We start from the raw sequence: 56,512 nt of genomic DNA on the forward strand, positions 1-56,512 counted from the left end.
CGAGAGAAGCAGACGGACGAGGTCCCGTCGCGCATGATCCCCTTTATGGGAAACGGGGAGATCGGGCACATCCACGGAGACAGAGGGACGGTCAATGGTTCCAGGGCCTGGAGAAGGGATGGGGAGTGGGGGGCGGCCCATGGGGATGGGTCTCCATCGGGGGACGTGAGAACAGAGGCTTTGGAGCCATTTCCCAGGCACCTGCCGGGCTCCTCCGTCCACTCCAGAATCTGTAGGAACGGCAAGGTCTGTGCGCGAGGCCCATGCAGGCAGCCCAAACCGCTCACGGAAAACCTGGTCAGTGCCGTGACACGGGGTGGATGGTGGACACCGACGGGACGGGCACCATGCAGGCTGGGAGGACCCCGCCGACGGGGGGCCACGTGCAAAAGAGCCCGGCTTCTACCGCCACAGAGAGACGTGTGTCTCCGTCTGGGTGGGAACCTTTTGTTTCCTCCACGGCCCGTCCGCAGCCTGACAGGCGGGTGCGGGGTCGCGTGTGAGCACCGCTTGATCTGACAGTGTCACGCATGGAAACGTGGCAAATAGAATCCGATCAAAGTCCACGCCGGCTGTCGGCTGCCGAGGTCGGCAAGGACGCTTGCATCTTCATTGGGGAGGTGACAGGTCCCTGTCTCCAGAGCTGGGCTCGGGGGGCTGCGAGTGCAGCGGGGATGGCCGGACGGGGGTCTCCAAGATGCCACCTTATACGGGGACACACAGATCCGACACCTACCAGCTCCACGGTCACCGAAAGTGCCTCCTTCCGTCCCGCGGCCCACGTGGGCCTTCCAAACCCAGACATTTGTGCAGAATCTGTAGGGGAAACCGGAGCAGCCCCGGCGAACGGTGGGGTCTTGTCTATGCGGCACCTTCTGCGAGTTACCGTGATGGATAACAGGTCTATGCACAGCCTGACCCCGCTCCGAGCGCAAGGCCAGCGTCCTGTTGTTAAAGACAGAATGTGCACGGGGACCTGGGACGGGGGAAGGGGTGTGGGACGCAGGAAAAGGAAGCCAACGGCCGGCAGAGAGGTGTGCTCGGGAATTGCACACGTGGGCTTCTCTGCGGTGTGGCCCCACCAGCGGGAGCACACACCGTTCCTCCGTGACCCCGACGCTCCTCAGCGGGGCCGAGACGTTGCCCTGTGCATGTGGGCGGCCTTGCAGCCTGTCCTGGGACCCTGTCCGCACCGAGGGGGCCGTGAGGCACACTTTGGGGCACAGTTTGGTCCTTCCTGACCGTTCTGAGTTTCTGCGTGTTTAACGAGGCCAGTGGGCCGGGAAGTCCCCAAACGCAGCATCCCCTTAGCGAAAAAAAAAGGAAGCCTGGTGCATGCGGGCCTTTCGTGCTGGTTCAGCCCGACGTGGGGGCTGAGAGACATTCCCAGCAGGCACATGTAGGTTTAGGCGTAAGCCCGTGAGCCGTTCCAAGACCTCTGCAGGGAGGACAAGTCCCCGTAGGGCTTGCACAGGGCAGCGGGCGTGGTGCGTTTCCCGAGGGTCAAGAGGAGAAGCTGGGATTCGGTTCGTGTCCCGCACGTGCCCGAGCCTCTCGCTTCTGGTCCCAGAAAGGAGAGGCAGGGGGAGGGGTCTGCTTGTCGGGAAACCGAGTCGGGGGTGGTGGTCTGGGACCCGCGAGGTGCCTGGTCGACTGCCTCCCAGGGCGCGTGGATTTTCACACCGAAGGATGTGTGTAGAAGTGCTTAAAACCGCACGATTTCAAAGGCCTCAATGACGCTTGCGAGCGAACGGGGGCTCGGGTGTGTGGTCCCGCTCACACGCGGTGGTGAGACGCGAACTTCGTACACGGTGCCATGTAGCCACACGGACAGGCCACGTCTGCATCCCGTCCTCTGGGCCATGGGCTTCGGACGCCTCCCACCCCGTGCGTCTGGGTTTCACCCTCCGTGTTCGCTGTCCTGCCCTGATGTCCGTCCGCTGTTACCGTCTCTCCCGACAGACTCCGCACAGGAGACGGCGGGGAGGACGGCCGCCGTGGACGCCTTCCTTTCAGTTCCAGGAGAAGGAAGAGGCCTGGTCCAGGGAGCCGGCATCTAGTGACCGCGTCCGCAGGGGCTTTCGTGGGAGAGCCGTTCGCCGACAAGCCCCTGTCTGGGCTGGGACTCTGGGGGTCTGTCCTGACTTTTTTCCAGGCAGCTGTTTGAGCCATGTCTCCCGTACCCCAGTGGGCTCCTTTCCATTTCCACTCCCGTGGCCCAATGAGCCCCGTCCCCCCCACCAGAGTCGAAACAGGGAGGCCAGTCTCGGGTGCGCCCCAGGCCCTGGTCCAGGTGTGCAGGACCAGGAGGGGGGCACATGGCGTTTGCATACCAATGGGCGTGATTTGCATGTGGCCTCCCGAAAAATCCCAGAGCAGCAGCTGAAGGGAAACTTAATAATGGTCCTCGGGGTTGGAGGACAGGAGCTCAATGGGACCAGCTGTTTCCGGCTCCTCCGAGGGCAGGAATGAAAATTAAATGAAATTACAGGAAAAACAAGAAGAGTGTGGACAGACGCCCCAGCGGGGAGGAGGTAGACTGACTCCATTCGGGGTCCCCGATGGTGGTGGTCCCAGGTGCCACAGGTGAGACTCCCCCCCCCAGCACACCCTGCCCGCTGCTGGTGCTACAGTCTGGGCGGCAACGGGCGTGCGGGGCCACGTCCCGGGGGCAGGTCTGTGACGCAGCCTGCGTGGCCGTCACGCCCGCCTGGGTTCTCGTAGCTGCAAAGGTTACGACGCGGAGAAAACACCCCGTATGAGGGTCCAAAGGAGCTGAGAAAAGTGGAAAGAGGCCTGGGAGCCAGGCCCTGCCGTGCCCACCTGCGCTCGTCACGGTTCATACACTCGTGTGTTTGCATGTACGTGACTCCTGCGCCTGGTACGCATCAGGGGACGGAAATCTGGAGGGACTAACCCGGAGATTTCAGTCCTACGAGGTGCACGTGCTGGTGCAAAGCAATATAAGAATCAACTCTAAATTATAGTGTTTGTACCCCTCATCTGCACTCACCCTGTTGCACTTTACCTGCCGGTGACCGGGAGTGTGGGTCGCAGAGGGAAACGGGAGCGTCATGCGAATCCCGCACACCTGTCCGTGTGCAACGGTGTATAACAGTGTGTGCAACCGTGTAACAGTGTGTGCAACAGTGTATAACAGTGTATGCAACAGTGTGACTGTGTGCAACTGTGTATACCAGTGTATGCAACAGTGTATAACAGTGTGTGCAACCGTGTAACAGTGTGTGCAACTGTGTAACAGTGTGCAACAGTGTGTAATGCACAATACGATATGTACACATTGTATTTCTCTTTCCTCTTTATAGCTGAGCCATGTGTATGGGTCGGACGTATGAATAGTAATGTTATTTGAATCATAGTAAATACGCTTGTCTACATAAAACAATGTAGAATAAATGCTATAAGATGTACATTTTTTCCATGTTTTTCGTATTTATAACTGTTACAAAGGAGTCAATATATAAATAATAACTTTATTTGAATCATATTAAATGCACTTATCTATATAAAATAATATATAACAAATGATGCAATATAATGTTTATATATCTTATATATTTTTAATATTTATAATTGAATTATGCATGTTTCATATTTATAACCAAGTTATAACTAACTACATATGGGTGGATTATATACATAGTAACTTTATTTGAGTCATATGAAATGTAGCTCTTATATAAGGTGATTATAATAAATTTTATGTACTTATATACTTTTTGTATATTTTTATATTTAAAAGTTTAATATATTATCAGTTAAATATATGATGATTAGCTTTATTTAAATTATATTAAATGTACTTACGTAAAACAATAAATTTAATGTACACTATATTATAAACTATAATACATTTTATGTATATTTTTATTTTTATATTTTATAGGCAAGGTACATATAATATGGGTTAAACATATAAATAGAAACTTTAAGCCATGTTAGAATACTTATTTTTATAAAGCAATAAATTTTATATTCAGTACATTATAAAATAAAATATTTATACTATATAAAACACAATATAAAATATAATATAATATACATTTATGATTTGCATTTTTACATATGTACTTAATATATTAAATATGTAAGAAATAACTATTTGAATCACGTTAAATTTGCTATTTATGTGAAACAATAAATAATTTATAAAATATACTCATATATTTTATATATATTTATATTTTATATATAAGTTACCTAAAACATGAGCTTATTTAACCATTTATTTAGCTACGAAAATGTATTTATTTATAACAACTATACAAATGTATTTATTAACCACATAAATAGTTACTTTGTTTAAATCACATTAAATACGCTCACCTGCAGGAAACAGTGCGGAATAAGTCACACAACACACCATTCCTGTGACGTGTGCGTGTTTCCACGTTCCGTCACCCAACGGAGCGGACTGTGTGGACCGTGACGCGGCTGCAGTCACACGAGCCGTGCTCACCTGCATGAAACACGGAGGATACACCTGCCTACAGTGGCGTCCTGTGGTGCGGTGCCGAGCTGCTCGCCCGTGTGCCGGGTCCCACGGGTGGTCGCGTCCCCGCCGCCGTACCTATGAGACGCGTCCCTCACTTTCCTGGTTTCAGACGCACCGACGGCGCCAACTGCCGTCCACACTTGCAACTCTGGACTCGCCTGGTGGTCTTGGACGCGGTCGTCGGAGCGGCGAGCCCACGTCTGTTTTGTGGGCATGGAAGTGGGGCCTGAGGACGTGGCCAGGTGTCCGTCCAGGAGATGCCAGGGGCCATGAGCCATGAGGTCCCACCGTCGGCTGTGGGAATCCGGGTGTCATGGGGAAGGACAGGTGGGTCCCTCACTGAACGGGCGTGTTGCTCCCATTGGCAGCCGGCAAGGAGCCTGATGGCGGTGCTTTGACCCACGGGCATCTCAGCCGCCACGGAGAGCTGGCTGGTGTCCACGGTGGGTCCGTGCCTGAGCCCGTGGCTTCACGTGGGGCTGGAACACAGTGGCCGGCAGTGCCCATTCTCGGATGGGGATCACGGGCAGGGGAGTAAGTCCTAGGAGGAATGTGTCCTTCCCTCACACTGCGGTGCCGGGCGAGAAGAGGGATGGCAGCTGTGTCGGTGGGAGGCACGCACCCGTGGTCACGCCGTCTGGTGGCGAGGCTCTCTGTGGATTCAAGGACGTGTTTCTATCTCGGTGGCTTTAGTGCTTGGTCAGTTACCGGCTCCGTTCTTCTCTTGGAGGCTCGACGTGGCCCCCGTGGGCCAGGGCCACGTTTCAACCTGTCTCCCCCACCCTCAACACAAGCCCACGTGTCTCTCTTGCATACAACACGCGGTGCTCAGCACATCTGTCACTCTCCCTCCTTGATGCCCGTCAAAGCAAAGGTGAGTTGGTCCAGAATTTGGGTTCCGAGTTCCCCAGCCATGCCCAAGACGGGAAATGGTTCTGGTCGTGGAAGTCTCAGCTGCCGCGTAGGACACGGTCAACGGGGTTGAATCCATTGTATCTCACAGTGTCACAACGTCTTGATTTTTATTTTTGCTTATTTTGTAGCATCTTTAAAAATAAAGGAACGTTTCATGCTTTCAAAAAAGACGGTCCGGCTGCTTTGCCCGACGACGGGTTTCGAAAACAGCTCCCAAGTCACGTTGGGGAGGGAGTTACACCACGGCCAGGAGAGCGTCCTGGGACAGTGTCGAGGGGGGAGGAAAGCGGAAGGCGTGGTTCTTCACGGTTCAGGGAGCCTGGGGACTCTGCTGTGAGCGTTCCAAGTTTTTGGACAACCGACAATTTTCACGAGTATGGAGATGGGCGTCGGTCGAAGGAGTGGCCAGCCCGGACCCGAGTCATGGAACCATCCCCGTTGGCCAAGACGACATGACCTTTAGGAGCAGAGAGAAGAACCCTTTGCATGGGGGGTGGGAGATGGGAATCTTGGGTCTCGGTGTTGGGTCTTGGGTCTTCATCCCTGGCATGGGCGTGGAGAACGGCCATCCATAGTCCCATCGTTGGGGTGCATTCTTGTTGAGGAGGCTGGTCTCACCTCTTGGAGGCCGTCCTCCATGACTGCATGGGCAGGAAGAACGGGCTGGATCTGCCGGGAAGGGAAGCAATTTAAACGCCGTTGACGGAGCAAACCGAGGGCAGTGCAGAGCACAGGCTTCTGTGCACCCAGTGGCTAAATTATAATTATATTCCACTCCAAAGAGCCACGTTCTTGTAACCGGACCCCGGCTTGGCGAGCTGCTGTTATAAATCTTCTCCGAAGGTCGTGGCTCGCGGGCGGTGGGAGGGGGAGCCCGCTGGAGTCGTGGGTGGGATGCGGGCGGCACGGGGTGCGCTGTGCGGCCGGCTCCGTATTTACGACGCGCCGGGTCTGGAGACGCAGGGTCTGTGCTGAGTCCGGCGGCACGAACCCTCAGCCCGCGTTAGGTTTGTCCCTTTGCCTCTCGTGACCGTATCTCCCGGCGAAGGGAAAACTAAACGAATTCCTTAAAACAAATATACCTGGTGCCAAGAACCCGGAGAGGGGGCAGCCAGGAAGGGCGGGACTCATGAGGCGGCTGATTTGCGGCATCCTCGTTCCAATGGCTCTGTGCGTTTGGGGCATAAAGAAGAGCAAAAGGGAAACCCCGAAAGGAAACGTCCCTCCGCGAGGGCCGGGCGGGGCTCACAGAAAGGAGTGGAGAGCCCGCGGCATCCACGTCCCCGGAGGCGGCCCCTGTCCGGCTTCCACGCCCTGCTGTCTGGGTCGGGAACCCTCCGGAAGGGCCGGGCTTCCTGAGGACACAGAGCTCTGCCCTGTGTGTTCTGCAAACCAGCCTCGCGGAGGGCGGGTCTCAGCCCAGCCTCCATGATGCTGTCCTCGGGCAACCGCTGGGAACATTCCTGTCCTAACTCTGCGGTGGCGCAGGCTTTCCAGCCAAAGTCCGTCGGGTTCAGCGCAACGGGGTGTCATTCCGATGCCCCTTTGTCCCAGAGGCGGGCTTGGGGGCCGGGGTCTGCCCATGGTTCCCGGGAAGTCATGGAGGCTTCTTCTCGGGCTCGGTCCCTGCAGTTGTCCATCAGGACCTGCTGGGTGGGAGGCTCAGAGGGCAAGACGGGGCAGACGGAGAGCCCAACGCCTCGAAGGAGTTAAAGAATTTTTTTTAAACCAGTCGGCTTGGGTGAAGAAGTACAGGGCTGCCTCTGAAACACACATAAGTCGTTCACACCCGCACCCGCAAACGGCAGCCTGCTTTGGCCGCCATTCTGAGCTGGTACGATGAGGGGAAAAGCAGCACGGCCTGGCCCGGGACGGTCGATCCCACGGGGACTGGGAAGCCAGAAACGCAGAATAAATCTGCAGCCCTACATGCAGCGGCCGTGAGAACGTTCCTGGGAGTGGGTGACCCCGTACAGCTCACGGACTCTGGGTGCCGCGTGTGGTCCCAGGACGGTGCGTCTTCGCAGATCCCATCGGCCGTGTAGGAACGAACACCAGACAGGGCGCACGGCGGGCAGCGGTGAGCGGGTTGGTCAGAGTCGGTAAAAGGCATGATTTTCCCGTCTCAAACAGAACGTAGGAGAACCACGAAGTGAGAGGGAGAAGAAAGTTCCACACGGTCGTGTTAGGAGAGGGAAGGCATTTCGGAGTAAGTCGAGACGTTTCCACCCCCGTTTCGCGGACATAGGACGCAGAATGTTCTAGCGTCGGAATAACCTGTAGAAACAGTGAGGCGTGAGCTCGTGCTGCAGGCCGACGTTGGAAAGGGACGATAGTCGGGTGAAAATATAGCAATTTTCAACGAGGGGAGAGCAAAGAGAACGCGGCCAACACGAATGAGGGTGGAAAGAAGGAACTCGGCATTCCGTTTGGGAACTGGAGGCTCGGGACGTCAGCTCACGGATTCTCAGCGTTGTATGGACCGTGTTCTTGCTAACGGAACCCAGGCTGAGTCTCGGGAGTCACGTGAGTTTCGGGGTGGACATGGGGACGGATGCAAACAACGACTTGTGATGGGGAGGACCAGCGTCTTCTCAGCCCCCGGGTGTCCCCTCTGATGAGAAGGACTGGTGTCTTCACAGTTCCTCGAGGGTCCTCTGTGATGACGAAGACTGTCGTCTTCTCAGTCCCCAATGCATCCTCTATAATGAGGAAGACCGGCGTCTTCTCAGTCCCCGGGTGTCCCCTCTGATCAGGAGGACCAAGATCTTCATGGTTCCTGGAGTGTCTTCTGTGATGAGGGAAACCAGCGTCTTCTCGGTCCCAGCACGTCCGTTCTGGCACGCCATGCCCCTGCCCGGGAGTCTCGTGGCCGATGCGTGGTGGCCGGCGTTCATGCTCGTTTGCCGTCCCTGAGGATGTGCTGCGGGTGCTCGCTCCGTCTTGTGAGCGTCTGGTAGACCAGAAACGGCACCCGTTGTACCTCAGAGTGTTTTGTTCTAAATCGCCGGGTGTGACTGCAGTTAGGAAGAACCTCAAGGTCACACGGTGGACGGTACTTAGGTCGGCAAAGGGAAAGGTGCAGAGCGCACGAAGGCCAACCACCGCACGCAGAAGCTGCTGGCCGGTCTGTCCTGGGTTGCACAGGCCTCAGAGTCCTTCAGAGACGCTGAAATGATGGTACCCATGACAGTGACATTTTTCCCGATGCCAACACGAGCGGGAGGGGTTTGTAGGTCTGGGAGAGCGGGTCGGCACTGAGAACAGGGACTGTGATTTTTCGGAGCAAAATCCTGGTTCGTGGCGTCCAGTGAGGGTTAGAGGCAAGGACTCGGCGTTGCAGGGAACGGGTAAAGGCAGGTAAGTCCCGCTCATCTCCGGGCTGTCTGGCACAGGGGACCGGCTAACAACGTGCAAAGATAATGCAAGAAAAGTGGGCAACGAGGAAGGGCCATCCCAGCAGGCGGCCCGACTCACGGACTATTCTTGGGGGCGGCCGACGTTGGTCCCCGGGAGTCCCTGCCCTGGTGTCCCTAACGTGCGCGTCCTGGGAAGGCTGCGGTGTCCCGCGTCCTCTGGGGAAGGTCTGTGCCCACGTGCATGGCTGACGGAAGGAGCTGGAAGGAGGCCAGGCAGGGGGCTGGACGGGGGCAGATGCAAAGAGTGGAGGCCGCGGCCCCCAGCCAACACCGTCTGTGACGGGAGATCCGCCCCGGGGCTGCGTGGGGCCGTCCCGGCAGGGCACCGTGAGGACCTGCTGCACGGGAGCTGCCTTCCCCCGGCCAGCCCGCGTGGCTTGGGTCCGCTGGCCGAGGAAGCCGCAGGCCCGGGAGAGAGAGACCCGCAGGTGGGAGGGAGCGGAAGGAGCGGCTCGGACACCCACTCGCTGTTGCAGCGGGACGCGCCGGCGTTCGGGGTTCACAGTGAATTCTCCCAGCAGACACACGTGCCGGTGTCCCACGGAGGCCACGGCAAAGGGCCACCCTCCCGGTGGTACGAAGAAGCGGGTACGGACTCCCCCCAGACTGGGAGACGGCAGCCGGACACCACGCCCTGGGGATCGGGGCGCGGACAGCACTCCGTCCATCTGCCACAGCGACCACGTCTGAGAATAGCACCACGCGCCCCTCCGCCAGCACCGTCGTCCGTGTGCCCAGGGACGTGGTCGCTGTGGCAGATGGACGGAGTTCCAGGCAGTGAGGAAACAGGGCTGCAGACACGCGAGGCCCTCTCCGTGCACTGCGATGGGGTTGGGGTGAAGGCAGGTTTCTGGGGCTGGGAGTCTGTCCACGCTGCTTCCTGGACCGGCGAAGGCCAGCGGTGCCTCACCTCTGCGGACGGGCGCGAGGGGCGGGCTGGCTCGATGGTCCTGGAGCCCCTTCCTCGCGCGATGTGCACGCCCGATGGGCAGCCACTTGGGAATGACGTCCTATTTCCAGTCATAGTCAAGTTAGGATGACGTCACTGGAGTGGCCCTAAAGCCAAGGACACGCGTCCTTGTAAGACACAGAAGAGGAGACCCAGATGCAGGGAGAAGCCACATGAAGACGGAGACAGAGATGGCAAGGACGCGGCCACCAGCCCAGGGGGCGCCTGGAGCCCCAGAAGCTGGAAGAGGAGGAAGGACCCTCCCCTGGAGCCTTGGGAGAGAGCATGACCATGTCCTGCCTGGATCTCAACAGCCCTGCCCCGCCTGGATCTCAAACTTCTGGTCTCCAGAAAAGGAGGACGACGGATTCCTGCTTTTGAGTCATCTGGCCTGTGGTCATTGCTATGGCCGCCCCAGCACCAGAACGTCCTGCAAAGCTGGGTGGGTGGTCACAGGCCTGGTAAGGCCTTAGGGTGGACAGGAGAAAGGGCATCGAGGTGGGAGCTGGAGACCAGAGCGTGTCCTTGCAGAGAAGAATTCATGGAGAGTCTCTGTCCTAAGGGATTCGGTGGGACCAAGAAGGACCCTTAGGTCCTGGATGTCTCTCTTGAGGATAACGTCCTTGGACGTGGGAATGAGGAAGCCGGCAGGGGAGAGGAGAGCCCAGCTCCAGCCACGTCCAAGATTGGGTTCGTTTCCTTGCAGGAGGGAGCTCGGTGATGGGAACCGGTGTGTAAGGCCGTGGAAGACGCTCGGGCCAAGACGCTGGGACACGACGGCCTCCTTCAGTTCCTGGACCGGAGCATGACCGTGGCAGGACGACCCTACCCCCGCCTCCAGGAGCAGCTGAGCCCAGCGGTGGGGACCCTCTGGTGCAGGGCTGGGTGCGGAGAGCAGCCGGTGCTGGGGTTGGTGTCCTCAGATCCGCCCCTCGCTGACCCCAAGCCCAGTCTCGTGCCACGTCGGCGCGTCTCTGTGGACAGTGCACGGGCGTCTTGCTTCTCCTCGTGGTGGAACCTGCGCCCACCCACGGGAGTCTGGCTGGGACACCCTCGGGTCACGTCCACGCACCAGGCGGTGGCAGGATATCCTAATCGGACGCAAAACATTACGGAAAATAAACAGGTTTTTCCCCTTTGGACTGGAGTACCAGTAGCGTCTTAATTAAAAAAATAAAGTGTGTGTGTGTGGATTTGGGGGGAAGAGATAGAAACAAAGAAAGGAAAATTCACCTCCAAGGTTGCTGTCCGGGGACAACCTAAGCTGACTTCGGGGTCGGCAACACCAGGGTTTCGTGAGGCTGAAAGTGTCGACGGCGTGGGAGCGCGCGGCGGGTCCGTCTGCCCACCCCGGTCGTAAGAGCTCGAGAACGCAGGGACGCCCTTCCTCACCTGCCGTGACCCCTGCCCTCCGCCCTCGGTGGGTGCTGACAGCGACTGGAGCTCGAGCTGTCGGAGGACCGGCACGGTCGCTGCTGGTCCGTGCGGGGTCCTCGTCCCCGGGGTATCAGGAGTCACGGGCCGTCTGGGCCGTTCTGCTGCGGTCACTCACGGGTTAGTGTTAGGGTTAGGTTAGGCCGTGAAGACCGGGTCCGCTTGGACGCTGCAAGAAAACACGGAGAAGATCTTATCCCCAAAGGAACAGCTTTCTGGGGGCAGATCCTGTCCCCCCAACCCCCCAAGAGTTCAGGGTCTTTTCCAGTTGTAGCCGCCCCCGGGGCTCAGAGTCGCAGCCCAGAGCCGTCTGCTGGAGGTTTTCTTGGCCTTCGGGGGAGAACCCAGGCCCATCTGAGAACAGGAACCGCCTGGCACCAAACTGCGTCTCCGCTGTTCGGGCGGAGGGAGGGACAGTCTTGGACGCACTCTGGGAATCGGCTGTTGTGACCCCGTGACCTCGCCCCAAGCTCCGTCCATGAACCAGAGCCTTGTGGGTCCGGCTCGGCTCGCTTCTCCACCAGACTGAAGGGCTTGGACAGATGCTTCCTGCCTCTCTCCCTCTCTCCTTCCTTCTTTTCTCCCCTGTTTTCCCTTCCCTTTCCTTCCCATCCCCCACGCCTCCTCCACCCCGCCCACGGCCGAAGCGTCCGAACGCACGCGTGTGCATGAGCGGTACAGGTGTCCAGGGTGCCTAAACCAGGGCTGCCCCTCGGCCCCACGGAGAAGGAGCACGTCCACTCATCAGTGCTGCGATGGGGTTTGGACGGGGGTCTGTGTCCGCGGACCTTGGAGGCTGGAGCTGGGAAAACCTGCCAGGAGGGACTGTCAGTGGAGGACAAGCCCGGGATGGCGTCCCGGGGTGCCCTGGACGTGGGGGGCTGCCGCAAGCGCCCTGAGCCTGCAGCTGGCTGACTGGCAGGCTCCAGGGTGTAGCCTCGTCAGCCCCTGGGTGACGCTTAGGAATCGCCATGCCGTGCCCTCTGCCTCCCCGCGATGAACCGTCCAGGACACGGTGACTGGGCCAGGCGGGAGGGATCCTGGCGGGCCGGAGGTCTGCGACACTTTGAGGACGGCACCCGTGGTAGCAGTAGTGGCCGCTGCTGGTGCGGTGTCCTGGGGACCTAATGAATAGCAGATGAGCCCTCCCACCAATTATGTAAACACGTCCTCTTTGTTTTCGTCACTGAGAATTACGGGGCGGTTTCACTTCCTCCTGGAGCATCACTGTCTCAGCAGACGCGGGGAGGGAGAGGGGCCGGCGTCAGGGGCCGGTGCTGTCTGCGGGGAAGTGATTAGATGCCACGCACGGAGGGCTCCGCGAGCGTCCCTCGCGGGTCCCCTAATCATCCTTGGCACGTGCTGTCAGGAAGACGGCTTTGCAGCCGAGCGGCGGCCCATTAGGGATGAAGCAGCCAATGATGGAAACAAATAGGGTCTTAATCTCCCAAGAAAGGGGGCATCACGGGCTGGCCGGGGAGGCAGGGTCCCTGGGCGACGGCGACGCTGGCTGACGGGGCTGTGCGCTGCCCTGCCGAAGGGCTGGCTCCCGCCTCCAGATCCGCGGCGTGGCCAGCAGCGTGGCTGGTTCCTGGGCAACGCGGGCCCTGGCAGGACAGTGAGCGTCCAACGCGGGTGCGGGCTTTGGTGCATGCGACGACGGAATTGTACATTTTAGCTACGTGCTTGTTGGCCGGAAGAGGTTTTGCAGGGGTTTTTGTATGTGGCGGGGAAAAGAGGCTTTTTATGAGAATACGTAGGAAAGACTGAAGGTGCCCAAAGAGAGGGCTGGCCTTTCCCTTGGCTCTTCTGAGAGGTCCGAGCCCTTTGGGTGGGACGTCTGATGGGGCTTCTCCGTGCGAGTCCGTCCGGGCACCTATAACAATACACCGTTTGCTGATTCGTCACCATGCTAGACGCTGGAAGACGGACATCCAGGTGCACGGTGCTGTCTGCTGTGGACGAGGAAGGAGGTTCTGCACCTGCTGGGGCGTGGGTGGGCCTTGAGGACATCAGCCAGACCCAGAAGGACCAACCCTGCCTGATTCCACGTACACGGGGTCCCTAGCGGAGCCCCATCCACAGAGACACACAGTAGATGGGGGGCCTGTGGCTGGGGACGGGGATGGGGAGACAGTGTTTGCTGAGGACGGAGCTTCGTGTTGGGGAGACAGAAAGTTCTGGAGATGGTGGTGGGGAGGGTCACACAACTGTCTGCCTGGGCCAACGGCTCTGAACTTGCACTGAAAAGTGACTATGACGGCACGTCGTATGCGGGGTGTATTTCACCACCATGTTTAAAAATTGAAGAGCACTGAAAGAGAGGTCGTTAAGATGGGAAGAGGGGAATCACGGTCTCCTTCTTTGCTTTCCATTGTGCAGAGATGACTCGGACGTGTGCTGTGATGTCCGGTGGCCGTCTTCACCGTAAAGACACCTGACCATGTAGACGATGCAGTGTGATGGCCCAGGAAGGCGGGGTCGGTGGGGTCCGTTATCCTGATGTTTCCGTGCCGAGCTCTGCTTGTGTAGGGTCTCTGAGAGGTACCTCTGAGGGGGTCCGGCACCAACGTTGACTCGGTTCCTCAGAGAACGGACCAAGCTCTCCGCGTGTTTGAACGTGAAGATACCAAAAAGTGACCGCCGGCGGTCCCCTGACGAGATTGCCTGTTTGCCGTAGGCCAGAAAGAGACAGGGATCATCTGGGGTGTGTGTCAGACAAAGTCCAAGCTCCACCCAGACAAGGAGCCCTGAGCCGACGTCAATGCTGAGGACCACGAGGTCACCCTGTTCAGGGAGTCCTTGTGCCACTTTATGGGATTCTTCAGGGATGACGTCTCTGTCTCTGTTCGGGGTTAGACTCTGAAGACTCAGTCCCAACCCTTGCTCTGTAGGAGGACTTTCCAGGGGGATTGGTGGATAAGCACAGAAGAAAAGGATTTTACCCTAAAACTGGGAAACACACGGGGTGGAATTTAAAAATCCCACCAAACGCCTACATGTTGATTTTTTAAAACAACACTGTAGAGGCATGATTTCCACTCCATGAAACTCACTCTTTTTGAATAAATAATTGAATGCTTTTCAGTAAATTTGCAGAGTTGTGCAAACATCACCACAATCTAATTCTGAGATGTTTCCACCACCCGAAAAGAGAAACCGTAGGCCTGTTTGCAGCGAGTGCTCTGACCTCCCCCGCCATCCACCTCCAGCCCGAGGCAACCACTAATCTACTTTCTGTCTCTACAAATTTCCCTTTTCTGGACAATTTGTATAAATGAAATCATGTGGGCTTTGGGGACTGGCTTCTTCCATGGAGAAGCAGGTTCCTGAGGGTCACTGGGGTTGTGGTGTACATCAGTATGGGATTCCCGCTTCCGGAGAGATACCGTCGTATCCGATGGGTGGACGGCATTCTGTGTCTCCGCTCACCTGCGGATGGACGCTTGGCTTGTTTCCGTGTCGCGGCTGTAGACATAACGGTCCTAGGAGCGTTGGTTTCCACGTCTTTGTGTAACCACACACTTTTATTTCTGTTGGGGACACACCCGTGGGTGGGATAGCAGGGTTGGGGAGTAGTCATAGGTTCAAATTCTAAAGAAAGTGCCGACATACTGTCCAAGGTGCCCGCACCCTTCGACATTCCCACCGACAGAGGCCAAGGGTCCCTGCTTCTTCACGTCCTCATAAATACTTGACGATATCTGTCTTTGCAAAAATTGTAACCAGTCTTGCGAGTGCAAAGTAGCGTCGTTTGGTTTTAATTTCCCTGATGGCTAATGGCGTTGAACCTAACGTCAGGATCTAGATAGTTCCGAAGCGGAGGCTGATGTTCTTGCATGGGGCAAGTTCTGGACGTTGACTTTGGCATTTCAATGACTCAAGTCAGCGCGTTTCTGGCGTGGCTGTTTTTTCCCAACGGAAGGTGTTGGCTCATCGCCCCTGAAAACAAAACGTAAGGAGGGTTACTGAAGGAGATAAATTGACGTACGAAGGAGCAGTCCAACGTGGCTTCATCATTTTAATCTTCTTGATGACAGAAGCCATTTGCTGGACGTGGTGACTGTTTCTCCTCCACGGCTAGATTCATTAAGTTCCTGACGGCAGATTGCTTTGGTCACTGCTCTTAATTTCGCTGCCACGGTTTAGAGGGTGGAAGCGCCTGCCCGAAGGCTCTCGGTAGTTCTGAGCTGCGTTAATCAGCCATTCATAACGTCCGCAGATGTCTATGAAAAGTGCGATTCCCAGGATGAAATCCTGTACAGGAGACAAGAGTGTCTCCCACATCCCTAGAGCCAGCGCAGGTCAGTAAATCAATTATGCTACTTTCCCTTCTGTGCAAAGCGGAGTTTCTGCTTCCAGAAAGGGTTCTCTGGCTGCACAGCTGAATAGTTTGCTGGACCAATTTCAACCATCCCTATTTATTTCTTCGGGCAAAGAAAATGTAAGGTTCTTAAGAGAAAATACTTACCCTGCTTAGGACAAATAAGGCAAGGAGAGCTTTCTTCTGTTTAAAAATTCCTTGTATGACAAAGCACACATTGGAACTTGGTGAGATGTAAAAACAGATGGCCCTATCTGCGCATAAATGGGTACCCATGGAATTCTTGGGTGATGTCAAACAGATCTGCGGAGGAATGCCAGCCTCAAAAAAATAGTCTAATTATTTAAATCTAAACATACTCAACTTTATTTATTATATGTCCATCCGTTCACTTTCTACCTACCCACCCATATTTCCAACCAACCTTGTATCCATCCATCCATCCATGTATCCATGTCCTTCCAACAACTATCTCTCTATCCATCCATCCATCTATCCATCCAAACATCCATCTAATTATCTATCATCTGTCCATTCATGTCTGTCTGTTGTCTATGTATCATCTATCATATCCATCCATCTATCCATCTCTACACCTATCTATCAATGTATCTATCTATTACCTATCTATCATCTATCATATCCAACCATCCATCTATCCATCCATCTCTCCATCTCTACACCTATCTATCAATGTATCTATCTATTACCTATCTATCATCTATCATATCCAACCATCCATCTATCCATCCCTATGTCCATCTATCTATCATCCCTACATCTACATGTCTATCTATCTATCTTTCATTTATCATATCCACCCATCCATCATCCATATATCCTTCCAACTATCTATCTATCCATCTATCTATTCAAACATCCATCTAATTATCCATCGTCTGTCCATCCATATCTATCTGTTGTCTATGTATCTATGTATCTCTCATATCCATCCATCTATCCATCCCTACATCCATCTATCTGTCTATCTATCTATCCATCCATCTATCCATGAATCCACTCATCCATCCCCCCACCCATCCATCCATCTATCCATTCCCTCAGGTATCCATTCATCCACTTATCCGTGCATCCATCCATCTATCTACCCATCCATCCACTCATCCTGACAGCATTTTGCTCTGGAAGCCATTCAGCTATAAACACATGAAACACAGGCAGGCATATGAACCCTTACATCTCACGAAGAAGCTATCAGCCACTTCAAGTCATACTCCTTAGACAGGCAAAGCAAGATTCATGTTCGAAAGACACCTTTCACCTGTTTCTCCTTCTTCCAGGGAGCCTCCCTTGGTTGCGTGGGTCTTGCTCAGCGAGACTAGAGTGGCATCTGCTGGCTGCAGAGCCACTGGTTTGGGCATTCACTTTCCTGATGATTGTTTGCGTAGTGAATGGCTAGTGTCTTCATGGCTTCAAGAGCAGAGTCTACTCCAGCAGCTGGGATTAGGAATCATGCTTCCTGCTTGACATAGTGCCCCAACCCCCCATCTTTTCCTCTGCAAACACACACACACACACACACACACACGCACACGCATGCACATGCAGAGAGCACATGTTGTACGTTGTTCACGTAGACGGTCAGGACATTCAAGTTCTGAAGTTTAAAGATAAGAACCGACTTAGAGATGGGAACGGCCTCTTGCACTCAGGTCATTTGCTTCTCACAAGGCATTTGCAAAGACTTCTCGCTCCCTCCCGTGAAGACAGAATGTGGATGCGTCTGCGTATAAATGTGCGCGTCTCTGGACACATCTTTGTGTGACGTACGCATCCCTATATGTAAGTGTGTCTGCATGTATGTGTGTCCCTTCACTTACAAGTGTCTGTCCACATGCGTGTGTCCACACGTGTACACTGCATGCATGTAGATTCGCATCTGTATGTGTCTACGTCTGTGTTTATGTGTCTTTCTGTGCATAGGGCCCTCGAGGCATGTGTACACACGTCTGTGTCATGCATGTTCCCACGCAGCTGTATACACGCAGGTGTGTCTGTTTGTGTGTATTCCCTCGGCAATGTGGGTACGTGCAGCTTCTCTGGGTGGTGAGACCCTGCTCCGGTGGAGGGCACTTACCCTTACACCAGGCCCACGAGATTATCCCGACACGAGGTGCTGGCCCCCATCAGTGATACGGCAAGGGGGCACCTCGGTGTGCTATTGGGTGTCGATGACATAGGAGCACCAGACTCAGCGTGCTGCGTCTGAAGACCGGGACATCTGTGAACTTCGTACTTGGCTTTGCTTGTAGCCTAATGTGCAAGACTGGAAATGGTTGGTTGGCTTTACTGTTTGGGGTGAGGGGTCAGAGAGCTCGCAGGAGGAGCAAGGAGGATGACCAACCCAGGCTGACCCCATCTCTCCCACAACCCCAGAATGACCCCATCTCCTCCACCCACCTGGATGACCATATCTCCCCCACCCACCCAGGTCAACCCCATCTTCCTCACAAACCCAGGTTGACCCCATCTCCCCCATGGACCTGGACAACCACCAGTGCATTTTCTGCTTCCATGGTTCTGCCCGTTCTGCACATTCTCATATCCATAGGATTGCACACGGGTATTGTGTCCTCGAGGTCCATCTTCAGGGGAGCAGGTGTCAAACCAGCTTTTTTTTTTTTTTTTTTTTTAACGGTAGCACTAGGATTTATTGAACTGTGCCTTAGTACAGGCGCTGGGGCTTGCCCATGGTGCTCTTGATGTACAAGGCCCGGACGTTCTGCCAGTTCTTCTTGAGCAAGGACACCAGGAAATTGACTGCTAAGTGGATGTTGTACACAAGCTCATCATCTGTCATCTTCACGTGGCCAACAGCCACTGCTAGACACAGCACCTTCTTCATCTGGAATTTGATGGTGGACTTCACTTCATCCACTTTGGCCACCATGTTCTCATTGTGGGTCAGCAAGGAAGGAAACTTGCCAGCCTTATTCAGGCCTGGGCCCAGTATTCGTGGGATCAAAGCTCTGCTCCTGTTTGTGGCTGTATAGTATTCCATTGTACGATGGACCACACTGTGCTTATCCATCCTCCTGGTGTTGGACACTTGGGTTGTTTCCACCTTTTGGGGCCCAACAGTGTTTCCACAAACAGTGCAGGGGCTCTTCCCTCTTGTGTGGTTTTCTGATGGCTCAGTGTGGTGCATACATGCCTTTATCCACATCTTACCCTTGTGAATCCCATTTCCACACCAACAGGGGGAGCTTTGGGCTGGGATGGCTCTTGCCACATGGAGCTCAATGGCCTCATTGTGTTTATTGGTCTTTATTTTAAGCGTCCCCAGTACCGTGGGACAAGAAAGTGGCTCTGAAGCTATGACGCTTCTTACGTGAAGTCATGCCCTGAAATAAATGTATTTCACTGTAAAAATGAGTCAGCTTTAACAGAAATATTGTCAGTAACAGTACAAGCAGAAGGGAGATGTTCCTAAGGTCCTCCAGGTGGCAAATGGATAAAATGGGAGGAATTTGATGATTTAAGCTTTGAAACAAGTGTCGGTGAGACCAGCCTGGACATTCAGAGCCAAGAGGTGTTGTGTTTCTCATTATCCGGCCGTCAGATAAGGATGTGCGGGTTCAGAGACACCACAGTCCCCAAAGCCATCGCTATTGGATGGTGAGTGTATAGGCCTTCTTCTCCATGCCACATGGCTTCCCCAGACAGCAAGGAAGGACTGACATTTTAGTTCTCAGTTATTTTTCCCCCCAAATACCTACAATTGAGATTACTGTCTTGGTTGCTGGTGATGGTTAGTTTTATACATCAACGGGCCTGGGTACCCATACGTGGTCAAACGTTGTTCTAGATGTTTGGTCATGTTATTATCGTGTTATTATTCATGTTTTATTATATCGTGTTATTATTGTGATGGGACTGACAATTTCAACCAGCAGACGTTGAACAGAGCCGATCACCTCCATAGTGTGGGTGGGCCTCGTCTCATCAGTTGAAGGCCTTAAGAGTTGGGTAGGGGGGAAGTCATGATGCCTCCCAAGGAGAGGGAATTCTGTGTCCAAGTAGTCTTCAGACTGTAGCTATAGCACTGGGTTTTCTGTGGGTCTCAGCGGTTAGGTGACCCTCCAGAACTGGGACGTATAGCCTCTGTGATCACACGAGCCCATTCCTTGAAATAGATCTCTGGTTATCGAACTACATTCATGGCCCTACTGGTTCTGCTTGCCCAGAGGAGCCTGATTCCCATGACACAGGTCAGCCAAGTTGGCTTCCAGGTGGGGAATTTTTAAAATCAGGCTGTTGTCATATTGAGAGGGAGGGAGGGAGAGAGAGTGGGGTTCTCGGCTTGAAACCCGTTGTCAAGGACCTCAGGGGAGTTGGCATTTCATACTCCCTGTCCTGAATCCAAATCCAGAATCCAGACCAAAGATCTTGCTTCCAGGCCCCCCGAAAGCTCCATTTTCACCCCTGGCAAAGGGATAAAGAAAAAAAAATAGGGTTGATGGCCGTGGTGGAGAGCTTGAGTCAGCCCTGGGCTCTGCGTTAGGCATGTTCTGCAGAGAGGGTCAAGTAGATGCCCTGGAATCGTGAAACGTGTATGAAATGCCGACTGCATGTCAGTTCGCTGAAGTCGACCGTCGTCCGGGAGCAGGCGACCCCTCCTAGTGGATCATCAAAAGGTCAGTGGTGGCCCAGTGCTGGGACGTGCGTACGTCATTCCCCTTCCTCACCTTATCGCGAGGCTGCTTCCTCATCTGACGTCATCGGGAAAAGAGAAGTGAGCACAGGGGCGCCTGGGGAGCTCCGTCGGGGAAGCGTCTGCCTGCAGCTCGGGTCATGATCCTGGGTGGGATCGAGCCCCACGTCGGGCTCCCTGCTCAGCGGAGAGCCTGCTTCTCCCTCTCCCTCCTGCTCATGCTCTCTCACTCTCAAATGCATGGATACAATCTTCCCAAAAAAGACAGAAAAACGAGGAAAGAAAAGTGAGCGCAGCACGATACCGTATTTTGAGAGAGAGCGCGCAATTCACCTAACTTTATCACAGCAAATTGCCGTGATGGTTTTATTTATTACTAGTTATTGCACATTTCTTACGGTGCCTGATTTATAGGGTAAACGTCACCACCGGGATGTACGTTTAGGAAGACAGCATAGCGTGGGTTGGGTTCGGGATTGTCTGTGGTTTTGGGTGTCGGCTGGGGGTCCTGGAACATGCCCCCCCAGGTAAGGCAGGAATGGGGGCAGTCCTGTATCAACAGCATCTCTGGGGTGCTACCTATGTGTTTCCTATTCTCCGCACGTTTCACTGGAATGGAACCGGCGGTCTCCGCAGTGGTCCCCACGCTCAGGCAAGCTGCGGTTTGCAGACGTGTGTCCTGTTTTCCTCCTAGTGCTTGTGGAACTGAGGAGACCCGAGACTCTGTGCCTTCGTCCCCTGAATCTAGGACCTCGCCGGAAGTGTGGGGTCTCTGGGCTGTCCCATGCCATGGGTGCCACAACACAAAAGAAGTGTGTGGGGACAGATGACAATTTGGGGTACAGGCCATTGTGTTCCCTTCTACCCTCCACCTGCTCCCAAATTTGTGCTGAGCACAAAACAGTGCATTCGTCCAGAAAAAAAAAAAATCCAGATGCTCTTGGAGGTTGTTTCCCTGGATTGTCCTGCCTGGGATGCCTCTGCGGGGACACAGGGAAGGAAAACCCCAAACTGGGATTCAATGTTTCGTCCCTGGCTGCAGTCGTCTTGTGCGTAGCCACGTCGTCAAGCAGCCATGGGCTCCCAGGGACGGACCTCACTCCCACGGACGCCTCCCCCGTATGTCGTGGTGCCGGGTGCCTCCGATTCCGAGCTCCCCGCGGAGCCTCCCAGCCCTCCTGCGCTCCCGTTCCGTCCCTATGCTTGTGAGGAACAATTGTCACTTCTCGTTACGCGAACATAAATGGACCAGAATTGATGAGGCTTTCTACCTAATGCTGTTACCCGGACCGGGTTTGTTTATTTAATGAACAAAACGTCACATCCCATCTCCCTTCTGCTGACGGCCGGGGCTCTGGCAGCTGCTGGTGGCCGAGCTCTTGGAACAGGGGTGCTGGATCCCGTAATTCAATTTGCGGCCGCCCGAAAGTAAACGCGAGCGCGGACACGGGCTCGGACGGCTTTGCCTTATCCCCAAGGGTGGTTTTGTGGTGTTTTCAAGTGGACGTCCTGGGTGCCTTTGTATCGTGAGACGTGGGGCAGCCCTGGGGTGGGGCACCCACGTGGACTTGGCGACGAGACTTCATCATGAGGCAAGACGAAAAGCTGTCCTGGGACATGGACATCCCCCGCAACGAGGGACATAATCGCCCCGGGAACATATCAGACGGAAGGACGGCCGGCAAGCGTCCCTTCTCATGCTGGGCCAAGTTGAGGGAGAAGGACAGGAGCCAGGGTCAGAGACTCGCTTTGCAGAAGGGACAAGTTGTCACGTACAGAGCTGTCTGTGGCAGACACAGTTCACAACTACAAAGGGAGCGCATGGCTTGAAGCATGGCATGGCCGGGTGTCCCTGTTGTGTTTCTCCCCACTGCGGCTCCCCCGGGGACCCAAGACGCCGGACGCTGCCCACGGGGCTTCTCGGGTCCCCGGGGAGCGGGCACAGAAGGACGGCTGCTGCTGGACGGGCACAGTCGGGGAGCAGGCATGCACCATCCGGAGCCGCTTTCGGGCTGTGTAGGTGCATCCCGCTCCGTGGCCGAGCCCACGGCGGGACCTTCCCGGGCCGCAGACAGAAAGCACCACGTCCGCGCCTGCTTCGTGACAGCGCGGGGCTCGGAAGCGCATGGTGGAGACCCAGTTGCGAGAGTGTCTGGCAATTAAAAATAATTGGGAAGCAGCTTTCGTTCAGGTCCTCCCAGAATACCAACTACCCTGTAACGATGTTTCATTAGACATGCAGAAAGCTGTGTGCGCCGTATGGCGGTGGTCATTAAGGAGGATCAGACGGGGGGGGAAGAAAGAGAAACATTAAAAAAACCCTGGCTGGGATTAGCATTGCATTTAATGGGCACTTCATTAACTAATTGATTTCTTATTAGTTACCGGGAGAAGCCGCGGTTAGAGGCGCTGCACACGTAATTAGAGGCATTTACACAATTAGCCGGTCTCTCGTTTTGTAGCTAAACATCCCTGCTACCGACGCCGTAGCTGTGGGCCATTTGAATCACTTTATTTTATTTTTCGTGCTAATATTGGCTTAACCCTCAAATCAAAAATTCTGCCCCCCCCCCGCGCCCCCCCCGGGCCTCACCGTTTTTAATCAGGATGCTAAGTGCTGATCCTGAGCAGCCGGGGGCTGGCTCCTTCTCTCCGTCCTTGATTTGCAGATTCTTTCATGGTCTCCTGAAGCGGACGCCCTTCCCTCGTGAAAATGGTCTCCGGGTGACTTTCCTCGTCCTCCCGCCGGGGAACACGATGAGGGCCGTGTTTTGCAACGGACACACGGGGCGGCGGTAAGCTCGACCACACGTGTGGTTTTTTCCTCCTGAAGTGCTGGGCATCTGGCACCCGGATGCCGCTGTCTCGTCCTAAGGTGCAGAAATGCACTTGGTAAGAAACTGGCCGCAGGGAAGCGGTTCGGACCTTTGCAAACGTTTTCTCGTGGGCACCTGAGGATGTTTAGACCCGACTCCTGGAGCTTATTACCGAGGTATGGCTGAGTTTCACGGGGAGGACCCTGGAGGTATCAGGGGACTCTGGTTTCAAGATGGGGTTTATTGCCTTCACATTTGGCAGGAAGTTTCCGTCTCGGGAGGTTTGGCTGGGGACAAACGTGACCCGCCGTCTCCACTATAAGGATGATGCTGGAAAGGTTTACATTCTCAAGATACTCGGGGCCAGTCTATGTTCAAGGGTGTTGAGCTGAACAGTGTCTCCTCCAAATGCAGATGTTGAAGTCCTTGCCCCCAGGACCCCCCCAATGAAACGCAAACTCCCCATTGCTCAGGGGCTGGAAGACCATCTACGTTGTCTCCTTCAATACAAGTAAGTCTTCTACAGACCCCAAGCACGTGGAATCCGACAGGACTTGTCCCTTCGGGTCTGGCTTGTCTCACTGAACACCATGTCCTCAAGGTCCATTTGGGACACGACAGGGGAGGGACATCCTTCTTTTCAAGAACGAGCCGTATCCCACTACGCGGGACGGACCACAGTTTGTCGACGCTTTCATCTGTTCCTCGACATTTAGTTGCTCCCACCGTTTGGCTGTTGTGAACAACGCTGCTTTGTGAACTGGTGCACAAAGTCCACATAGTTAATAAGTTGGTCGGTTGCAAGAAATTTCAGTTTTGACTATTTCAGAGGACCCACGTTTCCCCCCCAAAGCATACTAGTTAATCTGGGAGATACCAGTAATGTGTGTTGCAGAAGTCACAAGGACTCTGTGTTTATCTTGGGGTTGAATCCAAGATGGCGGCAGACTTTCCGTGTACAGTGTTTGGGGCCAAGTAGACCCGAGCAGCAATGTTAGCTTTGTGGGTGGGTGACCATTGGAACATACCTCCTTTTGTTTTCTGGGAATCAAAGACAGTATGTCCCTTTGGGAGGCCCTGGGGAATTTAGTGAGCCCCCATCTTGGGTAAACAACGGTAAACCTGTGGCTGAGCCCACTGGTTGGATGGACAGGACGCTTCGCCTTGGGGAGATGAATTGTGATCTCCAGGAAAGCGTTGGTGGGAGTTGCTGGCTGCCAGGAGAGATGAATGGTTGGGACCCAGGTGTGGTGAATGAGGAAAGATGGCAGGGATCCAAGGAGTGGTCCTGGGCGAGAAATAATCAGAGAGACCGTGTAGTTGGTGGCAAGAAATTTGGGTGGTGAGCTTCTTTCTCCACCTTCTTTAGATGCCCTGAGACACAGGGGATATTTTGCATTTTACTAGAGCTATGTGCACCTTCTGGCCATGCTGAATTCTGAACCTTCCTGGGATTCCTTAGAAATGCCCCAAAACCCACAGAACTCGAGGCTGGACATTCACCCCTTTCTACTTCTACTCCATGTCCATCTACCAATTATGTTCATCTCAGGAGGAGCCACATACCTGAGCAGTACTTGGGGAAATTGTTCCGTCATCCTCATAGGGAGACAACTGGTAAACACACGAAAGTCTAAGATCGTGCTTAGCACGATTTTGGGATACAGGATTCCGTCACCTTCATTACGAGCTATGACCTCAGTTACAGTCTTAGGGAAACAGCGCCTCAGAAGATCACTGGTAAAAAGGTACTGAGAAGTAGGTGTTGCAAAATGTTCACTCCCTCTGTCTCCAGCACGACCTCTTAGGTGGGTGGATGGAGGGGGGGTAATGCGTCTCTGCTTGAGATCCCTTTGCATGGCCTGCTCCCTTCTTGTGACTTTGCCGTCACTGCAAGAACAGCTCTTCTTGGGCCATGGCGGCAGCCTCAGCCCAGACCCCAGGATGAACTCACGTGGATCTGAGAGGTGTCCAACCCAATGAAGAGGCAAAGCTGCCTAGTTACACCAGGCTGCCATCCGCCAACTCAAGTTGAATAAACAGGAACGAGTGACCATTTCTCTTGTGCATCTGAGATAAGGGATAGCTCGTTACTCAGCAGTCGCTAACTGATACAGGCCTCTGGAAGGCTGTTGGCTAGAAACTAGGGCAGGATGTAAAAATATGAAACTCTACCCCAACCCTTATGAACCCAGAAAACTAAGAGATGAATAAAAATTGACTAGATGGAGCCACATGAAATTCCTGATGTTTGGCCATTTCTAATGTATGAAAATAGCAATTTTGTATCAGGCAACCTACCATTATTTTTTAAGAAATAGACCCACAGGAAACATATAGGATACCCTCCTTCCTCACACACACGCTCCCACACATCTGTATTTACCAGGTGGAAAACGACTAAGAACCACAATGTAAATGTTACTAATTTAACCAAGAGATTATGGAATTTAAAACTTGAAGCTACTTGGGAAATGATGTAGTCCTGGTCTTTTGGGGTTACACATAAAGAAATAAAAGAAATATCTACAAGGATATTAAGCATCTACTCAAGTCAGGTAACCAGGTATCAGCTCAGCTAGAACTAGAATCCAGACCCACAGCTGGCATTCTCCCATACAGCTCAGCACAAACACAACATGGTATCTGGTAAGGTACTGCGGGATGTATAAAATAGAATTTTATAAAGAAATTTGCTGCACTTTGTCAACATTCACTATAATGAAAATTCCCGTAATTTTGTTGAATAGGTATAATGCAAGTCTTAAGCATTGGACAGCAGGTATTACGGAATATTGTAAAAATAGACCTAGACTTTCAATGCATATAATATTAAGTGCTTGCAAAGTTTTGATGAATAATGCTTGGGTGGATAATCTGATCATTTGATAGACAATTATAATTAATCCCACATTTTTAGGTGTAAAATAAATGCTTCTAAACTACGGAAAGTGTCAATAACTCCCCTGAAATCTTCACACTATTAATTTACTCAGCCTTTTCTTACTAGCTAACACTAAGATAAATTTCAGCCCAAATTCTGAATTTATGAGATCCTAATTAACGAGGTTTTATTGAAGAGACGTCTTGTCCCTGATGTGATTTTAATGTCATCGTTATCAATTATCTTGGTGGTTCAATAGCCCAAACATAGCAAAGTTTAATTTATTTCTATCAAACAAAACAAAAGCAAAACACACACATACCCAGAAGATGCATTAAGGGGGCAGAAATAAAATCATTCTAACATCCATCTTGAGGCATTGAGCCAATGTGTCTCAAGGACCACATCTATTTTTAAAGAGAATAAAATAAGCCTGCTGTTGCTCCTGATTCCCTCTCCTGGGACAAAACCACAGGAGGCCTCCCTGGGCCGTGTCCCCTCCCAGAGGACAAGATAGAGCTTTCAGGATGATGACCTCAGGCTCTCTCTCAACCAGCCACTCTCTGTAGACTTGCTAATGGAAGAAGAAGATGACACTTACCCAGTTAATGGCTTGGCTCCTGGCTTTCTTTGGGCTTTTGACTTTCAATAAGATGGATTGAAAAGCAGCATAATGCAAGAAGACAGTCTGTGGCAATGACACATAGGTTGAGCTTGTAGGAATACAGCTTAAATAAAGATTTAAAAATAGCATCAGTTCCTTATTATCATGGTGTCCTTCTATCCATCCATCCATTCATCCATTATCTATGCATCTCTACACCCATTCACCATCTATGCATCCATCCACCCGCACCCATCCACCCATCATCCATCCACCCACCCATCTATCCATCCATCTATCCAACCATCTATGCAACCATCCATCCATCCATCCCTCTATCCATCTGTCCATCACCCATCCTTCCATCCATGCATCCATCATCCATCCACCCATAATCCACCCATCTACCCACCATCCACCTATCCACCCAACCATCCATCCATTCATCCACCATCTATCCATCATCTATCCATCCATCCACCCACCATTATCTGTCTCGTCCACGTTATTGGGCATGCCCACAAGAATGCAACCTTGCCTTTGTCTTTAGATGAATTTATAATCTAATTTGTGATGCACATAGACACAAATAGAAGAAGACCTTAAGCTGATGCAGAGACTCATCTGTGTTGGATCCCTGAAAGAGAAGGGTTTAGGCCATTAGGGCACAGGCATTGGGCTTCACACAGTTCTGGGTTAGCACCTTTGATCTCTTGTGATGTGACCTTGGGAGCATTAGTTACCTAAGAGCTGTGAATCCATCACTCCATTTGTAGGGCTGCTAGATTTAGCAGAGGAAAAGATTCCTGTGAAATTTCAATTTCAGGTAAATTACAAGGTAAATTACAAATAATCGCCCTATACAAGTATATGCCAGTTATTGTATGTCATCTTGTATTTTATCAGGTGACCCTATTCATCTATCGAATGGAGATCAGAAGACCTAATTTGTTAGCGTTGTTGTAAAATTAAACGAGGTGAACTTTGAAACCTGTTCCTCCTTCAGCGACACCAAATGCATATGTGTTTGGCTGCATGAAGTTGACCCACAGTTCACTGATGTTCTTTTAATTTTTAAGTCATTTTTCTCTGTATATCTCATTTTGGGCAGTGTCTATCTCCTTATCTTCACATAAACTCATCTTTCCTTCTGTAATGCCTCATCCATTTGCAAAGCCACCAGGTATATTTTTCAACTCAGACTGGGTCATTTTTTCGAATAGAAGTATGATTGGAGCCTTTTCTTTTGTATCTTTCACACCTGTACTGAAAATAGTAAGTTTTTAATTTTAACAAATTGAATACGGTTCTAAGAACTATCTTAATGTCTTTGGTTTCTAATGCTTACACCTTTGTCAATTCTGGGTCGATTTGAATTAATTGATTTTTCTCTGTTGTATGGGGCATATTTTTTTTTCCAACTTTTCATGTCTGGTAATTTTGGATTAGATGCAGACATTGTTAGGTTTACCTTGTTGGGTGCTAGATAGTTTTGTATCTTTGTTTGTGTCTTTGTATCTTTGTTTATATCTTTGGGTGCTGGATAGTTTTGTATCTCTGTAACTATCTTTGAACTTTGTTCTGGGCTGCAAGTAATTGCTTGGAAGTACTTTGATTCTTTTGCACCTTGCTGTGTGCATTGTTGGGATGGACTCAAGCAACATTTAACTTAGGGAAATTTGTCCGACGTACTGGGGCAAGATTATTCTTAGTATCCTGTGGGTCACCCAAGAGGTTGGGGTGTGTGTGTGTGTGTGTGTGTGTGTGTCTGTGTGTGAGATTATGTAGGGATAGCATGGCGGTAATATTAGATTTGAAGGGTGACGGAACTATGATGTTTCCTGACTGTGACAATGTTATATGTATCCAAACATATGTTAAAGTTCGTAGGACTGTACAGCATATATATGCTGAGTCAATTTTATGATAATAGAAAATGCAATTTTTTTTTAAAAAGCAAAAAAAAAAAAGCCAATTTGTAAGCCCTACTATAGTAATACAATCTCTGGAAAGGAAGCCAGAGAATCTTTATGCTAAACAGCATTGTGCATGACGGATAAACATCCCCAAAGTGTAAACCCACATTCTACATTAGGCAGAGGATGAGGCAAAGCCTAATTTGTTGAAATTTTGCATTTGTTGAAATGCAAAGCCTAATTTGTTGAAATTTCTACTTCGGGTCAATCTCCCATTCTCCAACGGGAGATGCAACATTTAGCTTTCTGAGTCAATTCTTTTTGAGTCCTTGTTTCTCTGCTCTACAGAAGTCGAACAAAAACAATCGTGTCATGGTTTTGCCATGTGGTGGTGCTCATATGAAAACATTGTGTTTCAAGTCAAATAAATAAACCATGTGCATCAGGGCTATCCAGATCCTTCCTTGATTTTACAAAACCCCTTTAAACAGGTGCCTCAAAGCATTTCTTTGGGCATTTTCTTTCTACCACCGGGTGGATGTGTACAGATGAAGTGAAAAGGAGAGAGAAGGAGATGGGCAGGTGATGAGACGGGGAAGTTGGGTGTCTGAGCAGAGTGACTGGGCACAGGGTCTGTGTCTGCACCATTTCAGAAACCTGAAAATGCCCATTTCTCTCTTGGACCATGCGCCTCTGATGAGGGTTTCTCAATCACGGCACTGCTGACATCTGGGGCTGGGACATTCTTTGTCGTGGGGGCATTCTGAGTGCTGGGGTGGGGTGTTCAGCAGAATCCCTGGTCTCCACCTCCCATCACATGTCAGGAGCATCCTCTTCCCTCCCTAGATAGTGACAACCAGAAATGTCCCCGGGCATTGCTGGTTGTTTCCTGAAAGGCAGAATTTCCCCCAGTTGGGAACTGCTGTGAGAGACAGGTAGGTGGAAATCGTTGTAGATAGATATAGATAAGTAGATAAAGCAGAGATAGATAGATAATAGTTATAGATATATGATAGATGCATGACAGACAGATGCTGATAGATAAGGTAGATGTGCAGACAGGTAGATGATAGCCGATAGGGAAAAATATGAACAAGACAGATTGATGATAGATATAAATAGGGAATAGATTGATAGCTTGATGGATGGATAATAGATGATCAATTGACAGCTGGATAGCTAGGTGGACAGAGTGTCTCTGTCCAGACCAATGGACCAGGTCCATTGTGACCAGGTCAAAATGTCTCAGCCTCAGCACTGCTAACATCTAGGGCTGTAAGACTCTCTAATGTGGGGTGTCCTGTGTACTGTAAGGTGCTGAGGAGCATCTCTGGTCTCTACCCACCAGATGCCAGTAACATGGGCCCCTCTCGTCTGACAATCTGGAATATCTCCAGTCATTGCCAAGTGTCTCCTGAGGGTTAGACTGGCCCCCGGTTGAGGACCACCACTCTAAGACACCTACGTTTAGGGGCACTAACTAGACGCAGCTCGCATTCTGCACCAACGATTGTGTGCATGCCTGACTTCTCGTAGATGGAGCCAGACATCACTGGGTGTAAGTTCTCTGTGAAATCCAATTTACAAAGATCCCTTTGCTTCTATTTTTAAAGTTGTCATCACGGAGAAGCTCATTAGGAAGGTGACTCAGGTTGTGCCACTTTCAGCTGGGGAACATCAACTTGTTTGAGATCTGAAGCTTTGCAGGATGCTGTGACCCACATCTGAGCCCCATCATTGACTCCCTGCTCCACCACGGACAGACCTGCTCTACCACATGATGCTTTCCTCCTCGAGGGTAAAGAAAGGCTCACGAGGGGCCCTCCATCCCTGCTGTGGTTTCTGGACAGGAGCTCAGGCACTGAAGGCTTTGTGAGAAGTCCATGAGGAACCTGAGCAAACAGGAATGCCTCCCCAAGAGAGGCTTTGAAACCCCAAACCCCAGCGGGTAACTTGCATTCTCTGTGCTCCCAGCTTCGGGAAGATTTCCACTTGTATTGTGTTTGTCCTTCGAGCTCTTTCCTTTACAAATCCCCCAATCAAGGGCCATTTGTTACCCAGGAAAGTCATGGGGTAGGGGTCAGCAGAACTCCTCCCTGCTCCTTGCCTTAGATTTCCAGTCCAAATGCCATCTTCCCCCAACATTCCCTGGTTCTCTGGCTCTGTGAGATCACGAATGTCCTCCAACAGCCATAGGAGGACCACACTGGACCCTGACATCCACCAGTTCAACATGGTGCCCCGGCCACCCACACAGACTTGGCCTCCTTGATCTCTTGTTGCGGCAGGGCCAACAGGAGGCCCTCCACCACTGTTGGCCTCTACACACAAGGGCATTCCAACAGCATGAGTCATAGTACTTCCATCTGAAGGCAGACAGTCACCAAAGAGGTTTGAAAAAGACTCTTCTCCCACAACTGGGGGTGCTCAATGTGTGCTCTTTTAGGAGTTCATGATGGAGGAAGCCAGCAGCACCCATGCAGGTGACCAGGGCTGTATATCTGCCAGACAGTCTCCCAGAGAAAGAGGGCACACATTGATGCTGTGCTCTTTGCTGTGGGAAGCAAGTCCTTGTACATGGACCCACATTCCCTTTTGGGATGGCGTGTCTGGGGTTCTAAAGGTTCCGGTCATATGTTTGGGTTTGGGGTTTGGCTCTCTCCCTGGCTGAAATGGAACTACAACTGGCTCCAAGTAGCCCTACTGTCCCTTTATGTTAAGTTGGTCTATTTACTGCAGGTTTTTTATATATGTCAGTGGATGGGTGGGGGTGGGTAGATGGATAGATGGATGGGAGATGGACAGAATGGTGGGTGGACGGATGGTGGATGGATGGGGAATGGATGGATGGGTGTAGGTTGTGTGTAGGGTGGGTGGATGGGTGCCTGTCTGGCTGGCATGCTGGTTGTGTGGGTGGGGGATGGATGGATGAGTTGGGGTATAGATGGGTAGATGTGTAGATGGTGGATGGATGGATGGATGGATGGATGGATGGATGCTTGGATGGATGAATGGATGGTTGGGTAGATGGATGGTTGGATGGATGGATGGATGGATGGCTCGATGGGTAGATGGATGGTTGGATGGATGGGTGGGTGGATGGATGGATAAGCAGATGGCTAGATGGGTAATTACATACAAATATCCTTTAACGTGATTTTTACTCTATGTACTCTTGTCTTCTATTTACCTTCTTTTTGTCTTCCAAGACAATATGTTGGTTTTCAAATACTCAAGAAATTACCTTAAGATGTTTTCTTGGCGGGACACCTGGGTGGCTCAGTGGGTTGAGCACCTAACTTGATCTCAGCTAAGGTCTTGATCTCAGGATTATGAGCTTGGGCCCTGCACTGGGCTCCATGCCTAGTGTGGAACGTTTGATAAAGAGAATTGACACATTGCAAATAAAGTTGGACGCCTCCTTAAGAACTTGGGTCTTGCCTCATTACTCCCCCGGAGATAAGTACTATTGTCACTCTGTGTATGTCCTTCCAGAAATTTTCTGTACATTTAGGTGCATTGGGACCTGTTTTGGTGAATGTGTGTGTGTGTGTGTGTGTGTGTGTGTGTGTGTGTATTTGACTTGTTAAAACATAAATGACAACACATTGTAAGATTGTGTGCAACTGTCTAAATTTGGTTTTGTCACAAAACAACCCGTCTTGGAGATATTCCCTAGCAGCACCACATGCATTTGATCTGCTGTGGACTTGATGGTGTGGATCCATCAATCCCCCATTGGGAGGACAAGTTGCGTCTCCCTGGTCTTCTGCTATCACACCTGTAGCTGTCATAAGCATCCTTTGTCAAGGTCACCCCTGCCCAAGTGTCCTCCTGGAGAGACATCTGGGAGTGGACATGCCTGGTCCCGAGGAACCAGAGGAGGAGCTCACCTGCCTCCAACCCGTGATTCTCATTTCTCTCCCGCACGAGAAGGTCATCACTGTGCCTCCTTGCAGCCAACGTGCCATGATCACACTTTGTTACGTCATGCCTATTGCATGTGCTTTTGCCTTTTTGCTTTTCTTGACACTTGTGGAACTCTATCACGACAACACAGAGCAGACGGAGGAACACGTGTGACATTCATCATGACAAGAAGCCGTAAGGGGAATGCGGCGGGCGTGCTAACCACAATAACAACAAATGGTGGCAATTTGATGAACACGGACTACGCGTAATCACACGTACTCGTCTCTCCTGGCCTTGGAGACCTCCCTACGTGCAGCGATCATGGTACGCTGTCTGCACACAGCCCCATGTACTTAGAGCCATCCGCGTCTTTCTGGGACCTGTCTGGTGGCGTTGGTCCGAACGTGGGCACACAAGGGCGGCTTTTCATGGCACATACTCGAAGTACAAACATAAAGCTGTAGTAACTCCAGTCTGGTGGCCAACAAAAGCCGCCATGTGCAATGTCTCATTTTATGATTAGCCTTACACGTGTTACTTGTTGTCCTAGATCCAGAAGCTCCGATGGAAACAGGTTAAATTGGCAATTGTCTGTGTCATGTGATGCCTGTGTTTGGTGTTGGTTGGGCACAAAGACCATTGGAACATCCACTTCCAGGTGCCTTCACCCCTCGACCAGTGGAGACCAAATGGGTCTCCAACAGCGATGGGGTGGGATTAGAGGAGCAATGGCCCCATGGGCACTTCTTGTCTCATTGCAGAGAAGCTGACTTATTCACAAATGTGGTTCTAGGATCCTGTCCTAGAACAGTGGCACCGAATCCCACTAAAATCAGGATACTTTCGTGATGGGGTGCCATCTCTCAGCCACACGCATGTCACCTGGCACATGAGCATGGACCACGGACCTCACCTACGCATTTGGAGGTTGACCCTTTATGCTGCGGACTTTTAATGCACTCTTGGGTTCCCCTAACAAACAAGGGATGCCCATTCTGCTCTCGCGTTGGCACAGCACACCCCAAAGCCAAGGGGCAGATCCTACAAGAACCTTCACTCAGAACCTGGCAAGACACAATCAAGGAGAACGGAAATTGTTAAAATCATGGTAAGAATAAAGTTTGGCACCAGAAACACATCCAGCAGAGTGACGGAAGGAAGAGTGTTTGCATTTGAGCAGTCACGCCACACTTTGGACACAGGAGGCGTAGGGGAGTGCCTGTGCCTACGTCCGGCCAATCTGTCTCTCCGTGGAAGGGCGGGGCTATGAATGTCCTCTTCCGTGGACGGTCACCCATTGTCATGTAAGGCTGCATCAGTGAGGCCAGCCTCTGCCTGCTCCCTCCCGTCCACGTTTCCCGCCGTCCATACTCCGTTCTTGGGAGAACGGATCCCTCCCACTGTCTGGTGGAACGGAGGGAGAATAATAATTTATGAAGGTAGAAAGATCCGACAGCTCTCAGGATTTCAAAGCTAATATTTGACTTGCGTTTCTTTTCCTTCCCAAGGGCTGAAAGTTAGTACGAAAAGATTCTAATATGACATAAAAATGAATGTCAGAGACTTAATACTTTAGGGGGGGGGGGTAAGCTCTCCTGCTCTCTCTCTCTCTCTCTTTTTTTTTTAGCCCGTGGGATTTTTATTAATAGATTTTTTAGCCTCGCTACCCGTTGCATGTCTCATCGTGAATCTTGGTGCAGGGGGAGCTCCTGCGCCTCACTCATGGGCGTTGGATGTAAGGTGAGAGCCAATTTGGGGCTGTCACAGATGTGCTGGTTTGCCGGGGATGCTCGGAACGGGATGTCTGCGGTCTACCTGAACGGAGAGCAGAGCACCTGTGGGTCCTGGTAACATGAAGGAGAATTATGCATGTTCTCCAACAGAGGGGTAAGTCCCGGTGTCTTTAAGGGTCTGCTGGCAACACGTACACTTAATTGATGATTCGCCATGTCATGTCACAGCGCGGTGAGTGGCGTGTGGGTGCCGAAGGAGAGCGAGAGGTGTCTGTCACTTCCCTGACAGCCGAGCACACTCCACGCCATGCCTCCCTGCATAATGTTCCTCTTTGGGAGCCGGTGGGCTCCCTTTGGTCTGAACAGGGAGCAAAACGCGTGGGACATCTTTTCCCAAAGAGGAGACTTGATGTGTTGGTTCGCACCTTCTGGGCGGTCCTGCCTGCAGAACCAGGATGATAACGGGCGCCTGCGGAGAACACGTCTTCTGAGTTTTCCAGAAGCCTCAGAAGACTGGCTCTGAAGCCAGAGGGGCCCCGGGGCTCGTGGAGGCTCCTGGAGACAGGTGGTAGGCCGGCTGGAAAGAGAGGGTCCACCCAGGTCCGAGAGGCAGGGAGTCAATGGAGCAGCCTCTGCCCCCTGCTGCTGGTTCCCGTGGAAACCTGGAGTCCAAAGCATGGCCGTCTTCTTCGGTGGGTGGGCACCCAGCGGCTCAGGCCCATTGTCTGCAAAGAGATGCTCGGACCATTAAATCCCACAGCTGGTTCCTGGCTCACACCTGGAGCTCCTGGGCATGCACCTGTGTCCACATCGTCCATGTGACTCTGGGCACTGTGTTCATCTCCTCAGGCAGCCATACCCAGGGAGCACAGCCCACGTGCCCTCCACACCTCTCATTGTCCTGGATGCAGGGCATCCGATATAGTGTGTGCAGGAGGCACGGGTGTGAGCAAGGGGGCGGTGGCCATAATCCTTGACCAGTGTGAACGCAGCTGCTTCTCTCCCTTGAGTGGAGGTGACAGGAAGGATCTGGAAGACGCACGGTCTTTGCTGATAACCTACCAGCGCCAGCCACCCAACGCTCACTGAGATTCCTCAACATACATCTTTTGTTCGTTCCACAGCTGGGGAGACGGAGGCTGAGGGTCTGCCAGTGACATGCACAGAGCACGGCCCCAGCAATGGGTGGGTGGGACTGGCTCCAAACTCATCCCCCCAAGAAGAGCACCCAGGAGTGCTGGCAACATGGCACCCTCATCGATTCGAAGATGGCATCTGTGTCTCTGTGCAAGAAACAAGCCACAGGTGAACGGAGGGCTCTGAGATTGGGGCAACGTCACCAGGATGCAGAGGGCTGGAGCAGGGGGTCCTACTTGCCACGGCCCTGGTCCCCCTCTAGTTCACCATGGGCCCCACCTGCCATTCTTGCCTTTGCCGGGGGCTGGTGCTGGTGTTGGTGATGCTGGGTTTCCAAGGGCATTCTCCCATTTTCACGTCGGTGTCATAGGTCCTGACATAAAACATGTGTGTAGAGATAAATGTGCTTCCAATCACGCACTTCTTCCCCCAGAATAAGGTGAGGAGGGTGCCATGGATGGAACTTATCAGGGGGCCTGTTCAGTGTTTGAGGATGGCAGGAGACGCTCCGAGGTGCCTTGCTGCTCACTGGTGAAGGGGCCAGGCACCCGCTCGGCACCGAGGAGCTGCCCCCCAGAGGGGGCTGCAAGTCTGGGGGCAGAGAGGGCCATGGCGGGGGGCATCATAGTCAGTCCCCAGGACAAGCCCGGGGGGAGTAGGTGTGAACCCACACGTGTTCTGAGTTTGAAGGTGCTGTCGGTAGTGGGCATCTGGTCCTGAAAGTCAGACACGGGAGTTTGCTTTGTCCTCTGTTTGGTTTTAATTAGGCAAGTATTTCCAGCCGCTTTTGTTCGGTCATGCAGCATGTGGTATGAACAAAAGGTTAAGTTTTATGGAATTGAGGATGGAAAAACAGAGAGACAGGCAGACAGGAAGATTAATATATATTATTGATACATGGATCTATGATAGAAGAATGGACACATGGGTGGATGGATAGATAAGTAGATAGAACAGAATAGATGGATGGATGATGGATACAGAGATGGATGGATGGATGGATGGATGGATGATGGATGGATGGATGGATGATGGATACAGAGATGGATGGATGGATAGATGGATTGATGATAGAATGGATGGATGGATAGACAGGATGGATGGATGGATGGATGGATGGATGGATGGATGATGGATACAGAGATGGATGGATGGATGGATGGATGGATGATGGATGGATGGATGGATGATGGATACAGAGATGGATGGATGGATAGATGGATTGATGATAGAATGGATGGATGGATAGACAGGATGGATGGATGGATGGATGGATGGATGGATGGACAAATGATAGATAGATAGATAGATAGTTGATGGATCAAGAAGTAGAGGGAAACACTGCCTGGCGTACAAGGTCCTACCACAGGCGTCTAACACAGTGACTGGCCCTTAACTCAGGGGGTCTTTCTCTGCATGTCTGAATTCAGGCATCGATTTCCATACACACGATACTCAAGTATGATTATTTCATTTTAAGTCCATAACATTGCTCTGGGGACAGTTTTGGAGGCAAGATGAGGGGCTGGTGGATGAGTCACATCCCTGGGAGGTTTGTGAGGATGCCCGGCTTGGACGCATCAACAGCAGCTGCTGAACCCAGATTTCTGGATTATGAAGCTCTGTCCACCGCAGAGACCTCCCAGTGGTTGTCCCACTGTCTGTGCTCGTGGGGGCTGACTTTCCAGGGAGCCCTGCCCCATTATGGGTTCTTTCTGGAGCAAGCAGCTGGTTCTCACCCCCACTGCCTCCATCTCTGTGGCTGTTCTCCTCCCTGATTGGAGAGGAGGACCAAGGCATCCCCTGAAGATGCCTTTCCCGTTAACTGGTGTGACATGGAATCCACTTGGCCCTGGGAGGGAGGTTCTAGGTAGGAGTTAGGAGGACATGGTTCCAGGTGGGAATGGGAAGCTCCAGTTGGGAGGGAGAAGCTCTCAGTATCAGGTGGGGAGGGGAGGTTTCAAGCGTCAGGAGAGAAGGAGGTTCCAGGTATCAGGTAAGAAGGTGAGGCTCCAGGTTGAAGGGTGAGGCTCCAGGTAGCAGGATGGACAGGTCTGACACCTAAGTCCTGTCCTGGCATCTGGGATCCTCAGTGACTCTTGCCCCCACCATTGCCTCCTTCCCATTCCCTCCCTCTGTCCCTGAGTCATCCAATCCCAGCCACACCAGCCTCCTGGCCCTTCCTTGAACAAATAAATCAAGCACAGGGTTGCCTCAGGACCTTTGCACAACTCCTTACCCTGCCTGCCTGGTTATCTGCCTGGTTAGCCTCTCTCCTCCAGACTCCCTTATTTAAATCAAAGCTTCCGTCACCCCCAGCAAGCACTCCTAGGGCTGCAGACCCCGTACTACTTACTTTCTTTCCCCCGATACACCCTGTAATTCAGGCATTTTGGTCCATTCTTCATCTCCAGCTGTTTTTGCTCAAAAGAGTCTCCCCAATGCCCGCACCAGCCCCTGGTCCTCCCCGTAGGTGCTGAACAGACGTTTGTTGACTGTACCAGCCCAGATGTCCCTGGAAGGAGCCCCTTGCAGAGGCGGTGAGAGGGGCCGAGCCATCCCAGGATAACTCCCCACGAGGATGCGGTACCGAGAAGTCAGCATGGCCACCCAAGGGCGTGGGGACGGCGCTCACCGCACGTCCCCGGGAACGACTCCAGGCCACGTCGGAGGGACGAGTCATTTCCCAAAGCTACAGAAGAACAAATATGAACTTTGGAGAAGAGTAATTCGGGACGACATGGTTACTGTCTTGTAAAAGGAACATCAACCACATTCCCAACTACTTCCAACATCAGCCTTCCTGCCCTTTACTTTTTCCTCACGGAGAGGGCTGCTTGGCCCGCGTACACCTAGAACTTGTGTTTTCCTCTCCGTTCTGGGATAATGCGAGACTGTTTTCTCTGGGACGCAGAGTCATCTGCCTACCTGTTGTCAGAGGTCAGCTGGTCTGTCCTTGGCAGTTTTCAAAGGAGGACACCAACCTAGGTCCTGGCCCCGTATATGGGTACAGCACTTTTTGCCACTCTGTGCGTGTCCTGGGGTGGCTGTAATGAATTCCCACAAAACAGGGGCTTAAACAATAGGAATTTACCCTCCTCCAGCTCTGAAGACCAGAGGCTGAGATCCAGGTGAGGCAGGACCCCTAAGATCTAGGTGGGACAGGGATGCTGAGATCCAGGCGGGGCAGGGCTTTGCTCCTTCCTGAGGATCCAGGGGAGGGTCCTTCTTGGTTCTTTCAGCTTCTGGGGCTCCAGGTATCCCTGGGATAGTGACCACGTCCCTCCCATCTCTGTCTCCATCTTCACGTGGCTTCTCCTCTGTGTCTGTGTCTCCTCTTCTGTGTCTTACGAGGACTCCTGTCATTGGATTTAGGGCCACCCTGGTCCAGGATGAGCTCATCTCAGATCCTTCCCTTCCTCACATCTGGAAAGACCCTGTTTCTAAATAAGCTTCTGTTCACAGACGTGGAAGTTGAGGTGTGGAAACTTGTCTTTGGGGTGACCATTCAGTGCAGTACACCGTACAACGAGACATGCCTGCCCTGAGACTCGGTCCTCTGTTCTGTCCAGTCCCCAACAAAGAGCTCTGAGAAGGCTTCGTTGCTCAGATGACTGCCGGACATGTAGGATGCCCACCTGCTTCCCCTGGTCAGTGCCTTCCAAATGGCTCTCACGGGAGACCCGATATTCTCGGGGTGTCCAGGTGGCCAAGAGTGAGGTGCAGAAGGAAATGGGGTCCCCGACGTCCCTTCTTGGAATTTTACATTCTGGGCTTCTGGGAAGACTGGAGCAGACAAAAGACTCATTCATTCATTTGTTCATCCATTGATTGATTGATTCATTCATTCATTCATTCTAGCACGAATGTGGAAAGCTTCTGTTCTGCTCCGATGCTGTCTTAGCCCATAGCTACGGGGTCGCGAACACTCAGCGCTGTCCATGCCCCAACTGGTCACATGAATGGAAAACAGAAGGCGTCCTGCAGACAGAAGGTCTGACACTCGGGGCCAGCGGAGCAGAGTGGTGGGCAACACGGGGCCCGTTCCTGTCCTGAACTGTACACCAGGGTCTCCCCCCGTGGGTGGATCTGTCCCCAGGAGCCCCTCGGCCGTGTCTGCCCTCACTTCTGGGTGTCAGGACTGGGGAGGATGCTCGTGGCACCTGGAGGGTGGGCACCAAGGACGCCGCCCTGCACCTTACTGCCCCGATGCCCCCTTCGTACTGTTTAGGAAGGAGAGAGGCGTGTCCTGTGACGTGCGTGTGCCGTGCACCAGGTCGACACACACTTCTGGGTCCAACGTTGCAAACGGGGAGGAGGAGGAGGAGGAAGAGAACGAGGCACCTTGGTTCTGTGTCTTCAACCATGTATAAAAGTGTGGAGGAGGGGTGCCTGGGTGGCTCGGTGGGTTGAGCCTCTGCCTTTGGCTCAGGTCATGATCCCGGAGTCCTAGGACCCAGCCCCGAAGGGGGGAGATGGTGTCCCTGGTCAGCAGGGGGTCTGCTTCTCCCTCTGATCCTCCCCCTTCTCATGCTCTCTCACCCTCTGAAATCAATAAATAAAACCTGTAAAAATACTAAAAGAAAATAAAAGTGTGCCGGAGACAGGCGTCTGAGACAAGAGGAGAGAAACCAGCTCTCCCTTCCCCGCCTCAGGATCATGAGGCCATCATGACATTTTAGGCTGGGAAAGTAGGAAAATGTGTTTCTCCTTCCCAGAAGACAGTCTCCAGCAACACGCTGAGTGACCGCAGCCCTCGCCGCCAACCGCCAGATGTTTCTGGGCCCATCGCTCTCCCCGTGTGGGTTTGCCTGCCTTCCGGCTGAGTCCGTGGCATTGGAGAGCTGGCCCCTGGGGTCCGTGCCAGCCGCCCCACACCCAGGACCCCGTCTCGTGCTGTTAGCGGTGTGGGCACGGAAGGACGGGCTGTCTGCCGCCTCTCCCCGTGGGCGGACCTGCTCGGCGTGGGGGGACACGGCCTATTGTGACTTCTCTTCCGCTTCCAACGCAGGACGTGACCCTCTTCTGCAATGCTGATTTCTGCATTTTGCAGGGCACGATGTCCCAGATATAGTTTTCTCTAACAGGAACAATCCATAGAGAGCCAAATGCTGTGGTTTTTTTTTTGTTTTTTTTTAGCACTTGGTGAGATCCAAGCCTTGAAGAGAAACGTTCACGTCCTCGGGAACAGGAGAATGTGCGCCGGCAGTTACCAGAAAAACCCCCGGACACACAGCTGGCGTGTGCACATTCACAGGCCGTTCTGGGGAACTTGAAATGCTACTCTCTACTCTTTCCGAACAAAATATGAAGGAGACTGGTACCCACAGTGGGACCCACACCCCCGTCCACCCGGGCCTCAGGGGGTGTCGAGCATTTGGGATGAAACTGGGGAGTCCCAGCTTTATCCCAAGGGATGGCAGCTCTCAGGGCTAGCGGTGAGTCGAATTGGGGGCCTGCCGGCTTTTCCCGAACTGGCTTGGTTTCTTTCCTTGTTTGTTTGTTTTTAAAGCGGATTTAGGGGGGTGCCTGGGTGGCTCATTGGGTTAAAGCCTCTGCCTTTGGCTCAGGTCGTGATCCCAGGATCCTAGGATCGAGCCCCGCATTGGGCTCTCTGCTCAGCAGGGAGCCTGCTTCCTCCTCTCTCTCTGCCTACTTGTGCTCTCTGTCTGTCAAATAAATACATAAAATCTTTAAAAAAAAGCGGTTTTAGGTTTGAAACAAAATTGGATAGGAAACCCACAGGGTTCCCATGGCCTCCCCAAGCACCACCCCCTTCCCAGTTCCCCTGATTAGGAACTTCTGGCTCTGGGTAGTGCAGTTGTGACCAGCAAGGAGCTGCTGTGTTATTGACGGGACTGCCCTGAGTCCGTCCGGGTTCATCCTGGTTAGCGTCAGGGTTAGGGTCAGGGTTAGGGTTAGGGTTCGGGTTGGTGGGTTTAGACATGGGTTATTTGTGACCAGCGAGCAGCTACAATGTTATTCACGGGACTGAGTCCCATGCTGGAACAGTGATCAGCTACAATGTTACTCATGGGACTGAGTCTGGTGTTGGGAACAGTGATCAGCTACAGTGTTACTCATGGGGAGGAGTCTGGTGTTGGGAACAGTGATCAGCTACAATGTTATTCACGGGACTGAGTCTGGTGTTGGGAACAGTGATCAGCTACAATGTGACTCATGGGACTGAGTCTGGTGTTGGGAACAGTGATCACCTACAATGTTACTCATGGGGCGGAGTCTGGTGTTGGGAACAGTGATCAGCTACAATGTTATTCACAGGACTGAGTCTGGTGTTGGGAACAGTGATCAGCTACAATGTTACTCATGGGACTGAGTCCCATGCTGGAACAGTGATCAGCTACAATGTTATTCACAGGACTGAGTCTGGTGTTGGGAACAGTGATCAGCTACAATGTGACTCATGGGGCGGAGTCTGGTGTTGGGAACAGTGATCAGCCACAATGTTATTCACGGGACTGAGTCTGGTGTTGGGAACAGTGATCAGCTACAATGTGACTCATGGGACTGACTCTGGTGTTGGGAACAGTGATCAGTCACAATGTTATTCACGGGACTGAGTCTGGTGTTGGGAACAGTGACCAGCTACAATGTTACTCATGGGGCGGAGTCTGGTGTTGGGAACAGTGATCAGCTACAATGTGACTCATGGGACTGAGTCTGGTGTTGGGAACAGTGATCAGCCACAATGTTATTCATGGGACTGAGTCTGGTGTTGGGAACAGTGATCAGCTACAATGTTACTCATGTGGCGGAGTCTGGTGTTGGGAACAGTGATCAGCTACAATGTTATTCATGGGACTGAGTCTGGTGTTGGGAACAGTGATCAGCTACAATGTTACTACATGGGGCGGAATCTGGTGTTGGGAACAGTGATCAGCTACAATGTAACTCATGGGGCGGAGTCTGGTGCTTTGAGTGTGTGTGAGTTTGGACACAGTGCATTTGTGACCAGCAAGCAGCTACAATGTATACAGTGTAATTCCCAGGACTCCTTCCATCCTTTCAGGCTCATCCTGGTGCTGCGAGGGTTTGTGGGTTCAGACACGTTGACAAGGACCAGCCCAGGACTGCAGAGCACGGTCACCACCCCTGTTCCCTTGAGCCGCCAGATCCCACGCTTCCCCCTGTCATTGAACCAATCCCTTTCCTGTCTCCCCCATTTTTTTTTGAGAATAATTTATTCTTATTTGAACTCGAGGAAAACTTTCCCACTTACCCATATGCGTCACCGTTCTTCAGTACACTTGCCGTGTGGTGCCACCGCCGCGTCCGTCTGGGTCCAGAACTTGTGCTCCCCCAATCACAGGGACCACGGGGCCCCAGGGCAGTCCCGCCCTGCTCACCCAGGACCTGGAGCAATGCACACAGACGGTGCCACATAATTGCATCCCTGTGCGATCCTTAGAATCGATTCCTTCACATCCATCGGAATTTGCCCTTCCCCATTATTCCAGCTGAGGACTCATTATCAGGCTTTCCCCCTACCCTGAGCCCCGCTGCCCCCTGAGCAAATGAGGCATCATGATTTGCAAATATGGCAGAAAATGGATTCGTGGATCCAGGTGACCGAGAGGGACCGGGGTGTCTGCTGTGTTTATTTATGGCTGATACACCGCCCCAGGCAGCGAAGGCAACAACTCCGAGCACGTTTGCCAGGCCCACGTTTGCAAGTGTTTTCAAAGGCAGCGATAGAAGTGGAAACGCAGACCTCCTGTGTGTTTGTGTCTTTGCGTGGACCGCGAGGCCGTGACCACCCGGCCGTGGGTCTTGGAGAGACTCCGGTCGTCCGTGGAGCCGAGAGGGGCAGGAACGAGAAAAACTTCTCCTGTGATCCCGCTCAACCCTGGGAAATCAATGCACTGGAGCTTGTCATTTCGACTGGGATTTTCCAAGACGATGAAAACTGTGCCTTGGACGATCCAAGTCCTGGTTTCCTTCCAGGACAAATGCAAATCGTCCGCAAAAGGCCAAGGGACAAGACGCCGGCAGGCCCCTGTGTCTTTCGGGAATAAACATGGAAACGTGTCACCGGCAAGTGCGGACACGGTGGACGAACGGGAAGGGGTACATGCAGCTTCCGATAGGGCTTGGGCTTTTATCTTGTCCGTCGTCCCTTGGCTGTGCTGTCCGTGTTTTATTCGCAGCTACAAAGACTTCATGCTGGTGTGTTGGTTACCAAGACATTTTTTAAAAAGTGGGTCTGCTTTTTTTCTCGGCAAAGTGCGTTGAACCGTGCGGCTCACCGTTGTAGGCGCTTTTGTGGACGTGTCCGTTTGGAAATAGGCAAACCCTATTGTCTTAACCGCGGAGGCTCTGACGGAAATAGGCAAACCCTATTGTCTTAACCGCGGAGGCTCTGACTCCGTATTTCGGTCCCTCCGTGTTGTGGGGGTCGCAGGTGGGCTCCTCCCCTCTGCTCCCTGCGTCGAGGCCCTTTGGTTCTTGGGGTGAGATGGGAGGGAGGGAAAAGTGTCTGGGAAAGACACTGAGTCTACACGGGAGCCACAGGCCACACCTGCATGGGGATGGAGGGTGGCGTGGACCTTTCTGGAGTTACCTGCCCCAAATGGAGCGGCCCCCTGTGACCTGATTACTGAGCACGGCGGCTGTATGCTGAGCTGCTTGGAAGGGCAGGACAAAGGACGTTCATAGGGTGAAGCCATATGAATAAGGGAACAAGTCTCCACAGTTGGTCAGGAATGGGCAGGATCCACTCTCTGTGGCAAGGAAACATCTGAAGAGACCCTTCTCCAGGCTACTTTTGTCCCAAATGCCATGTGTGTCCTCCCTTGGCGGCATCCCCTCCCTATGGCTTCCTCCTCCCCGCCTCGTTGCCCCCTGACATTGAGGAACAAGCCTGAGCAGATACGGGAAGCCAAGGGAACACAGAGGGCTGTTCACTCACGGATGAGTCTGCGGTCCCTCGGCACCTGATTGCAAAGTGTAGTTTCGGAAATAAGGATCTTGAGGCAAAGGCTGAAATCATTTTTCGGAGATATGTTGACACAGACGTCTGTAACGCAAACAAACAGAGTTTAACTTTCATTTTGCGTTTTCTGTGGGATGCTGACTTGTACTCAGAAAAGCTGTCAAAAACCAGAGGACGTGAGTCTAGGGCAGCGTTGTTGAGTCTGAAATAATGAACTGAGGGCAGACTGGGGTGATTTATTTCAGAGATGGATTGAACGACTGCCCCAACCCTGACCCTCATACCCGTGGACTGGACCTTATTTGGACACAGGGTCTTTGCAGATGTGATGAAGGGAATGCTCTGAGATGAGCTCATCCTGGGTCAGGGTGGTCCTGAATTTAATGACAGGGGTCCTTGTAAGAGACAGAAGAGGAGACAAACACAGAGGAGAAGCCACGTGAGGATGGCGGCAGAGATGGGAGGGACACAGCCACCAGCCCAGGGACACTTGGAGCCCCAGAAGGTGGAAGAGGGAGGAAGAACCCTCCCCTGGAGCCTCAGGAAAGAGCTCAGACCCGCACCGCCTGGATCTCAGCAGCCCTGCCCGCCTGGATCTCAGACTTCTGGTCTCCAGGGCTGGGGAAGGATTTCCTTCCATGACTTAATGCCACCCAAGATGAGGTTGGTTGTTCCAAGTCCTGGAGAACATATATTTACTACGATAATTGGCTCACACAATTATGGAAGTTGAGAAGTTCCATGGTCTCTTGTCTGAAAACGGGGGCCCAGGGAAGCTGGTGATGTCATTCTAGTTCAAGTCTGAAGGCCTCAGAACCAGGGGAGGCAATGGTCTAAATGCCAGTCTGAGGGGCAGGAGAAGACGAGGTGTCCCAGCTCGAGGAGGCAAGCAGGAAGGGGGAAAAAAAAAAAGTGAAGTACATTCCACCTCCCTCTGCCTTTTTGTTCTAACTAGACCTTCGACTGATTAGACAAGGCCCACCCACACTGATGAAGGCCATCTGCTTTACAGAGTCCAACCACTCAAACACTAAATCTCTCTGGAAACGCCCTCATGGGCAGTCCCAGAAGTCACGTATAATCCGGGCAGCCTGTGACACATTAAACCAACCACGGCATTGTTCAACCCACTACAAAGGGGGTTTCCTTTTTTCCCTTTAAGGGACTGCATGACATTTTTTATTCTTCATTAAATACGTTCAAAATACCTCCTGTGTTCAGTTTCGTCTTGTGCATGTAAAGACCTTTGGAATTTTATTCCTGCGACCATAAAACCTTGGCGGTGCGCAGGTACAGTTCTGTCGTAAAATGGGGACATACGCATCAAGCCGTCCCAGAAAGAAATCAGGTGGCGGCGGACGGCCGGTGACAGCCTTGACTGAATCACATCTGCCTTTTATTTCTCGCACCTTTTTATGCCCTGAAGCCTTGGGAGGTGGGGAATGATGGCTCTGTCCCAGGCTTTGCATTTGTGCCAGAAAAGGGTACAGGCCAGTCCCGGGCATGCGTGCTCCCACGGCCTCTGGGATGAGTTTCCAGTCACCGTGCCGTGGTGACTGTTCCCGAGTCCAGCCCATGACTGAGGTGACCTCATTTCATGGCTCACAAGGTGCTGTCTTTGTCTGAGGAGCCTCTTGTGGAAAATGTTTGGGGCTCTGAGAGACGGGCTGCGGCCCCTGCTCATCTGGGCATGGACGGGAGCCATCGCAGCTCTGTCTCCCTGACCGTGCCCTTGAACCCTGCAAGGTGAACCGCAGCACCTTCCCACTGACGCCAGCACCCCTCAGTGCCCTCGGGACGCCCTGATAAAGGACGTTGGCCATCGTGAGGAGGCCATCAGCCCATGCCCTGTGAGCCCGGCCCTCCCTCCAGAGATGGACGGGAATCTCCAAGACGTGAGAGAAAGCTGGTGTGTGGGGGCAGGCAGAGGAGGAGGAAAGGAGGGAGGAGACAGAGACAGAGATAGAGAGAGACACACAGAGGGAGGGGGAGACACAGAGAGATACGTAAGGATAGACGGGGATGCAGGCAGTGAGGGAGGGAAGAACGTGTCCATTCTGGACTTTATGCAGGAAAGGAAACAGCATCTTCCCTGCAATTTTCTAGTAACAGAAACCATGACGCACCACGTGCCGAATGATGACGGTGCGGCTTTGAAGACAAGGCTGTGCACCTCAGTGGGTTGGGCGCTTCTGAGCAGCTGCGGAGAGCACCCAGCTGCCAGTCGCCCTGTGGAGTCCGTTCCACAGCTGTCCGCTCGGGGACAAGGGTCCCAGGACCCCATCCCGCTGCCCACCTAGGTCAGTGCTGAGCTGGAATCTTCAGGCAAGGCAGGACTGTGGGTTCCTCCCCACAGCCCCAGCTGGGGTCTGAATGACTCCTTAGGATGGTGCTTCTCAGGGGACAATGGCATGTGGGGTCCTGTAGGGTGCTCCTACCCAGACATCGCCACCAAGGAACACCCTGTTTCCTTCCTCAGACGCTGAAGGCTCCCACCAGGTGAATGACATTTGCATCCGAAATGGAAAACCACTTGCTGCTTGTCTTGGAAACCCATTATCCTTACAGCCCATGGAGGCCGGGGGATGGAGAGCCAGCGGTCCAGTGTACAGCCACGTACGTCTGTCTATGGCTGCATCGCGCCACCCCTAGTGGGGGTGTAGTGGGCTGAATGGTGTCTCCTGGAAAGATAATGTCACCTCACACCCGTGAAAAGGACCTTATTTCGAAAGAAGGTGTTTGCAAGTGTGATTACATGAAACATATTGAGATGAGCTCATCCTGGTTCAGGTGCACAGAAATGCAATGACGGGTGTCCTTGTAGCAGACAGACGAGGAGACACAGACACAGAGCAGAAGCCGCGTGAGGACGTAGGCAGAGATGGGAGGGACGTGGCCACAAGCCCAGGAACAACTGGAGCCCCAGAAGCTGGAAGAGGCAGGAAGGACCCTCCCCTGGAGCCTTGGGAGGGAGCCCAGCCCTTGCCTTCTTGCCTGGATCTCAGAGGTCCTGCTCCGCCTGGGTCTCGGACTGCTGGTCTCCAGAGCTGGGGAGGATGAATTCCTGTGGTTTTAAGCCTCAGGTTATGGGAATTATCCCTGCCACCCTGGGACACTCTCACAGCGGTGCCCAAACCAATCACACGTTCCCTTTTAATAGTGAAATTGCGTTCTTGTAAAATTAGCAAGTCACAGAGAGTTCCTATGCCCCTTCCAAAGCTCGGAGGGACAACGTAACCCAATCACTGCCTGTTTTTGAAGAAGTGATTTCTCCGTGTCAGGCCTTGGCTCCGGCTGGATCGTTGCTTGTGACTGTTTTAGGAGTTCTCCGTCACATGGTCCTCAGCTGTGGGTGTCCGTGGTGCCTCGATTCCCCTTAAAAACAACTGTGAGCAGGGTGAGTATGGTGTTCAAGTCCGTGGAGCCTCCGGCGTTTGGCTTTTGGGGTCTGTGCAGAGAGAGACTTGGAATCTCCATCAGGGCCACATGTGGGGATATGGCCCAAACCTCCCACTGGAGCGGGGGCCGACTGACCGTTCAGTTCCGAAAAGAAGGTCGTGGGGAGAGAGGAGGACAGTTTGTTTGTGTAGATGAGCCCGTGTGTGTGTGTGTGTGTGTGTGTGTGTGTGTGTGTGTGTGCATTTTCCTGGAAAGGGAATCCTACAAGGTCATTCACACTAGCTTTGCCGCTGAACTATTGTCCCTGCACTTTCCATCCTGCTTACGGGTCAACGTTGTCCTGTCGATGGCTGGGCAGCCTTCCACAGCCCGCACAAACCATGAAACGTAACCCCATCGTCTGTAGATGGAGGGAAGCTGCTTCCAATTTTCCTCCCCGCTGTTTCCATTGGGTGAATCAATGCACGTCTTCGCGGCTGTGCACCCACCGGGCGTGGATCCCACGGCAGAAGCGTTTCCGCTCTCGACGGTCCTGCCATCCAGGGAGGCTGTGCCCACGGATGGTCTTACCAACAACCTGCTAGACATCGGCGTTCCCCAGATGCCCCCGCTCCGCCGGGCGCCCACCTGCCCGACCCGGCCAATCTGCAGGCAAGAAGCGGACTTTCCTGTTGGGCTTCCTTTCCACACGGAACAGGACCCACTCTGCGGGGGATCAAACATCCTTTCCGTGCTTTTCATAAACACTGGTTCCTTTTTCTTAAAACCATGAGCCCCCGTCTTCTGCTACTTCTTTGGACCTCCTTTTCTCCCTCTCTTTTAAAAACCAGGAACCCTTTGTACCTCAAGAGCACGAACGTTTCTTTTGCGTGGCCTGTCGATCGTTTTCTCACAGGACCGGTAACCTTTCTGTTGTACTGCGGACGTTTTTGATGCGGAAGTATTAAATGTTTCCGCAGCTCCACGTACCCGCTTTCCCCCCTTCTGGCTCCTGGCTTTTGTGCTGTCTTCAGAAACGCTTCCCAGCTGGAAGATTATAAAAAGGTTCCTTTGTTTTTCCTGGTTCTGCCGTGGTTTCATTTTGTGTGCTTCATTCTTTCTTCATCTGGAATTATTTTGGGGTTACGATGGACAGAGACGGGCAGCCTTTCCCTCCATAAATTTCCAGTCACACCATTTAGAGAATAAGCCATCGTCCTTCTGAGGTTTGAAATAATTGTTTCATTATATGGGATTTCTAAGTTCTTAGACACAGTTGGGTCATTTTCTCTGTTTTTACCCCCACGCCAGACTGCTCTGATGCACAAGCATTGTGTTGTATTTTATGAACAGACTGGCATATCCCTTTACGACCTGACTTTTGTCCAGAGTGCCCAGCTTAGACGCACAAGCTTGCTTTTCCCAGTGACCGTTAGAAAAATATTTTTCCACCTCAGAAATAAAATATTTAAACTACTGGAGATCTTAGTGAGTTTATAAATAATTTTAGGGGAACTGGATAGTGTCTTTTTATCCAGGAAGGAGGCGTTTTGCTCGATTTCATTGCCTCTTGGTTTATGTGCGAACCGTCGGCAATCTACAAACAGAGACTGTCCTGGAGGGCGGCAGTGTGTCTGCTTGTCAACCCTCCCATGCTCCGATCACACGCCCTCTCTCGTCTCCCCAGGCCGAGAACCCCAACTCTTCACAACTGAGAGAAATCACAAAACTTGAAATGGTTGGCATCTCTCTGGTTTGTTCAAGTCTTGAACCGTGGAGATGGGAAACCGGTGTTCCTTGAACACAGCCTGGCGTTTGGAATTCTGTTCTCTCTGGCCTCTTCATAAGTTCGCAGGTGAGGACGGCATGAATTTCGCCACCCAAGGGTCCCCAAAGCCTTAAACCGTATTCAGTATCCATGCACAACGATCCAAACGCGTGGAAAACTCAGCTGCATTTCCTTACATGCCACGACTCTTGGGTGTGACGATCGCCGAGAGGCAGAAAAACATCAGCATTCTCTAAATATTGTTCCCATCAGCGGCATCTTTGTTTGAGGAGCCCCGATGGCCTCCGCGTGCTTGGGAGGACTCACGTTACACGCGGCAAAGTCCGTTTTAAACATTCCTCGGGCATGACATTGCTCTTGTGTGCGGATGAAACACCGGTACGCCTGAAAACACTTTGTTCTACAAACAATGCTTTAATCACCCCAGCGGCTTTTTGTTTTAATAACAGAGTGGATAAACTCCATGGGAATTAGTAAAAACGAACACCGGGGGAGAGTCTTACTCAGAACGGGAAACTACACACGTGTAACCGTGATGTTACTACATCACTTACGGGGGGAGAGTTCACTATGAAGAAGATTCTCTCTCTCTCTTTCTAAATTTTTCCCCTGACACGGGTAGCCAGAACGTTTTAGGGAATAAGGCATCTCATTCTGCAGATTGGAAATATTAACTTTATCACAGACAGCTTCCTGCAAGCTTCTGTGTCCTGGGTCAGCTTGCAGGGCAGAGAAAGATTTAAACAAATACAGGAGGTGAGGCGCTCAATTATTTTTAGTTACTATAACAAGACGTACAGTGTGTAGAACGGATACAATGTAATCAATTTGGTGGAGGCAAACAGTGGGGGGGCGTGATTATGCTCACTTACTGTAACAAGACGTACAGTGTGTAGAACGGATACAATGTAATCAATTTGGTGGAGGCAAACAGTGGGGGGGCGTGATTATGCTCAGTTACTGTAACAAGACGTACAGTGTGTAGAATGGATACAATGTAATCAATTTGGTGGAAGGAAACAGTGGGGGGGTCATGATTATGCTCAATTACTGTAACAAGACGTACACTGTATAGAACGGATACAATATAGTCAATTTGGTGGAGGCAAACAGTGGGGGTCATGATTACCCTCAGTTACTGTAACAAGAGTACAGTGTATAGAACGGATACAATGTAATCAATTTGGTGGAAGGAAACAGTGGGGGGTCATGATTACGCTCAGTTACTTTAACAAGACGTACAGTGTGTAGAACTGATACAATGTAATCAATTTGGCAGAAGCAAATGGGGGTGGGGGATCATGATTATGCTCAAACCGGGTGTAAATGGGTCAGAGCAAAGGAGCTTGGGCAGTGCACGTGGCCCGGGATTCTTAGCACGCTCCTCTCCCCCGTGGTGGGTCGCTGACCCCTCATCAGGGCTCCGCCGCCCATCCCACCCTTTGGCAGCCGCTAAGGACCTGATTATCTATAAATTTATGGGGATCCGCAACAACCGGCCTTCCCCTTCTGATAATGTTTTCTGACACATTTCAGGAGTCGCGGCTGATGTGCGAGGCATTATGTACGCGGGGCTCGCTGTACACAGGCAATGAGCCGGCAGACGGTCCATCGGAGACCTCTGGCTACAGACACGCGCGCCAGGAAAGCGGTTTCCATGGCAACGTGCCCCACAGCTGTAGTTAGACTAGGAAAAGTAGTTTTATGATTATTTCAATGAAGTTTTTTTTTCCCCGTCTGTTTTTCTTCGAACTCTATCTTGTGGGTTTTTCACAGATTCGTCTTTAAATGGAATGAGTATGTATAAATATATATATATATATATATGTGTATATATATATGGACAAACATATATATATTTACACGCACACACTCACCCATCTATAAAACCCAAAGTGCTTTCCCAAGAAGCCTCAGGTGTGAAGCATGAAACCAGGACTGGGGAGGAGAGGGTTCTAATCTCTACATTTAAATCTTTAACAAGAGCGTCCACAGAAGGATGAAAAGGGAGCACGGGTTTGTGCCCTAAACATGGCATCCTCCTGGGCCCCGTCCCCTCCTCTTACGTCCCCCCTGGATTTCGGGGTCTGTGCAGGTGTCTGGTACGTAGCCCCCCCCACCGCCCGGCCTCAGCCTGCTCCCTGCTTTTCCACAGATGCCGCAGAAATCGGAGCAAGGCAGGCACCATGGCATCCCTGTCAGGGAATCAGGGAGCGCCTGTTCCGATCACTCATTGCCTCTCTCTTTCCTGAAGAGTTTGCTCGCTGGGGAGAAAAAGGGAAAAAAAAAAAGTCCTTGGCTGACATGAGTGTGGAATTCATTACTGATGCTCACCTGGAACAGCCATGACAGGTAATTTTGAGTCTTGATTTTTTTTTCTCTACCAACCCCTCCGATGAGGGTCCTGACTCTGCATCAACATCTGTACCAGACTGGAGACATTTCGAAAACGATCACTCTTCTTCTGCAAAGTGCTATGAGCCATTGAGAATGGGGTCCCGTTCCCAGGTCCCATTGGGGTCCAGTGAGTGGGGAGCTGGGGAGGTCCTCAAGGAGGGTGCTTCAGGACAGGGCACCCCACGTGCCTGCGTCCCTTCGCCTTGGCACGCATGCACTTGTGAAATATGGACTAACTTTTGGTCCACGGAAGAAATTACGTGCCCCTACTTCTCCATATCTTCGTGGCTGTCCTTGAAAATCCCAAATATTGTCATTTGTAGATGGTTTAAACGGTTGTACACAGGGGCGGTCAAGTAAAATGGAGGCAATGGCTGAACTCTCATAGATGAGTAAGTAAATCTGTACAAATTCAGGGCAAATCTTCTGGCACCACCCATGAACACTCTTAGAAAATTCTAGATTTGATACAGTAATTGCATATCTAGGACTCTGTCGCTGAGAGAAATCTCAAACCAAGAACAAAGAATCTTGGAAAAGACCCATTTGGAGATTGAGCTTGGGTTCAGCAAACGGGGCATTGCTAATGGCTGGGGGGATGAGATTATTCAGTAGGTGGGTGCTGGTCTGAACGTCTGGTTATTTGGGAGTGGGCGGAATTAAGAGAGATCACTACTTCAAATTCACGCACAAGAATAGTGACACACGAGAATTCCAACACACATTTAAATGGAGACAAGCCCACATAGATACTGAATCATGCCTTTTCGATTTTAACGTGGCAGAACTCTTTCTGGGCCACCAAGAACGACACATTTGAGTACAGAACATGGTTAAAGATATCCCCCAAAACAATAGTGTAAACAAAGTTAAGAGGAAAGCAACACACACACAACAGATTGCATAAAAGATAATGGCTTCATAACCATAATATATAAAGAGTTTCTACAAAGCAATAAGAGCCAAACAGCTCAAAGAAAAAGTGGGCAATATGGACTGACTTTCTATCCACTTCGTGGACAGAAATTCACAAATGTTGTTTGGAGCATCTGCTCTGCTGAGCAACCAAATTGGGAAAGCCCAGAACTGGATCACGTAAGACATCCGTTCTCCCGTATTGGCCATATCTCATAGTCTCCATATTATAGCTTTAGCTGGGAACATAAAATGCTCTTTGTATCCTTTTTTGTTTTTCATCAGGGGAATTTCTGGGAGGCCTTTCTGGTGGAGATGAGCCCTCCTGTGTAGCATCGTCACAAACGTGGCCATGTAGGTCAGGTCTCTCACGCCTGGGGTTTGGATCTTTGGTCTGAGACGCATCTACACTGTGATATCTTCCCGACATCAGCACTGCCCTTGGAGGGCGTGACACCGGGAAAGCCAACAGCTCGTTCCCTGCACATATGATCATGCTTTTTAACTAGGCTCAGACCCTCAGAAACATCTGGGATTCGGTTCCCCCGGGAAAGAGCAAAGAGCTGATTTTTCTCCGATTCCCATTAGCTCTTGGATTGCTCCTCCCGTTCACAGTTCAAACGCGTCTTTTGTGAAAACCAAGTTAGCAGGCTCAGAATACACGGCGAGGAAAAAATACTACAAACCAGAAATCTCTGCATGTTGTCAGTGCGGGCAGGAGTCAGGCACGGGTCCCGGGGACCGACTCTTGAGGTAGAGATAATAGTGGCAAAAATTCAAGGGCAAAGGCGTTTTGTTTGCCAACTGAGGAAGACGTGAAGAAATGTAAACGATGCTGGAGTTTTATAGAAAGATGAGAGTTTTTGGAACAGAATCGCGTTCTCGCAGGTAGATTTCAGAAGTGCCCGTTCCCTCTCCCCTTCAGACTTGGATAAAGGCTTTGGTTACACGATTTTGCTTTGCATTCTTTTATTCTCTGAATTCTATCTGTATTCTGGATTTTTCTGATTCCAGTTTCTTTTCCAGGTGATGAACTTGATGAACTATGAAACAAAGAGAATCTCTCTCCTCTCTTGGTCAGAAGAGTTGCCCCACAATTTCTCGTTTCTGGGGACATCCGAGATGCACCTTGTCGTGGCCGGAGCCGTACTGATCACCCTTCTCAGAGATGTGATGCCCCTTTATCCTCCCCTCAGAATCCCGCTCCCAAAACGGCCAACGTTAATCTCCTTTATTTTCTTATGAGAGAACTACCTGGCCATTCCCGAGGCCAAAACGTGACACTTTGTGGGGGGAGTTTGCTCCCAATTGAACATCTTTCTCTCCCTCACAGCTCCCAGCCTTGAAGCTTTTTTTTCTTTTCTTTTCTTCTAAGTTTCTCCGGTGACCCACATGCCAGAGTGAAAACTGGCTAATCGCCCCCTGTGGACTTGATATTCCCCAGGAATTACGGCTCATTGAGATTTCCTACGAATTGTAAACTCATCTACCCAGCCTAATCTGCAACTCCCGAGAGAACACAGGTCAAGAAAAATACACGAATTACAGAAAAATTCTGTTGTCATTTCCCCGTCGTGCGAGCGCAAAGCGTCCGGTTTCCAAGGATTCTGTGACACTAGGTTGCCTTTTTTTTTTTTTTTTTTTGAGGGTGGAGGATGTATTAATGTAATGTGTGCCGTTGAAAATATTCAGAAAGAGTTAAATCATGAAATAAAGCGGAGACAAGGCGTACAGAACGGGGCCATTAAAAATTGAACCGCTGCAGGCAGTGGGCGCCCCGTTCTTGGACTTTGGATATTTTCTCCGGATCTGACAGAGACCTCATTCAATTACCTCCAGGGCAGAGGATAAGCTGTATTTCTGCAATTCCACTTTTTTAATTGATAGGTGGAGCTTTGTTGGAAATGATAGAATAAGGCCAAATGTTACTCACTGTACTGCTTCTCCAGATGCCTAGGATTTCTCCGTGTTCCCGTAAACGAAAAGGGGATCTTACGCTTTTGCGGGGAGGAAATGTCCACAAGAGGCAAATCTGTTCAGACGGAAAGGGGATTCGTGGTTGAACGGAGGTGGGGGGGCTGGTCTTGATATGGGGTGTCGTTTGGGGGGCGGTGAAACGTTCTCAAATCAATCGTTGTATGTGTGCCAAGTCTGGGAATAGGTTCACATCCAGGTAATGACACACTTTTATGGGAAAACTGTATGGTGTGCAAAGGATACCCAATAAAGCCATTTTTAAAAAGAGTAAAGACGGACTATAGGTACCACTTTGAAGGGATAGACCAACGTCTTCTGAAGATGAGGGTAAACACGGGCAGGACAGATTCACGAAAGTACACGCAGGACTCAACCCGCATCCATCCACGGACCACTTCTCGTGTGGGGCACACCGTGGGCCGTATGGCGGCTTCCGGGGGCCCCCGGTGGTTTCCGGTTTGCGACACGGTGTGGTTATCTCGCTCGAGGCACGTGGCTAAGAAGAAGGGGGTGTCTCGTTATGAATTTCCTTGACGTGTGCTTCTCCCCTTCCTACACCGTGGCCCAGCCTTGTTGTCTGAGGAGCCCAGTACGAGATTTCACGCGCTCTCAGGATAACGCGTGGCTGGGGATCGTGTCCAGATTTTGTTGTTGCCGCCGACTTGAAATCCTAATTCTAAGTGTTGGCCACCGCCCACCCCCAACCCCTACAGACTCAAAGCCAGGTCCTGAAGAGAAATTCAGACCTGCCCCTTTCCCTGTTGGTGAGACCCAGGGGAGGCACCGTTTGCCTTTGCAAAGGAGAAACACAGAACGGAGAACAAAACGGAGATCCCGGCTGAAGGGAGGCTGTTCTGTTGCTGGAAAAGGTCACAGAGGTTGCCCACAATAAAGTCCTACAATTTCAGGTGTAGGGAAGGAATACGCCCCACTCAGCCACCAAAAGACACAGCCTCGGTGGGCGAGCACGTCCAGAATCGGGGAGAACCCCAAGCAGGCATGGGTGCCTGGGCCTTCCAAGAAACAGCCTGAAAACAAAAATGTCACTGTCGGGACAAAACGAAAGGCGTGGACCTTCCCCTCGAGGAGGGAAATGCAGAGTGGAAGGAGCTGCACATTTTCCTGACTTCTGTCTCCCGTGTCCTCTGGTATCCGCAGTCACGTTCTGGCTCACCGGCGACGGCCAGCCGCACAGGCAGTGTTGGGATCCCCGGAAGGCTTTGTGCTTCGTGCCGTCAAGACTCTCTTGGCTACTGGTGCACTCGAGAATTCTGATCCTGGAAGAAAATTAAAAAAGAGAGAATTCTGATCTTGGATTTCACTATTACCACCCAAGCCGTTGGTCCCTCTTGTGCATTTCAAGTCTGGTAATTCTCGCTTCGAATTTTCTCTTAAAGAAGAAGGTCTTAAGACTCATGTTTTATGTCTAGCCGTATTGTACGTCTGGAGGCAGACAGAGACAGTACGCAGCAGAGGGTAGCTTGGGATCGAAAGCCCCTAGTCCTCTCAAAGAGCATCCCTCAAGATGAACAGGACACGTAGCGTGGAAGGAACTCAGGTCTCGTGGCCTCAGAACTGTAGCAGCCCTCATTACCACAGAGAGAAATGGTTCTCGGGCTCATTATCACTGGCCGGGGTAGTTGTGACAAATGGCCACAGACTGGGGTGGAGGACATTAGAACAACAGGGGTCCATCCTCCCCCAGCTCTGGAGACCAGAAGTCTGAGATCCCGGTGGGGCACAGATGCTGAGATCCAGGTGGGGCAGGACCACTGAGATCCAGGCGGGGCGGGGATGCTGAGGTCCAGGCGGGGCAGGGATGCTGAGATCCAGGTGGGGCAGGGATGCTGAGATCTGGGTGGGGCAGGA

The 56,512-nt window shown here is 51.9% G+C and overlaps 1 protein-coding gene across 1 annotated transcript; it reads right to left on the reverse strand.

Moving 5' to 3' along the window:
• Window positions 1-18,190: 18,190 nt before the first annotated feature.
• Window positions 18,191-18,579, reverse strand: LOC123935913 (60S ribosomal protein L10a-like). Its single transcript, XM_045996764.1, has one exon. The coding sequence runs from the start codon at window positions 18,577-18,579 to the stop codon at window positions 18,244-18,246; it is 336 nt and encodes a 111-aa protein (XP_045852720.1). The 3' UTR covers window positions 18,191-18,243.
• Window positions 18,580-56,512: the final 37,933 nt, after the last annotated feature.

The sequence above is a fragment of the Meles meles genome, chromosome Y (assembly GCF_922984935.1).
Source record: "Meles meles chromosome Y, mMelMel3.1 paternal haplotype, whole genome shotgun sequence".
NCBI classification, from domain to species: Eukaryota; Metazoa; Chordata; class Mammalia; order Carnivora; family Mustelidae; genus Meles; species Meles meles.

Excerpts from the sequence above, each read along its gene's own strand:
- LOC123935913 (XM_045996764.1), bottom strand. The coding sequence starts at position 18,579 with ATGGAATACTATACAGCCACAAACAGGAGCAGAGCTTTGATCCCACGA.